The sequence below is a fragment of the Hydra vulgaris genome, chromosome 08 (genome assembly GCF_038396675.1).
Source record: "Hydra vulgaris chromosome 08, alternate assembly HydraT2T_AEP".
NCBI lineage: Eukaryota > Metazoa > Cnidaria > Hydrozoa > Anthoathecata > Hydridae > Hydra > Hydra vulgaris.
Window position 1 is genome coordinate 39,547,662 of NC_088927.1, and position 62,339 is coordinate 39,610,000.

Genomic DNA, 62,339 nt, shown 5'->3' on the forward strand with positions numbered 1-62,339 from the left:
AAGGTTATATTGAAATGGATCTATCGTGTCTTAAAAAAGCAGTTGCCTACCATATGCCATTTTGTTCCTAATAAGTCTTCGGAGAAATGCTACTGAATACCTTTCACATTTTCATTTTAGATGTAGAAACTTATATGTAATTATTTTGTTTTTACTATTTTGAATCTACAATTCCACACTTGAGTTTTTTATATTGTTTTCAATATCATGATGTTATTTTAAGATCTTGCATGTAGTTTTTTTGTAATTTTCTAAAATTCACCTTTCCTATCCAATAATCTATTTTAATAAACAGTAATTTTTTAGGTCATCACAAGGGAGATTATTACTTCAGGTTTATGAGTTCTGCCTAACTTTACACACATAAACATACTTAAACAAATTTTAAACTGAATTTTCTATTCAAGGCATCTATGCAGACCATAATCTATGGAAAGTCTGAAATAGGAGCAAAGAATGCTAAAAATATCTGGATGTATTCTTATAGTATTTCATTGCCACTTTAGTGTTTTATTTTATGTACAATTTTTGCTAATAAAAATGTAAAAAAAAAAATTTTTTTAATTGATCACGTATTTTTCTGCCATATTTCTTCAATTATTCGGTATAAAAACCTTACTTATGAGTTGAAAGGAACCTTTACAAAATAACCTATATAAACCGAAAGCAGACTTCATTGCTGTTTCCTTAAATTTAGTTTATACACACTGAACTAATGTTGTTTTTTTAATTCCCAGTTATAAAATTACAGGTAAAGTAAATTATATTATAACAGTTATACATTAAAGTGTGAATTTAATTAGTAGTGTAAAAAAAGAAGTATAACTTTATTTTATTTACCGTCTATCACGCATTGAAAAAGTTCAAACCAAGAGTTTTTCATATAGCAATAACTTCATATGTAAATGATTTTTTATTTTGTGTTGCTATTAATTGATTAATTGTCATTGATTAGTAAATTTGATTTTTCAATAGCCTGATAAATAGATTTACTGTGCTTTGACAGAGAATAGTTGAAATATCCTCCATTTTAAACAAAGAATGGAGGTAATTTTTACTGTACTCTGTGATACAAAAAAATGATTTTAAAAACTGTTCTTCTAACAGCGCTTATGTTTCTAAGGAAACTGGTGCCATTTTTCATAGTTCAAGGCCATATATAAGCTTTAGAACTGGTAAAGTGTTATAAAAATAGACTATTGTTGACGCCTGGCAAAAACAAATTCCATTGTCAATTAGAGCTATTGCAGCCGATTGAAACCGAGTTATAGGGGAGAGGTTGAGCATTAATATGTTTCGATAAGAAATTAAAATACAAACAAAATGTCTAAAACTAACAATTTTTTCTCATTTTCGAATGTATCAATAACATTTAAATATAAATTTTATTTAGAAATATTAATGGTGAGGTACGATAATTTTGACTTTTCTAAACACGCTTTTTTGTACCAATGCTCTGTTTAATGGGGAGCATTAGTACACACGCATTTTTACATTAATACAATAAGAAATATCAACCAAAATGAATTTAACTTCAATGAAACACAATTACTCATTTTAAAAACAATACTATTTTTTATAAATGTTTTCGTAAGTAATTAAATAAAACAAAGTTTAGGATGTTTTCAACAAAAGTCCATTAACGGTCTCAAGAATCCAACGCTTTAAAAACAAATTTTTTTTTTATGTAATTAGAAACTAAACATCAATTTAATTTTTTTCTACAATTTTTAGTTTTAGCTAAGGTTTAAAGTAATAAAAACATAGGAAAACACTAAAAAAATGTCATATTTCTCACTAACAGCAAAACGTGAAAAAAATCCAAATAACAGCAAAATGAACTCCTTATAAAATTACAGGTAACAAATGCTTTTAAACCCAACAATATTTTATGTGGAAGAAGTTGTTTTAAGTCAAATTTAATATGTATTCAAAAGTTTAAATTGATTTAAAATGGCTGAAATATATATATATATATATATATATATATATATATATATATATATATATATATATATATATATATATATATATATATATATATATATATATATATATATATATATATATATATATATATATATATATATAGGGCTGCCATTGTCCTGATCTTTTGGCTGGAGAACGCGATAAAAGTTTTAATTTTAATTAGTTTAGCGCTGGGCTCTCCTCCGTAAAAATCAGGACAATGGTAGCCCTATATATATATATATATTTATATATATATATATATATATATATATATATATATATATATATATATATATATATATATATATATATATATATATATATATATATATATATATATATATATATATATATATATGTATGTATGTATGTATATATATATATATATATATATTATATATATATATGTATACATATATATATATACATACATACATACATATATATATATATATATATATATATATATATATATGTATATATATATATATATATATATATATATATATATATATATATATATATATATATATATATATATATATATGTATATATACATATATATATATATATATATATATACATATATATTAGTAGAAAATCACTTAACTAAATTTTTTTGCACTGTGTTTCATCAACAAAGATTCATCAGAAATGAATGATCTAATTAATAAAACTTCAATTTATACCAAAAATTAAATTACAGGAAGTTGCAAATGTCTTAATTACTGTAAATTTTCACACATTTGTGGAATTTGCTGCACTATTATAAAAAGAATTCTTTAGAAATGATTACTTATGCTATTTTTTTAAAATGCTTTTTAAAAAAGGGTAGTTAATGTAAATATTATTTGAACTCATTTATTTTTATAGTTTTTTAGGAGAAACTTATTTTCGTGCCTACATTTAGAAATTAATTCCGATCTTTTGTTTAATAAGCATTCTTGATTTGAATGTGTAATTATTTCAAATTTTTCTTGTAGGCATAGTATGCATTTTTTGGAAATATTGTTATATGCAGGCGCTGTTTTAAGGATAGACCAATTCAGTATAAAATCATCAATATTTTTTTCTTTTAATTCCCATATATATCTTAACAGCATGGTGTCTTTTGAATACTTTTTATTCTTGAAAGATTGCTTATGATTGGCAAAACGTTTTTTCCATTCACCCTCTGTTATGCCAATATATTGTTTATCAGGTACATTCTTAGAGGAAACAACACATTTATATACCACATTTTTTGATAAACAACTTCCACTCATTGGACAATTGTATTTTTGTTTACAATTACAATTTTCTGTAGTTTTTTCGTTTAGGATTTCTTTTTTGTTTAACAAAGCCTTATTGTGACCTTTTATAATTCTTTCCATATTTTTTGTGCAACTGTAGCTAACTTTAATTGTATTTCGATTAAAAATTTTATGTAATTTATTAGATCGCGGGAAATGCTTATCGACCAATTTTAAAAACACTTTTCCTATGCTAGTAGAAACATTTTTGCTATATGGGGGTTGAACCAAATTACATTTCTAGTTCTATTTCGTTTTTTTGTTTTCTATTTTTCAGGGTCAAATTTTAGTTCAAAATTTTCAAAACCACTTTTTTTTAAGGCATCTTCAAATATTCGTTTTGAGGAATTGAATACTTCATCGTTTGGTTTTTTGAAAGGCTTATATGAATTTTCAGAGAGGTTAAATGTGACATCAAGAAAATTCACAATTTTTAAATTTATGTTTATTTCGATTTGAAAGTCAATATTTTTAAAAACATTTTATAATATCTTTTCTAATTTTTTTGAGCTGTTGACCAGATTTTTTACGCATTACTATTAAACCATCGTCGCGATAAAGGCCTAAATCTTTTATATTGATTATTTTACTTAACAAATCTAAGGTGTATAGTCCAACAAATTCACAAATTTCTGCTCCGTCATAACTGCCCATTGTTACATCAACGAAGTCATGTATGTTTTTCTTTTTCCAAGTTTCCTTATTAAAATAAAGTAAGGTTTTTCTACAATGTTTTATTATACGGATTGTGTCATCAGGAATAACTGTGTGGCTTTTTGCAAATTCAATAGTCTTATCTAAAATATCTGCGGTTATTGAGGGGTAAAAATCATTAATGTCAAATTGAATAAATGTACAGTCATTTTTATTTTCGATTATGGAGAACCAATTTATAACATCAATGGTATTTTTCCACTGTTGTAAATTTAATTTATTTCTAAGAATATTATTAATTTTGTCCAATTTAATTTTGCTTACATGTCCCATCTCACTTTTTGAGGGAACCAATAACCTACAAGGAAGTTTGTTTTGAAAATTTGGTTTATGGTCTTTTAGTGTTACGAAGGCTTGGGCAGGGGCAATTGATTCGATTCTATTATCAAGGTTTATTTTTTTAGCAATACTCTGCGCTTCTAAATTAATTGCCTTTTCCAAATTTTTAGGGGCTTTTTCATAAGAACTAGTAATATTGTCGCGTAAAATTTTTTCATAGTTTTCTGTTGTGAGTTGGTAAATATTATTTGCTTTATCAGCAAAAACCAAAATATTAGGGTTTGATTTAATTTTTTTAACATCTAATTTTAATTCTGTTTGAAATTCATTTTTTATAGGGCGAAACTTTATTGTTTTAATTAAATGTAATAGGTCATTTTCAAAATTTTCTAAATCAGGTATAAAAGGTGGGGTATTTTTTGTTTTAAATCCATAATTATCATTATTATTAAATGTATCATCTGTTTTTGTATTTGGTTTTAAGAAAAAATGGGCTTTCCAACGAATTGTTTTAATAAAATGCTCAACTTTTTCAATCAAAGAAATAGTACAACTTTTTTTATCTAGTATAGGTATATTTTTCAACGAGTAAGTGAAATTATTAGTTTCCATATTTACACGGAATGTTAAAATACAATTAAGAGTGCTCAACAAATGTTAATAATTAATTAAGACATTTGCAACAATTGTTAATAAGTAATTAAGACATTTACAACTTCCTGTAATTTAATTTTTGGTATAAATTGAAGTTTTATTAATTTGATCATTCATTTCTAATGAATCTTTGTTGATGAAAGACAGTGTCAAATGGAAAAAAATTTAGTTAAGTGATTTTCTACTAATATATATTGTGCTCTATTGTGCTCAATGTTCAAAAAACATTGAGCACAATAGAGTGCTCAATGTTTAAGAACATTGAGCACTCTATTGTGTAAAATACTTTTTAAAGTTGTTTAAATATATATATATACATATATATATATATATATATATATATATATATATATATATATATATATATATATATATATATATATATATATATATATATATATATATATATATATATATATATATATATATATATATATATACATATATATACATACATATATATAAGTTTCGTCAATTTGAATAATGTTGGAAATTAAACTTTAACTAGAAATCAGAAATTCCTTTTTCTTAGTATTTAGCTTGATAAAGTTTGATATTCCATATGCTTGAAACCTAACAATTTTTATTTGCAAACCAGAGATTGTTGGACGAAGCAAGTTTACATTAAATGCATAAGCAATGACATCAGTATAGATGCTATTTATAATCGAACCTATTTTCCATTCTGAGACGATTTCATTTAAGATATATTCAGTATAAATGCTATATAAATGTGGCAATAGAATAGACCCTTGGTGCACTCCTTGTGACATACAATTGATTTGAGGTAAAGTGCCAGATAGATATAGCAATGAGATTATCTGTATTATATATAAAGAAAGTTTTTTTTGGAAATAAATCTTCTCAAATTGCAAATCTTAGTAGCAAGTATTGAATGCTTTGTTTGCATCTAAACTGCACATATATAATGGCGTGTTATTGTTAATATAGTGATTTATGGTTTCACCCAATAAAATTTCAGCGTGTAGTGTAGAGCTATTTTTTTTTAAACCATACTGATGGGAATGGCTTTCTATTACTAGAACATAAAAGTAAGGTTAAATATATTAGTAGTTTCGTAAAGATACTTAATGAAAGTTAATAAAAAGACTATAATAAAAAGAAAGTTAATAAAAATACAACGGGAATTGTCGGAGAATTGGAATTGAAAATGCCACAACTTGCTCCTAAAATATTAGTTGAGAAATATTTATAATTAGTTGACTAATATTTTCATTAGTTAAACTTTTCAAGGTCAGAGAGTAGTAATTTGCAGGTTGCAAGAACTATAAACCTAAAAATTTTTGTATACTTGAATTTATATTAAATACAAGCTATTTTATTATTATTTTTAAATAATAAAATAGTTTGTACCTAATATAAATTCAAACGTGTATGTTTGATGGTAAAGATATTGAGCTGAATTTAGTTACGATTTCTAATATTCCAATTTCATTATTACGATATCTAATACTATTTTTATTATTATCTAATATTATCCTAATTTTATCAAATAAAAACATAACCGGGTCGGCCAGTCACGGAAGCCGTGTCAAGATTGGGGGTTATGGAGCTAAAACGAAGGGGGGCGGGTAAATTTTTGAGCAAAAATTTTGTCAAAGGAGAAATAAATCCTAGATCCGCCCCTGAATATCACGATAAAAATTTACAATTATAACCAAGTGTAGAATACTTACAAATATATTTATTAAAACATGTGAAACTTCAGTTATTATGGAGCAAAACTCCATTCCCAATTTATGTCTCGAGAAACATTTTAAGATTAATTATTAAGACAAGCAGTAAGCAACCCTTAATACGGGTTATTATAATTAAATCATTTATAACAATAAAAACACATTAATAACTTGATGTATTATCTAAAAAATTAAGTACAAATTTATCTTTAAATAACATTTTAATTTTGACTCGCTATCAGCAATGTCATTGCTTATAGTTAACGACATAAAAACCGCATAAACATCAGTTAAGTTCTTTTTAAAATGTCACAACACAGCAGGTACCAGTAAAGGAAAGTTAAGTAAAGCCTACAAATACCAAAAAAAAGGAAATAAAAAAAAATTTCTTTTTTTAATTACAAAAGTATTAATTGAATTTTGTTAGTAGAATTAGGATAATATTATTACAGAAAATATAAAGAACAAAAAAATAGCCATAACACCCTAGTTTTATCAATACAAAACGCAGTAACAATAGCACAGATATTTGTAAGTACACATTACTATGTGTCTCCAGAATAATTAAAAAAGAAAACATTATAAAAAGGATAGACAGTACAACGTAATAACACCACAACTTAATAAGATATTTTATTACCTAAAATACTTACAATATTTAAACAATCGAGGTACAATTATAGTTATTAATTTAAACAAAAAATATAAGAAAATAGCCAGCAACTTGTAAGATATTTCTTATATATGGTCATTATCAATTGTGGTATGAAGAAATATGTAATAAGTTTCATTAATTCTCTCTCTCATCTAAGAGAAAGAGGGACAGAAATAAAGTGTTTTTAAAGCAGAATGTTAAAAAAGTAAAAAAAAAACACAATTGATAATAGTAACTGGTTTTACTATGTTACCAGTAAACAAAATTATTTTTACCTTGATTAAAAGATAAGTTCCCAGCATTTCTTAATTAAGTTCCAGCTTCTCTCTGATTGTTGACTAATGATTAATGGAGTAAACTTAACATCATATTAAATTTACAAAATTAAAACATCAGTAAGCAACAGTAAAGTTTCAACAGTAAGCAAACTAATCAAGTGATGACAAAGGGAACTAAAAAAAAAAAGAACAATTATGTTTGAAGTTATGAAAAATTTAAAATCATTTATGTTATTAACTGTTTGTTTATAAATTGTTGTTATAAACTGTTATTAATCTAAATATTACTGTAAATATATATACTATAAATCACTCAATATATTACTATAAATATATAAATAATATTACTACAAATATATAAATAATATTACTATAAATAGAAAAATTTATACTTTGCTTTGTTCTCAAGTGTCTAAAGTAAAATCGAAATAATAGACATTAACACTGCTTGACACTGGACTCTTGCAAGTAAGTTATCTGTTCGTTGAGCAGCATTTCTTACATTTCAACAACGATTAATTTTATCCTACCTAGATCTATCTCTTTTATTTGACAACAACTATTTTTAAGTCGCCTATTACCATTTACACTTATAACTTTGAGCCTAATATTATCATTAAACATATTACCAATATTACTATTGTTACAACTGAATAATAAATAAACATAAAAGAATCATACAAATCATGATCTTTTCTAATAAAAGATTATATTTCAACTTAGCAGTTATTGTAAAACTGAGATACACGATTTCTAACCAATGTTGCATGTTCAGGATTGTGCACCAATTATGCCATCTCTTAGGGGGAAAAAGTGAATTAACCGTTGGATCTAAGTTAGTTGACATTCTCAATAAAACTTCCAAATGAACTTTTGGGTTAATAGCTTCCCTGGAACCAGGGGCAGCACTGTCTCCAACGAATACAACAGCAACTTCACTAACTATAGTTTGCAAATGAACCATTAAATTATGTAAGCAAAATTGATTGCAATCTTATTGCTTTCTAAAATTTACTGCTGCAAGTGGGTCTGAGATATAGTTGATAATGTTAGGGGAATATCTTGATCTGGCCTAAGATTACCTACACAATGAAAAACTTGACCACATGTTATAAAACATGGCAGCCTATGATTTATAGGTTAACCACATCAGTAAATAAAGCAAAAGTTCTTATATATTTTAAAAAAATTGATATTGGAATTATGATATAACCTGTAAATCTTGCAGAATTAGTGAAAATGGAAGCAAAACTACCTTTCTATTATGGCAACATAAAAAATGTGTTTCATTAAGAAATTTTTAAGCACAGCAATGCTGACAGATCTGGCTCATTTCTCCTAAATAGTTATAATCTAGAATAGTATCAATTCTTACTACACAATATATTCTGATTGTCTAGCAGCATTTTGTACATTTTTGAGAATGATTAATCTCATCTAGGCTATGGCTTTTATTTATGTGATAATTACTTTTAACTTGTCTAACCATGATGTACTAATTTAGGTATAAAATGATTTCTTCTTACCAAGAAGAATTTCTTATATTTTGATGACAATTAATTTCAGCTTGCCTAATTCTAATCATTTCAATAAATTATCAATTTTTTTTAAAGGTGATAGTATTTCTTCTAATAACTTATTTATGTCTAATATCGACCATCCAAAAATAGAGAAAAGAAATTAAATAAAAATACCAAAATATTAATAGTCTAAAGTGGTAAACATATCTATAAAGTGGTAATCATATCTACAAAAAAATGAATAATAAAGTAGAAATCAACAAAAACCTGCAATACTAATAACAAAGATATTATTTGGTAATAAAAACAGAAACACAATGTTGAATCTTACTTGGTTTCTCATCTAAACAATTCTATTAAACTATTTAAAAGAAAGAAAAAAATCAAAATGCCTAATGTTGCGCAATGTATTTAAAAACAAGAATCAAATGCAATAACTTTAGAATATATATGATATATAAACCTCAACAATTTAACTCTTTAGCTTAACCACTGGTTTACCATTGAGATCAAAAATTAATAAACAAAAATTAAAACAATTTATTACAATTATATATTTTCATCTAAAGTAATAAAAAAGATGTAACCATTTAAAAACAAATTTAAAAATCTAAATACGTGTTCAGATACCTTAAAAAGAAGCATAACAACATTCTTTTGACAACTTCCAACATATTTTTTTTTACTTTCTACTACTTTTTTCTATTTTCTTTTTTACTATTTTCTGTACCTTACTTTTTTTTATCTAAAAGAAAATATACATATAGATACAGAGAAATATACGCATGTAGTAATTAAGTAAATACACTTACACGTCCACAAAAAACAATATTATTTTATTTAAAGAAGAGGAAACAGGTTATAAAATTAGAAAAATATAAACAACTAACAACAAACGAACATTTATTTATAGTTTTATAGTAAAATTAAACAATGAACAACATCAATTCCTCTTAAAACTAAATCAGCTCTAATTTCCTTGCAGACCTTGCTTGAGTTTATCAATAAGTTTATCAAATTTGAAAAAAGAAAATTTAGACAGATATCTTGAAAATATCCCAGTAAGCCAACAGATTGTATTATTTTTATGTGCTAAAAAAGTATTAATACTAAAATATATAACAAAGTACCACAGGGTTTGAATTAAGCGTAACGCGATCGCGATACGCTTAATTCGCAAAAATATTTACGCTAAATAATTTCGCCATTAGTTTTTTCTTTTTTTTTTGCTTATTTTTTTTGCTTATTTTTTTTTCACTTTTTTTTTGTCATTCTTTAGAAACATTCGTTTCGTCATTTATAAACATTTTAAAACGATCTTGTTGTACAGTTTTTATCAATAAAATTTAAATTTAAAAAAAATTTAAAAACGACAGAAGCAAGTAGAAGACAGAAGTCTTGTCATCAAACCCCGATAGTAAGCGTAAAATATATTTTACAAAGTTCTCATTATATAAATTTACCAATACTCGTTATATAAAACAAGTTAAGACATAATTACAACAAGAATTCGACAAATTGCAAAAATTAAATAAATGCATACAGTAAGAAATATTACAAGATATTTTTTTTTTTTTGATTTAAAAATACAAAAATATGTTTGTGTCTGTTAATTCAAGTAAATACTGTTTAACTATATTTTTAAAACAATTTATTGAAGTTATACTTTTCATATTTTCATTAAGAACTATGTTCCACGGACGAGGCCCTCTAAATGAAATTGAGTAATCAGATGTCTTAAGAGTTGACTTAGGTAAATTAAAATTATGGATAGAGCGCCTTGTTAAGTATTTATAATTTATTTTTAAAAATCGGTTATTAAAGAATTTCGGAAGCATGTCATTTTGATATTTAAACATGAATAACAAGTTTTAGAACACGTTTAACTCATAGACATTAAGAGTTTTTGTTTCCCGGAGTAACGGCTTGGAGTGGGCGTATTTATGCACATTACATATAATTATACTGGCTTGTTTCTGCTTAATATATATATTTTTTAATGCTGAACGGCAAGTTCAGCACTAACGATTTTCTAAAAGAAAATAATATTATTTAATTGAAATTCTTAATTTTTATTTGTATTTTTTAATATATTTTAACAGGGTACCATCAAATATGATTTGGATACTAAAGGTTGATAGGTTAGAAGTTCTTTTGGCTTCGGGCGCACCCTCTGACCCAATATCAAGATTATTACTTTGTATCTTCATATAAAAATGCATGCAATTTAGTTTCAAAAGAAAGTAAGTTTTTAGGGATAAATGCGTGAAAAGGCTGCAAGAGGGTATTATTCGGAAGCTCTACACCTCCACAGCTTGGGTAGGGTGGGTTAAAACTTAAATATTATTTTTTTGTAATAATAAATAGTATTTATACAAAACACAAATTTTTCATTAAAAAATCAAACTCAACTATATACAAAAATTATTATACAAAGAGATTATATAAAAGTATCAACTTAATAAATATAAACATACACACTGGACATACACCTATCAATAAGTGTATATAGATTCAGCTAAGTTAATCTATATAAACTTATTAATAAGTATATTAATAGTTGTTAATAACTAAATTCCTGAATCCTCTGCCATCCCTTCTGCTACCAGGAGGTTTGTATTTAAAATGAGGCAGGTCTTTACCTCCATTCTGGGCCCATATGCGGAAGGCCCTTTTTGATTTAGGCCCAGGGTAGCTTTACAAGTCTATATTTAAAACAAAAATATTAAATGAGTGTTCGAAAAATTAAAATAAAATAAAAAAATTAAAACACAGTAAAAAACTTACCAAGGAGGTCTTGGTTTTCACTCTGGGTGCAAGATGGCAGTGATGACGTGGATGAAGCTGGTAAACTTAGTTTTTCAAATTTTTAATATGAAATAAGTTTAATAAAAATTATAAAAAATAGTGTTCATTTAGTAAAAAACCATTTATAAAAACAAATTTACAACATCATTAAGATATATCTACCAAGTTCCTCCGTTTTGCGCCTCTTACCTCCTTTAGTGTCTAGAGTGTCTTTAGTGTAATCGAAAGTGAGAAAAACCTTTTATACTGTCGCTTCAAGACAACTTGCACATCATCAAGACAAGCAGAAGTCATTTTTTTATGCTGGTTATCAATGAAGCTTATACGAGTGTTAGTGGTTAGCAATTGAGCATATATTGATTTTAAAATGTTAGGGGCAAGAGTATTCCCAAAAAAAGCTGTTCTTTTGCAAAACTGAGCAGCTGAATTATATTTACTATTTTTAATTATTAGCAAAACTTTTATTCACTAACTGGCTACCAGAAACATGATCAAAATATGCATCCTCACCTAAAACATAAAACTTTTCCATTCAAGGCTCAGTAGGGAGTTTTCAAAACAATGCAAGCGCACATATCTTTTATTGCAGTTTTATTACAAAATGCCTCTCTTAGAATTGCAAAATTTTACATTTTACTGTTCCTACAGTGAGGAATTGTTTAAACTCACTGATATGCTTGATAAAAATGAAACAATTATGAAAAAGAATATGAAGCCGATTTCCATGATATCTAGGAATGATACTTCGTAGTAGATTGTTTTCATTTAAAAAATTTACAAATCCTTTTGGATCACCTTTGACATCTATAAACCTCATTTTGTTCATAGCTAAAACAATTTTAACTACCATTCAATCATTTCCAAATAACTAACAAATCTCACACTCAAGAGAACATTCAAGCGACATGAAACCGCAATTGTGTCAAGAATTGTGCAAATGGCTGTTCAGCTCATTCAAATTCTTGCCCCAGGTTGCACAAACTTTGCTTATAGTAAGATGGTTGACTGCAACTCTGTCTGATATTGTGTTGGATATATTTTCAATAATCGAGTTATGACATTCATCAAAGCTACTTTGGTAAAAATCTGAATAAACAAATGCCATATAATCGATTGCAGTGCATATATGACTTTCATAATCAAATGCTGTTCCTACTGGTAACTGATCTAGAGCAAACACAAGACATTTATCTTAAGAGGTTAAGTTAATGCTATTAATGTTGACACTTTCTTGTGTTGTAGCATCAAACCCAAGAGTAGGATTATTATTATGCATAGCCCACTCAACTGCTTGCAAATCTGGAATACTGCCAAGTTCACGAGCTCTTTACTCAACAGTACTTCGATGAGGAATATTATTAAAAATAACACCCATATAATACCCTATTTTGCTCATAAGATATGGAATGTTACTTGTTGGTTATATTACACAACAGCATATTATAAATTGTTATTTTTATTTGTAATAAATGTTTTTTCATCTTCTGGCATAAATACATTTCTTTCCTCCTTAATCTAGAGCAAATCATTCTCCAAACTAGCAATTACCCTGTTACTTGTAAAAAACAGCAGCATTATGCTTAGTTTTGAGTTGCCTTAACTTATGCTTTTCATTTAATTTCAAAGCTTTTTTTTCAGCTTTAAAGTGATGAATCTGCTCACTGTAATTTTATTTTTTTGTGTGTGTTTTTTCAGATGTGGTATTTCTGCCCTTAAAGCTTTAACTATTTTTTCTTTCTGTTTAACATTTTGTCTTAGAACACGTAATGTTTGACATGCTGTTTAATTCAGCTTTTAAAAGTGCTAACTTGTTCCAACATTATTTGTAAGAGTTAGCTTTTTTTGTTTTATAGGGACTAATTTCTCTCTAAATATATGTTTAGTTACGTCTCATTCGCTATAACCTGCAGATGTTAATGTTCAACTATTTAAAGAAGATAAAACATTCATATTGGTATATGAAACATCTGAGAAGCCTAATGATAAAACAATATTAGGCAAACTTGATATATGGCTTAAAAAAGGTTTATTGCAAAATTCATAAAAACGCTTACTGTCCTCAGCCCTGCTATAATTTCTAGACCAATTCAATTATTTATTTATGAGACTTCTAAACTGATTTTTACATGTTTCTATCTTAAAAGATTTAGTGACTTGTTGAGATGTATCAAGAAACGAATCACTATTATTTGTAAATAATAAAAAAATATGTCCATTTCTACAAACTGTATAACACTCCGTATTAGAGTCAATGTCTATTTGCGACAATTCAAAATTAGCAGTTAAATACTTTTTGCATTCACTGTAAAACCCAAACTTTGTTTTTGGCCCCATGATAGCAGAAAAAAGTTTAATTTTTACAAATAAAATATAATATATATAAATAATGGTAAATATAATGACATTAAAATCCTCCTCACTGCGAGTGTATCGCATTATTGAAGCTTAAAAAGTTATCTAATTAGAGTATAATGTGAAGGTGTCTTAGTATGCTTTTTTTTTCAATAAAATTTGGCAGGTTGTAAGAAAAAAGGTTATTAAAGGTGATAGAATATACTAGAAAAATAAACCAGCATTTCTTCGATACATACTTGATGTCCAAACAACAACAAAACTTTACCTAATTGGAGTAGAGTTTTAAAGTGTCTGAGTATGCTTTTTTTTTCAATAAAATTTGGCAGGTAGTAAGAAAAAAGGTTGATAAAGGTGAGAGAAGATATTAGAAAAATGAACCAGCATTCCTTCGATATATACTTGATGTCCAAAAAACAAGCAAATTTTTAAGAACAATAAATTCATAATATATAAAATTTTAAATTAAAGAAATCCATGTAAAATTAAAGTTTCATAATTCTAGTATTCAAAAATCAATGTTGATGCACATTTCTAAAAAATAACATAGCAAAACAAGTTCATACCATGCAACTTTTCCACTAACTTGAAAAAGCGTGTCACAGAATTTGGCCGGAAAAACGGCTTTGTAAAATCCGGATTTACGCGTACCTATATATACGATACGTTATAATAACTATAAACGATATAGATATAAATATTATAGATTAATATATACAACTAATTTATATCAATATTATATAATTTATTATATATTTATAATATAATATTACTAATGATATATAACAACTATATACAACACGTTATAACAACTATAAAGGATATAACATGTGATTCCAAAAAATCTGGACAAATTAAATTCTGAAATATTTTAAGAAAGATGACTTATTTTTTAAGTTTTGAACGATGTTTCAAAAAGAGCCATGTTCATAAAGTAATATTACAAAAAATTACAAATTTTCCGTTTCTTGTCTGCGAACTGTATCAACTCTTGGAAAACTCTCCTTACCAAGTCGATGTAAGCGCTCAATGTCGACAATGTTTGAAGCAGTAGTTGATACGATTCCTCAGTTGGTTTATTTTTAAGCTTCCCAACAATTAGCATATACTGCTCTCTTGATTTCATTCCAAAAATCTTCAATAGGTCGCATTTCTGGTACGTTTGCAATATTTTGACTTCTGGGCACATGTTCGACATTTTTGGACCTCAAAAATTCTTGAACTTATATATATATTATTAAAATATATTGATCATCTGCTTCTATTGAGGTCAACCACACCTTCGTCCTCAATTTTAACAACTCATTAACCGATTTAGCTTTTTTAACAAGGCGTAATCTTCAGCTGTTTTCTTAGCTTTATGCTTTTCAGACAACCATTCACTCACTTCAAACTTTAATTCTAAATGACTTTGTTTGTATTTATCTTTCATTTTATCAAAGTTTTTTGAAGCTTTTTTTAGCAATGAGTCACGCTCATCTACAGTCTATTTATCCAAGCAGTCTAGTGTTTTGTTTTTATATCACATAGTATAAGCTTGTATAGTTTGTATTTTGGCATTTGGCTTTGTACGAAATAAAAGATCCAATACCGCTAAGTCACTTTCTGACGCTTTGTTAGTTGTTGGAACATTCTCTGCTGCCTTACTTATATTATCAGAAGGATGCCAATATTAACCTCCAGGAAGTTGATGAGCAGATTGTCTTTCCAGAACAACTAACAAAGAATGACAAATTACTTCTAATGTCTGCTGTGTTAAAATATTTAAATCAGTGTCATTTGACTCTTCAAATAATTTATATTACAAATTATCTTTATGAATATAACATCACTTGGACTGAATATAGGTGTTTTCGAGATTATAATCGATGATGCATTTTTACACAAATCTGAAAGTTTCATTTTTAGGGTTGACAAAATGGATTGATATCAAGAATACTCTTTTGTGATTCAATTATCCGCCAAAGTGGACCTGTAATTATTTTATCAACTGTTCCAAGAGCCCGCACTTCTGCTAAATATAATTTGTTGCTAATATCTTCTTTAACTGCAAGTAAAAGATTATTTTGATTTGGCCAATTTTGAAAAACTCTAAAATATCTTTTGAATGTTAATACAAAGCTGCAGCATTATAATATAATATATTAAATCTGTTACCAACAAAGGGTGCAAGCATACACTTACTTTGTCCTTTACCAGCAAGAAATGCATTAAAATACCCAGCAACTCCAGCTTCATCACTTCCCCTTACATGAAAAGCTTTACTAGATTAATAAGCAGTTCTTATCAATCTAGTGATTAGTAGTAATCTAGTGGCACCTGATTCAGCAGTATTGAATGCAAAAATATTTTCATAACTAGTACTCAAAACTAACTTTTCGAATAAGTTAATTGTTTTATCAGTTTCTATTGCAAAGTTAAATAATAAATGCAATTTACAAAAAAAATTAGACATTTCAATGAAATCTGCTTCTCGTCTTTTTTTAAACCTTCCCTGTTCTTTATAACTTTAGGCAGTAACTTTTTCCTCATATCTTTAAGCTTTAAATTAAACAGTGGATTAACTGGCACAAGATCAGACATGGTAGTTTTAAAAAAACATACAAGGTTAGAATAATCGTTTTCCTTACTGCTACTTTCTAAAATGTCACATGTATCATCTAATGTTTTGGTTAACGCATTAATAGTACAATCTGCATCACTGCCAGCCATTTCATATAATCCAAAAGATAAAGTACTTCCATTTGTGGTAGTAACTTGGAAATTTTGAAAATGTCTATGATATTTAGTGGTACCGTGACTGTGAAGTCAATTTCCCGAACTTCTACAGTATTTATCATTTCTTCTGCAACTTGAACTTGAGCAAGTGCTAAAGCCTCGAAATCGAGATTTTGTACCAATTGAAGGAAGCTTCTCTATATCTATCTTTGCTAGTTTTTTTAAAACAATTGTGATAACTTTATTAACTTTGTTCATGCTGACATTCGAAGAAACTAACTCCATAATAACTTCTCTTACATCATTGGAATACCTTCCATTTTGAAATGTTATTATTCTGCGATCATGGAGAAGAGAACTTAAATTAAAATCTTTATTTTCTTTGCTTAATACTCTAGTGTTAGGAGAGTCGGTATCCTTTTCAGGATTATTTAAGCTGTTAGAAGACAAATTTTCATGCTTATTTACTACCATGCTAAACTTCTTGTTTATATAATACAATTTTTTGCATGTAATTCTTTTTTTCTCATGAAGGAGTGCAACTTTGTTGTCACTTTTTTCAAGCTTAACTAACAAAAGTTCAACTCTTTTATTAAGATTTCTAATGACTTTATTATAAAAATTTTCTTGAGCTTTATTATAAAAAAGATTCTTTTATTTCCTTATTTTCTTTCTTTTTCAATTGATGAATCTTTGCTTTATTACTTGCATGTAATAGTTTATATGACCTTCTAGGGTAGTTTGATGTAAATTTTTGTTTCATATTACTAATACGAACATTAGCAGATTTGAACATATTTATACAACCAGATGAAGCAAGTTTCAATTTTTTAAAACAGTTTTTCGAGGTTTGTTGGTTCAATTTTCTTTTTTTACCCTTCGTTTTATTTTTTTCACTTGATATGCATAACTCACAACTAGTTTCCAAAATAGGCGGTTTAAAGAGCATCAGCTTATATATATTTCATCTTTTATTGTTTTTTTTTAACGAGTTAAATTTATCTACAACAATTTTAATTTTTTTGTACAAGCTCAAATTATTTTCAGTTACTGAAAACAAATTGGAGAATCGGCTTCTAAAATTCGAACACACCATTTTCAAAGATTTATCACTCAAGCATAGATACCAATCATATAATTCTTTATTATTCATTATGATAAGGCTAATTTTATACAAATACTGTATTATACAATTAAATTATTATATTGTTTTTGCAAATTAGTTACCGAAATAATTTTGGAAACAATATTAAGATGGACTGAAAGGAAGAAGAGGACGGGATTAAGCAGGTTTTAACTTATATTTAAAAATTAAGCTAAACACCCGAATATTAGCAAAAACTTAGTTTTTTTAAAGTTATTTTAAACCAACATATTCATCACAAAACCAAAAACAAACAAAAAAAATAGAAACAAAGAAAAATAGTTATATATTATTTTAGAGGATGCTAGAACGCAAATAAAATAACTTTAAGCTAAAATAATTGCAAAAACTTAATTAAAACCGCTTTTACAGCCAGATAAACTGATATTGAAAATTCTAGCAGATATTTTATGAAAGATTAATCATTTTACTTTTCGTAAAACGTTTTACTATGGCATAATAAATTAAAAAAATCGGTCTAAATTTAATCTGAAAAAGTCTTCTTTATATATAAAAAACTTCGCAAATTTTGTCTACGGAATTTGTCACGTGACTGAAGTGCATAGTTTTTGTATAAAAAATTCAACTATACAAAAACTTAAAAAAAAAAAATATATATTGTTGCTGTAAATCTAATTTAAATCTAATGACTTTCAAATGTTGTTTTGTTTTAGTTGAATAACATTTTCATTGTATTTTACCCATTTTTGTTGTATAGTTATAGCTTAAAGAATAATAATTTCAAACAATGTATGATTAAATATTACATTATAATGTATTACCAAGTTAATCACCGTTTAAAATATGACAAATTTAATTCAATAACCTTCTTAAAAAACGGTATGCATTCAATACCAATCATCAATGAAATTGAAACTCTCTAAATGCAACTGTCAAAGTTATACTTAAGAAGTTACGTCTAAGGAGTTTTTTGTTTCAGCTTTTTAGTTTTTTATCTTCAGTTTAACTGTAAAGTTAAATATTGTTAAATCTTTAAAGTTTAATTTAAAAACCATGATGAATTAATTTTATCAACTAAAATCGTAAAAAACAAAAGAACTTAATCATCATCAATGATAGAACTCTTTAGAAAAAAAAACTGCATTATTAAAAATTGATATGAAATAAAACTAAATCTATATTAGCGATTTTAATAAAAACTACGTAATAGCACTGGTTGCCATGGTAAAACCAATGGTTACCATAGTAAATTTAATCTGATTATTTTGATTATTATCCTGATATATAGGTTTAAATTTTGTAAATAAAAAAATTTAAAAACATTTTATTAAGTTATGATCAAATTTGAAATCTTAATACATTTATTGAAATAAATTGGGTTTCTTTTTTTTTTTTGGTTTTTGAGATATTGCCAGGTATTTTTTTATCGCTACATTTTATTATTATAACGATAACAAAAATATTTACTCTTCAATATATAACTGTTATATATATATAGACAAAATAAATTACATACTTTCGTCCCTAATAAAAGATTAGGAGGGACTTTCATTCATTTTTGGGAAAATTTCCCACCTACCTCAAGCTCATTAAGTTCCCTCCGGAAAATCGGCCTTACGGAATAATAAATTATTAACAAATTAGAAAATAATTATTCACAGCTCCTGATAAAAACAACATTTTTTAAGGTAAGCAGGCTTCAAAAATAAACGACCAAGTAAGTATCGATTTATCGAAAAATGAGCTTTTAATTTATTTCTCACCAAAATATAAAACTTATATCAAAATAGTAAATCCTATTGAAATTATTATAAAACAGCTGTTAAAAAATGCGTTTTTGACCGCAAGGCTAAGTTTATTTAGTTTCATGCATGTTTTGTAAAAAATATTAGTTTGGATTTATAAACTGAAATTTTTTGTAAAAATTAGTTACATTGTAATATAAAGAAATCACCATCCCCCAGCCCACCTTTTATTACCCCTTTTCTGCCCCCCCCCCAACCAGCTGTTAAATCTGGACTAAAAGTCCCCCCTTTTATTAAGACCGCCACTCTTGTATTAGAGACTCGATAGAACATACATACGAATATACATACACATACATACGTACATACATACACACATACATACATACACACACATACATACATACATACATACATACATACATACATACATACATACATACATACATACATACATACATAAATACATACATACATACATACATACATACATACATACATACATACATACATACATACATACATACATACATACATACATACATACATACATACATACATACATACATACATACATACATACATACATACATACATACATACATACATACATAATTACATACATACATACATACATACATACATACATACATACATACATACATACATACATACATACATACATACATACATACATACATACATACATACATACATACATACATACATACATACATACATACATACATACATACATACATACATACATACATACATACATACATACATACATACATACATACATACATACATACATACATACATACATACATACATACATACATACATACATACATACATACATACATACATACATACATACATACATACATACATACATACATACATACAGTGGCGGCGTTAGAGTAGGGCCTGGTTGGGCGATGGCCCAGGGCGCCGAATAAAAAGGGGCGAAACTAATTGGTTATTTTACCCTTTGCCTTTTTTTTGAATGGGGTTAAATTAAGCTAGGGGCGCCGTAGAAATCTCGCCCAGGGCGCTGGTTGTGCTAAAACCGGCACTGCATACATACATACATACATACATACATACATACATACATACATACATACATACATACATACATACATACATACATACATACATACATACATACATACATACATACATACATACATACATACATACATACATACATACATACATACATACATACATACATACATACATACATACATACATACATACATACATACATACATGCATACATACATACTCACTCTTCTCCATGGTTTTCTTCATATTGTGCTGCTTGTGTTTGCTTCTATATTAAAAGGGATTTTTTTCTTACACTCTTCTGCAGCTTGTGGTCCAAACAACGTATCTGTTGTAATCTTGAAGAAGTGTTCTCTGTCATCTATACTTTCAAAACTATTTCAAAAGTTCTTATCAGGAGTTATGTTTTCCGACATGCTGAAAGCTGCATCTGTTATCCCTATTTTCAAAAATTCTGGATATCCAATTGTAGTATAAAAGTTGTCTTCGATAGACAGCACTTTTCTTCATACCCTAAAACTTCAGGGGTTCCTCTAGGTTTTACCCTTGGCCCTTTACTCTTTTTAATTTAGATTAACAATCTTCAAGATATTCTCACATCTAAGTTGGCATTGTTCGCTGATGATACTACCATTTTTTCTTGTCATGGTAAGAAGCCCATATTCGCTGATTGCTTGGAAGGGGCATCTGATGATAGGAGTATAGACAAATTTTTTCTAAAAAACTTTTTATATATAAATTATTTTTTTTTAATTTATATATAAAAAGTGACCCCTTATAAAATGATATGTTTTCTTTTAAATATTTTCATTGAAAAGCCCCCCCCTCCTCCTTTCCCACGTAAGCATTACTCGCGAGGTAAAAGACGTGACAAAATGTCGCGGGTGAGAAAAAAGGTTGGGTTTTAAATTTATATGGGTACAGGGACCAAAGCCTCATGTTGTGTAAATGTTAATCCCCGTGGTGTAGGTATTAGCCTTACATGGTGTAGATGTTGAGCTAAAGTCCCACGTGACAATGCCCCACGTGGTATAGATGTTAAAAAAAGTGTAGTTAGGGGGTTGAGAAAAAGGTGCGTGACAAATTTTACCTCGCGAGTTTAGACGTTTAAAATATTGCAAATCAGAGGTTGAGATTAGTTAGACAGCCAGAGGTTGTTGTTGACAAGTTAATCTGCAAAACAGTTTGGTACGGTATTCTAAGTTTTAATGCTTTGCAATGCGATTAATTCTGCACTACGATTTTGTTGTTGTTCTTTTAATATAATTAAGTTATTATCGTCTTTAAGGTTTTATTCACAAGTGAATTTTTTCTGTAATGAGATGCTTATGTTGTTCTTTTAATTTGTCACACGTATGTTGAATGTTCTGTAAAACTTTGACGTCTTTTTCAAAATTCCAGTTTTTTTCTCGGGCTATTTGTTTTTTCTATTTTGGTGGCAATATTTCTTTTCCAACTTTAATTCAGCACAATTTTTTGTAAAATTTTCGACAAGATGTTGTACTTCCACCAGCGCCTTATGTTACTTTTCTATGTTTGTTATATTATTTTTAACGGTTATGTCAAATCTGAAAAAAAAAAGAGTTTCTTTAAATAAAAAAAAAAAATTACGTTTCTTAAAAAAATAACAAAATAAATATGGACTTACGAGGCTGCGCGAAACCCTCCCAATTCGCATTTTGTATTTATTATAATGTTTGACGATTGATTATATATACGTTTAGCTATTTGCTATTGAAGTTTCAGAAGCTTTTCTAAATCGTTGTACTCTTTAATTTTTCATTTGGTTTAACAAAAAATATATTACTTTTTTATAATATTTTAATTGTCATATGATCGGTGTCATGAAGTCACAACAGGCATGTCAAACTCAATTTGGTATGGGGTCTCTTTAGCCTAAGGAAATATTGTAAGGCCCGCTCAAGCTCATACTTATTTTTCTGATAAATGAAGTGTAACTCTTTAACCCAAACTGTCCTTTTGCTAAGGTTTGATGTGAAGTAAACAAGATTATAATTATATTTAAAATCTACCAAATCACTGCAATATTATTTAAAAAAGTACAAAAGTTTAATTTTGCATTATTTATTTCACACAATAACAGCACAATAAAAATGAACAAGGAGTATTTTGTAATAATAATAACAAAAGTTATAAAAATTTGGATTTTTTAGAAATTTGACATCTTTTATTTGCTGAAAGCTTAATAAGGTCTGGTTTTATGTCTTGGCTAGCTACCACTTTCATTATGGAAGACAAATGTTCATCAGTAAGCCTGGACCTCTCAGAGGTTTTATTTTGTTTCATTTGCTTTAAAAGCTGCTCACAAAGATAAGTACTACCAAACATTGCACATATTTGACAAGCAAATTGAATCATCTTGGGAAATTGATGTGGTGGTAAAAATGAATAAAACTTGGGTACACCAACATCAGTAAATTGCTGTTTGAGAACAGAATAACACTGAAGTTCAATTAATTACATTTGCAGATCTTCTTCCACTTTTTTAATATCAAATTTTAATTTACCAATAAGACCCTTCTTCGAATCAATCATAGCGGGTGCTCCATCAGTAACTATAGATACAAGTTTTGTAATTGGAAGTTTATACTTTTCCAGTACTTTTTCAATCTCCAAAGAAATGTCTACACCTGTTGTTGTACCATACATTGAAATCAACTCTAGAAGTTCTTCTGTAATTTCATATTTGAAATCGCAACCTCTGATAAAAACAGACAACTGAGCAACATCTTTAACATCTGCTCTTTCATCCACAGCAATTAAAAAGATCTGAACATCAATGCAGATATTTGTTAACTGACTTCTCAAATCTGTTGCTTTGTCATTTACACGCTCAGCAATGTTGTTAAAATCTTTTATTTTTTCAGGGTAAAGCATCTTTGCAGTTTCAATTAGGCAGTTTTTGATAAATTTACGTTCAGTGAAAGGTCTGGAATTAAATGCAACTAAATGTGCCAGATTATGACTTGCTTTGACTACGAGTTCATTTTTTCACAAAATGAATAATATTTTGTTGCTTTTTTAGTTTGGCTTTTAGTTCAATTAATTTGTCTGTCCTTTTATCTTTTTGATAAATTTCAAATTTTTTTTGATTTTGATAAATTTCAAAAATTTTGATAAATTTCAAAAAATTTTCCTGATGAGTTTTATAGTGCTTTTGATATTGAATTCTTTCGGCACACTAACTTTTTGCTGACAAATCAGACAAATAATACTTTCATTAATGTTTGTAAAAAAGTATAGCACTTCCCATTTTGATTGAAAAAGTCTTTTTTCATCTTCAATTTTACGTTTTCTGCTTGCACTTCTTTTTGAATGAGACATTTTGATTTTAGTGACAATTGCAAAATACAAAAATAGCTCAATCTTAAACAACAACAACAACAAGATAACAACTAACCAATTAGGCCGGATAAATAAAAAAAGCAATCGCTTTTTGGAGTAATTGTTCAGCTTTACGGTAATAGAAATTTGACCAATTTTGATCAATTTTTATATTCACCCGCCTTATTTTCTCATATTGATTGTTAAAATTAAAATATGTCGTCATAGTTTTAACTAATTTTTTTCAGAGTTTCAATTTTAATAAAATGTTAGAAAATTAATTTACTATTCCTTTTAATAAGAGAGTTCAGAAAACTATTTGTGTTTTTTTTATCGTTGTTTTTAATAAAACATTTTTGAAATGCATGTCTGCGGGCTGCCACGTGTAATAAAATTAAAAAATTGTTGGGGGCCGCCATAAAAGGTCTTGCCGGACGCATGTGGCCCGCGGGCCGACACTTTGACATGCCTGGTCTAGAACACAGAGAAAAGTCTTCAAAATAATTCTAGAAAATATAGACAATAAAACCCCAAAAAATATTAATAAAAAAAAAAGTATAAAAAGGCACGCGAGCGATTGAAGGAGACGGAAAGCAAAAGTTTAAATGAAAAAATAAATATGGCGCGAAGAAAGAGAAAATATATGACAAAAATTAATATTTTATGAATAAAGCACGGTATATAATATAATAAAATTATTCTTGTTTTTAATTAAATTTCAATCTCTTTTTTATGTTTGTTTTCTGTTCCACTGTTCAATTAATTTTGTTTCCAACAAAACTGTTCATTTTTAATAAAAAGTTTCCACAGCCAGGAGTACTTTTACAATTTCTAAAAAAGCACGGAAAAAAACACGGAAAAAAGACGTACAATAATGTAAATACTTTTAAAATTAAGTGGGCGCGATAGAGACATAAAATAAATGCCAAGTAAACTATGAGAAATTTATAAGAATTACGACATTTGAAAGAGTAACTCCTTGTACTTTATATATAGTCAAAGCGTAAGCTAAAACAATAGGCATGCCTTTACATTCAGCTAAAATGTTTTTATTTATGTCGTATGTAAATTCTGTTTGAGGTGTAATAATAATTCATTGTTCATCTTTGATCACGATGACGTATTCTTGGTTTACAGACTTAATAATGCCTTGCGTTCCATTTACATTGCCAAGTTCTGGTATATTGCGTAAACAAATGACGGGTACTGCTTTTTTAAGTGATACAGATTGCGGAGTTTTAAATTCCAATTGATATTTAAGTTTATAATTTTGAAATGTTTTTACTTGACTTTCAAAAACAAGTTTAGTATATTTTGTCTTTTTCATATATTCATTGTTGTGTATTATTCTGTCTCTACAGTAAATGAATAGCCTTGTGAAGTGAGTATTTAAATGTTTATTGCATAGTTCTAAGCGTTTCCTAAAATAGGAAAAAGTTTTCTTCGCAATAGATACCCTGTCGCTCGTTGTTGAGATGTGTTTGAAAAGTTGGGTCTTTATTTTAGTGAAAATTTTTAATTAACATAATAGTAATAAAATTACATTCTTTCCAAAAGAGTTTCATCGCCTACAGGTATAAGTTGGGAAAAATCTCCTGCAACTAGTAACACGCAACCACCAAATCGGAGTTTTGATTTTTTAAGTGTTTTTAATAGTAGATGTAATGTTTTTAGAACTTACACTGGCAACATGATGATATTTTATCGTTAATTAGGATTTCCGTAGAATCATATTTTTTTTAATCTAAATAAATAAAAATGTTAAATTACATAAAACGACGTTTATAAAAACATGCGTGTTAAACTACAAATAATCAAGTGCAAAAGGATAAAGAGTTTAAATGAAATATTGACCCCCTTAAGACCATTAAATATTGACCATCTTATGAAAAAATGAATGAAAGTTTTATTGCTTCATAGTGTTTGATATTTTCATAGTAATTGAAAGAATGTTAAATATTCTCAAGAAAATAAAAATGTCTATATTTTAAAGACAAGTCTATAAAACATAGATACAAGAAAATATGTCTCTCTTTTGAAGAAATGTCTATACTTTTTAAGGCTATTGAAAAACATGAGTATCAAATTACATATAATTTAAAAAAAAAAAAATCTGTTATAACTGAACTAGTTTTTATTCAATATTGATAAATGTTATGTTTACTTTAAAAGTAAAACTTGAAAAAAAGATTTTATAACAATATATATTTATAAAAATAAACCATGTCGAACATTTTTGATAAATTAGCATTAATTAATGCAGAAGATGCCTATCTAGATAAAGCGGATACTGATAAGTGCTTGCCGTTATAAAATATTTTCTTTTTTGCATTTTAAAAATTGTTCAGTGATGAAGAAGGTAATGGTAAGCGATTTTCCAGTGCTGTTAAAAGAACATTTTGGTTTATTTGCAATGCGTTATACGCTTTTTCTTGTTCGTCGTTTATTTCTACCTCCATCTTATGAAAAATGAATGAAATTTTTTTCTCAAAAATACAGAGGTTTTAAAAAAGTAGCAAAAGTGCTCATATTAGCAAGACCACTTGGTAAAACGAGCATTTTAAATTAGCTCAAAAAATAACATTAATTAAGTAAAAAAATACCAATCTGACAGTTAGAACTAATTTTCGGAATATGATTCGTTATTAACAAAACTTATCATTAAAAGATCAAATTTTAAGCCACTTTTTGTTGAAACAATACTACTATGTTTTCCGCAAAAAAATTAGTTCGTGATTTTTTTAATTTTATTTACCCAGATCTTTAAACGATAAAAATTCAATTTTTTTGATTTTAAGTTACAAAAAAATATTTAGTATTTTTAAAATATTAAAATTTTTTACTATGTTTTGTTTTTATACAAAAAGCAATTAAAATTACTGCTATTTTTGTACTTTAAATTAGGTAAAAACATTTAAACTAAAAGAAAAACACTGAGTAAATTGAGCATGCTCATATTACACAAAAATTGCATCTTTAAATAAGTCAAAACTTAATGTTTCTATGCATTCTTTTTCAAATAAAAATGGGTTGGATTTTTAGCTAATATATATTTTTATTTATAAAAAAATAAATTTCGTTATTTTAGCACCAAAATTTGGCGCCACAGATTTATTCATTTGTGATGAAATTATTTTAACAACGCAAAAAATTAACAGCGTTTTAATTAGGTGATAGCCGCTAATTACTGCATATAAATTTGCGCTAATTGTACTGGTTTCTGTTATCACCACATAGTGTCGATTCAAAAAATATATAGTAACTTTAACTTCATTGCTTACATCTAAGAAATCTTAAAGTATGCTCATATTAACAAGGTGTACATATTACCCTAATCTACTCTACAAGAATGTCTCTATTTACAAGAAATGTCTCTATTTACAAGAAATGTCTCTATTTACAAGAAATGTCTCTATTTACAAGAAATGTCTCTATTTACAAGAAGTCTCTATTTACAAGGAAATTTGAAGAAAATTATCTATTTCACAGAAATCGAAAGTGTCTCTATTTACAAGAAAATGTATTTTTAGTATATTATTTGTTGTAAGTCATACTTTGATAGAAGCTTTAAAAACCTTCTAAAAAAACAAAGTCTATGCAAGGAAAATGTTTCAAGGTAACAAAGCAAAAAGAAAAAAAATGCAAAGTTTTGAATTGACTGATAAAACTGTAAAATATAACAACAGCGACTCCTTTGCTCCTGGTATTTATCAGTTTTCTGACGTAGATTTTAAAAATAACTCTTCTTATTTTATTACGATTGTTCGTCTTATAACACAGCATGATAATATCAGTGGAAAATGGTTCTATTGCGATGAAGGTGACTATAATCGTCGTATTTAACTAAATCCAACACAAGTTAAATTGGTGTATGAATCATTGGTTGGGCAGTTTTTTAAAAGGGCACATTTTCAAAATGTCACGCGAGTAAATAAGAAGGGAGAAACAGTTTTCATTGTAAGAGACTTATTTTTTCAATGGGACAAGAAGAAAAAAATCCACCCAAAAAATATGTCTTTAGCTTTGAGTGCTTTGAGAAAGTATCAGGACGAAGTGCATGAAGAATACTTCAAGTTAAAAGGAGTCGAGCTAAAGACAACAAATAATTACTTTAAAATGAAACGTTTTAAATACGAAATTGACAATTCTACTGAAATAGAAAATGTGATTATTGGCGATAAAGTAAAAATTGCAAATGCCGTTATGGAGCAGTTGATTGACGAACCATTGAAAAAGAAAAATAGAATAATTGTGCACTCTAAAAAAAATCCGTTAAAAATGACGGAGTACGTTACGGACTACTCCCTCAATACAGAACCAACGGAGTTCTCCGTTAATTTAACGGATTTAATCCGCTACTCAAAAGTAACAAATGAATCCGTAAATTTAACGGATAGTTTGTTGAAGTAACGAAAATATTTGTAATATATGAAAAACTATTTTGTTTATCTTGAGAAATTGCTGAAATAAAACAGTTCTAGATATTTTATACGGTGTTTAGACGGTTAACTAGTTGCTAGGGTTTTAGACGGCGTCAACAGCAATAAAACTTTTGTTAAAATAAATTAAAAATAACACAAAATTATAAATCTTCATGTATATCATGATAAGTAAAAGATACATTTAAGAAAAAATTAAACATATTTAGCGAGTGTTGATCACAGCTCAACCACTCCATTAGACAACAAACCGTACTGCAGCCATAAATATCTCGCAGAAACTGCCAAAATGATTGTTGATGGCTGGTATTCATTGTTAAAGCACCAAAAAAGCTTGAATAAACGATCGATGCCTTCTACAATAGATGTGTCGGCTTCAAGTAAAGTTTTTTCAGTTGTAATCTTTATGGAGAGAATTTTTTCTCCCTCGACCCCTTGTATTAATATCACTGGATAAGGCCTAAATTTGCAATGAAACTAATTGTTATATCCGTTATAATGTTATTATAAATTTTATTTATATATTTATAAACTATAATTATATGCTGTTTTCAATTTTAAATTTACGTGCACTGTAAATCAACTAAAAAATATTTTTTTTCACTGCATATCCGATTGATTTCAATGGCTACTTCTGGAGCAGAACGTTTCAGTTTTCCCCCTCGTCGCAGAAGCGAGCATAGTAGCTTGCATGCATAATAAATTTTCGTATCAAAAACAACTATATAAATATAAAGAAAACGTATAAGTGCCAAACAAACCTAAAGGTTAATTCCATGCAAAATATTTTTTTAACAAAAAAAATAAAATATCTTTAATAAAAATAATGCAAACCATAATGTTTTGTAGAAGCAATTACAGTCACAGCTTTGATGTAAACATTTTTTGACAGTAAGCATATTTTATTATTGGGTCTGAAACAGTCTGATTAAAGGTTTTGAGGATATCAACCATGCAGTCTGAATATTTTAAACAAAATTCCTATCAATCTACAAATAAATATGCTACTATTAAATACAATGCCTAAAACTGTATTAATCTTATCAAATTAACTACTATTAATCATTTATTAACAAATTCTGTACAATTATTTTGTAATCACTTATACATACAGTGTCTCAAAAAAATATCCGACCAAAGATTTGTTTAAATATTTTTCCAAAAAAAAGTGCTGTATTTTCGTAAATTTAGATTTTTTTGGTAAACTCAAGATTAATAAAAACGAAAGAACATGTTTTTAAATAGATTTTATTTATTTTAATGTAAAATATGAATCACAAAATTTTTAGTCTTAAAATAAAGGAATTTAGGTTGTTTTTTTATTGTCAAAAAAATATTCGACCAAACACATTATTTGTTTCAAAATTAATTATTATATAACAAAACAACTATTTTAATACTTTGTTGGGCCTCCCTTTGCTTGGATTACAGCTTGTAGACCTCTAGGCATTGATTAGACTAAAAATTTTGTTTGTTCTAGTTGAATCTTTTCCCAGGCTTTTACAATTGCCACTTTGAGGTTATCTTTTATGGAAAATGACTGATCTCCAATTTTTCGGTCTAAAATTTCCTACAATTATTAAATGGGATTAAGGTCCAGTATTGTGCGGGTCATTCCAAGACCTTAACATTATTTTCAGCAAACCACTCCTTGGTTTTAGTGGCACTATGCTTGGGATCATTATCTTGCTGAAATATAAATCCCTGATCCTAGCCGAAGTTTTCGAGCAGATGACTTCAAATTTTACTTTAATATGTTTCTGTATTGCACCTTATCCAATATAGTATCAATAAATTGGAGTTTTCCGATACTATTCCAAACTATTGAACCCCATACCATCACGTTACCGCCACCATAATTGAGAGTTCCTCTCACACAGCCTAATTTGTAGGCTTCTCCGGCTTTTCTCCAAAGTTTTTGGGCTCCATCAGATGACCTTAACTTAAATTTCGATTCGTCGCCCCACCGGATCTTTTGCCAGAAACTTTCCGGCTTGTTTTTTAACTTCTTAGCAAACTCCAATCTTCTTTTCATGTGTTTCTCTCTCAAATAAGGTTTATTACACACAAGTTGAAATATTTTTTTGAAAATTTTTCTTACAGAAAAGCCGGAGAAGCTTACAAATTAGGCTGTGTGAGAGGAACTCTCAATTATGGTGGCGGTAACGTGATGGTATGGGGTTCAATAGTTTGGAATAGTATCGGAAAACTCCAATTTATTGATACTATATTGGATAAGGTGCAATACAGAAACATATTAAAATAAAATTTGAAGTCATCTGCTCGAAAACTTCGGCTTGGATCAGGGATTTATATTTCAGCAAGATAATGATCCCAAGCATAGTGCCACTAAAACCAAGGAGTGGTTTGCTGAAAATAATGTTAAGGTCTTGGAATGACCCGCACAATACTGGACCTTAATCCCATTGAATATTTGTAGGAAATTTTAGACCGAAAAATTGGAGATCAGTCATTTTCCATAAAAGATAACCTCAAAGTGGCAATTGTAGAAGCCTGGGAAAAGATTCAACTAGAACAAACAAAATTTTTAGTCTAATCAATGCCTAGAGGTCTACAAGCTGTAATCCAAGCAAAGGGAGGCCCAACAAAGTATTAAAATAGTTGTTTTGTTATATAATAATTAATTTTGAAACAAATAATGTGTTTGGTCGAATATTTTTTTGACATTAAAAAAACAACCTAAGTTCCTTTATTTCAAGACTAAAAATTTTGTAATTCATATTTTACATTAAAATAAATAAAATCTATTTAAAAACATGTTCTTTCGTTTTTATTAATCTTGAGTTTACCAAAAAAATCTAAATTTACGAAAATACAGCACCTTTTTTTGGAAAAATATCTAAAAAAATCTTTGGTCGGATAATTTTTTGAGACACTGTAAGTATGAGTATTATACACTAAATATTGATATCTGATAAAAAGAGTCACATATTAGATAATACTGATAGCAAAATACCAGCTCTGGAATAATCTTGAATTTCGGTAATTTAAGCATCAGTCGGGATAATGAAGGTTGATCTGATGAATGAACCCAAATTTGTCGAGAACAAAACATTGACTTAGTAAATGCTTTAATTTCTTCTACACGTGTGGAAGATAATGAATTAGGCTTTTCAATTTCATCGAGGTTGCTCATTTCTAAAATTAATTTAAATATAAAAAACACAGAGCAACAATATAGATATAAAAATTATAAGCAAGTTTATAAAAAACTCCTAATGAATAATTTTGAAAGACCTATATTAGGAAAACATAGGTTTTTACAACAACTCGACAGAAATGATAAATTAAATAACCTAAACTTAATGTGCAAAACATGAATCCACAGGGGCACCCTTCAGGATTTTGAAGCTCTACTGAATGACCCGCTGGTTGAGACAGTTCTGCCAGTTCAGGATCTGCCAGTTGAGTTGTATCACAATGAGTTAAGTTGTGTCCCTTTTACGAGACCAAATAAACTTTTTTTGTGATCCTAGTATACAAAAGAAAATAAAGTTAGTAAATATAGCCGCTTGTATGACATAAAATAAGACAATAATTCAAACAAACTTTTAGTTACTATGGAGACATACAATGGAGAAATTACAACGCAATGACACAACATAGAAAGTACAATGCAAGTTGGCAATATAAAAAGTTGGTAAGCATCTACAGTAAAATTTATATTCAATTAATTTAAATAGTTTTAATAAAGACCAGTTAACTTTCTTCTAGCATTTTCCAATCCTCTCTCCAAGAAGCCATGATGATTAGCAGAATCATAAAAAATGCATGCTGGAAGTACAAGTGCCTCACTTGTACTTCCAGCATGTGCCTCACTTAGCACTGCTGCCAGCAGTGCTAAGTGAGGCACTTGCACTAAATTTTTGGTACTGATCAGGATAATTACCATAAGCACTTATCATTTTGTGCACAACAACTCAAATAATGTGCTGTCTAGTAGAGATTGAAACTTTACCAGAATCGACCTCTTCAGTATATTGACAAGTACTCTATAAAGTATAATATACGATATTGCTGTTCATTAAAAAGTTACTGTTCACAAAACCTTGAAAACTTTTATTGCTAAAAAAGTAAAGTTATTACTTCAAAAATAATTACTTAAAAATCAAGTAAACTGCAACTATACAAAAGCAAGTAAAAATCATTTAAGTATTCTACTTACAAGGTGCTGTGCAAGAAAGGGTTTAATTGAATAAGTTGAAACAAAAGCCTCACTCGCAGCTTTTATTAGATGGCTGTTGTTAACAGAAACACTAGATTCGGAAAACGTTATACTGGAAAGTAATACGTTTGATTTGGCTGCAACAAAGGTAACGCTAATGGTGAATTTGATATTGGCTGTATTAAAAAAAATAATTAATATATAAAAGCAGTTTATAAAGTTAAAACACACAAGTAACTACTAACTTCAAAATGTTACATAGAATTTATGATAAAAAAAAGGCAATAATAAGATAATAAACAATTTACGCATTACTAATGTGTTAATACAGTAAACAGTATTTAGTATATTTATATATATTACAGTAATATAGCAATAATACAGTAAACAGTATTTAGTAAATTTATTTATATTACAACTAATGACAGCTACTGAATAGCCGTCTTTAGTTGTAATTTAAATTAATTTACCAAATTAGCATTGGTCCACTGCTGACCATCTGTAAGGAGAATGAGAATTGTGTTTGATTCTGCTAAATGCTTTATTATTTCAAAATCAACTTCATCAACCTCTGTGCCATCATTTTTGTAGAGTCAACAACTTTATCTGATGTCAAACCAAACTTGCAACACACTGGAAAAACAATACAGAGTCATTTAGCTTTTTATATGCATGACAAAAATGCAGACTAGTTAAAGTAAATATATATGAATACACAGTACCAATTTCATTTACAATTAAACAATTACACAAATTTAATAATTATTAGGATTTATATATTTTTCAGTTTATAACGAAACATAAACGAAAAAAAAATTAACATTTCTAACAAGCAGTATATTTGTATCTTAAACAAGCAGTGTATTTGGATGGCTAGATTTTTTAACTTCAAAAGAATGAAAATGTTCATGAAAATGAAATTTTTCAAATGGATAGCATACAAAGTATATTTGTTTTGCTAGAGAAACAATGCACTTTAGCTCTCCAAACTGAGTATGACTTTCCACAATGTCATGACACAAAATACAACCTTGTTTGATTTCATAACAGTCTAATCTAACTGAATGAGCAACATATATTTCATCACAATAACCCACATTTAAAACTGTGCGCAAACTATTCGATACTGCTGGTTGTAAATTGCCTACAATTATAACTATCACATATACCGATTTGTACTTATTCTGCATACAAAGACCCACTAAACAATGTGTTTGCTAGTTTGAGTTGACTACGATGCATAATAGTTTTGCAAATGTTTTTGAAATTGCAAACAACAGAAGCAAATTCTTTAGCAAATCGATGTTTTGCCTCAAAACGCATACACCAGTATCTGCTTAAAGGCCCATACTTTACTATAAATTCTGGATAATGTAGCATAAAATGATTTTTTGGAATAAGTCTCTTTTCTTGATACATGGTTTTAAATTGGGCATGATGTTCCCCAAATTAAACTCGAGCTGACGATTGAGGCCAACAGTTATAGTCGGAGCAAATAATGCATCCATGCAATCAAGTAACATCAGTAAAAGTCTCCAATGACCATCACCTTCTGGAATTAGGTTTCCAATTATTAAAGGCAGATTTCTTATCAAACACCATGATTCAACAGCTTTAATGCGAATTTTTTTTTAAATTAACTTCTGGGGTTTTGCTGTTTTTGTTACCAAAGGAATAGTTATAATTATTGATTGCATTGTTGACATCGGCAAGTAGAAAATATTTTTTATCCATCAGTGATTGCAAAACAAGGCAAATTTCTAAAAGTACAACACCTTCTAATACATCATGCATGCAGTCAACTGCACTCTGGTCTATGCAGTGAAACTGTGACAAACAATTAAAAGGACAACTATACTTAATGTCAGATTCTGAAACATTGTAGTTGTTGCTTTTACTTTCTGATACACACATATCGTACTCTGTTCAAGTCCTCCTATCAAAGGTTTCTGCCTTGAATGAAGTTTGAATTTCACACTGTGCACACTTGCAAAATTGGCAAAAGTATTTTGCATTAAAGCTTTCCATGAAGCCGAACAAAATGTGTGCTCCTAAATTATCAGCAGAAAATAAAATTAAAATGGCATAAATAGTTTCTCCCACTCCATTAACTTTGACAACAACACCCTGTTCACTTTCCAATTGTGTACAGGGTGAAAAGTGTAGCAAAAATGTTTTTTGGTGCCATTGAAGGAATGAATGATGATGAAAAGTATGTGTATCAACAAAATCTTGTACTTTATTTGGGAGTGAACTAGGTGTGCACTGCGGGAAATTAATCCTTGATGAAGCTTGTTTCAATATCTTGGCAAGTAGGATATCAATAGGTACAACATAGCATTTGTCCTCTACTAAAACAGAATGCATTGATTGCGATGCCATAGAGTATTTTTGCTCTTCACGTATACCTAGTGACATTTCTGTTGTCTCAATATAGTACCCACATTCTTTTAGCCATTTGTTTCTTTTATATATGTCATTTTATTGAAAATACTGAACATACTATTGACATCAATTATCACATCAAAAACAAGTTCATTAGTTGGAGCTACTTTCAACTTAATTGCTAAAGTTTCTACTCTCTTTGAAGCATAAACAGCAACGTTATTTAGTAGGCCAGACATATTTTCCATAATAAGCTGCAAATTAGCTAAAGTGATGTTTGGTTTTGAGGTTATTTCTGATACTCTTGTTATAGAACTAGAGTTAACAATTGTGGCATTATTACAATCTTCGTGTGGGTCACTTGGAAAATTTGTGTCAAATGCACCTTCCTGTGACTCACTTCGTAAGTTGTTACAGCAACTTCCATTATTGTTGAAGCCTAAAGTTTGATCTGGCACAACAAAATGATGGTACTCAAAATGCTATTTTAACTTACTAAAGCTAAGGAATACTTTTGGACAGTTATTAAACATACAGCGTAATTCAGATCCCCTCGTGGCTAAGCCATGAAAATTTCGAAATGGTAAAAAAGATCTAAAAAAAATGCAAAATAATTTGAGCTTTTAAAATATTGCATTTTTGTTTTAAAATGCTTTTATAGTATTGTCACCTTAAGCAGCAAAATCTTCACTACTGTTAATGGCAACTAACTTCTTAATAATTCGATTAGAAGACCATACTTTGATTAGCACAGACATAATGAGAACAACTAACCTTAAACAAACATGTTAATATTCACTAATTAAATTTCAATACACTTTTTAAATAAGTTTTAAGCTTCAAATAAATATTAAGTATTCAAAGAAATTAATATTGTGAACTCTTTTACACGTTAACTTAACAAAGTTATTCTGTTAGCTAACGGTGTCATCAGTTGTTTTATTCCCTTATTTTGTAACAATTTAATCCGTAAACTTTACGGAGTTTAACGGATTTTACTGTCAATGGAGTTACTCCGTTGATATTTTAACGGATTTTTTTTTGAGTGTTGAGCCCGATGAAGAAACCGAAAAAAAAAAAACATTTCGTACTTGAATTTGTTGGAAGAAAATTTAAATAAATTTTTATATAACCGTATGAAATAGTAAATAGCTTGTTGATAGTAAGTGATAAACTGCGTAAATCTTGTCCATAAGCTTATACGAAGCAACGTTCAGCTATAGCAACAAAATTTGACACACTCTGTTTGAGAAGAAATAGATCAACCGATGCACAAAAGTCATTTATTTTACGAGGGGTGAAGCACTGCATCTTTATTTTATGTTTATGAACTCCAGTTGAAGAACATGAGCCATCTAATTCAAGACTTGACTGAAAGACTGATTTGACATTAGGTATGACAAACTCTATATCTTATATAAATGAACAAGAATCCTAGTTTTCTTCTTAGTTTTAAAGTCTTCGAACCGATTGTAACCAGCCGCTTTTTATAACTAAGCAGTCAATTTGAGTATGGCATTTTTGTCACCCTGTATTGAACTCTTTCAATCATTGAAATCTCGGCTAGATTTGGCGGACTCCATGCCAGAGCTTCCAACTCAAGATGACTTCGCACGTAGGTAATATACAAAGTTCTCCATATATAATTTTTGTTGGTCAGTAAGTTTATCCATATCTCATTCCTCAATTTTCACCAATGAAATGAAAAAAACACAACCACAACAAACCCCTGTGGATTACTCCTTGATGCTAAGTTAGTCTTTAAGAAGTGCTACCACTCTGAATACCAGTGGATTACTTCCCGGTTGGAATTGTCAGTACTATTTTATTATTTTATCTTATTAACTCAAATAGAACTGTTGGTTTATGTAAAATACAAAAACTCGTAAAGTACTCTCACTATATTAATTATCATACGCAAGCGTCATCAAGTGGGCAGGGAGAGGGGCTAGAAACAACTTGCTATCGAAACTAAATTAAAAAATATAGAATTAAATGTTGAAATTAAATTAAATATCGAAACTAACTTACGAAACTAGTAAAATGATTAAAAATTTACTGTTTAAAAAAATGATTTTTTATAAAATGATAAAAAAATTTTGCAAAAGTTGAGTCAAGAATACAACAGCTGCGTCAAGTTTTTTTATGCATGAAAAAAAAAGTAAAAAAAATTTTAAAAACAGATTAACTTTAAAACAAATTTATTATTTTTCTATGTAAAGTTAATTAAGAAAAGTGTTAAATGTCTGACTATAATTATCTTATTGACAATGACAAACTCAAATTGATGCACTAATCTTTTTGTAGAGCTGAAAATCTAATCGAACAGTTGTTGAACTTTTCAAAACGCATTAGTAAGATCTACATCCTGGTCATCTACAAAATAAGTAAACTTGAGCACATGGTAATGGTGGCTCTTAAAAGAACTTGTAATGTTTATGCAGTTATATTTAGTACAAAATTTAACGCTATAAATCAATTATTATTTACTAATTTAGTTTAAGCTTTCTTTTATATTAAACAGTAATAATAGGTTACTATTTTGAATTGGTTTTGTTAATGAGCTTCTTGCTACTCAACATGTATTTTTTTGAGTTAACTTTGTGCTTTTGATAAACGAGCAAAAGCTAATTGGTTGCCGTTAACCGACGATCAAGAAACAACTTGGCATAATTGTATACTTATTCTTGTAGAAACTTATGAAATATACTAGTTTAATTAGGACATAGTTTTACGTCCCTATAAAAACGTCCAGCACTTATGGGTTAAATTCAGCAATCAGTTTACCGAGAAATATATGAACAGAAATTGTATCATGATGCATGCAATCAAAAATAATAAATATTAAATAACATTTACTTTGAATTACGTCATTCAGTTTGTGATAAACAATAAAAGGATGCAATGAAACTTGACAGTTTTTGCAGTAAAATCACTGAACAGCATTTTGCACAACAAAGGGCTAATTTTCAGAAAACTTGATCAAAACTATTGACCCATTTAATTTAAGTTCATTTCTCTATGATCGCAAATAGTTGCTTCAATATTTGGCAATGTAATAATGCTGAGTAAAACTGATACATTTGAAATTATCCATAAAGCCCTCTGCAGATGATTGTAAGGATTCAAGAGTTTTACGATCTGTTATTATCTATTGCCTTAAAGTTAATTTTTCATCTGTTTCAAAGTCTTTAAACTGGTCTTTAAATTAAGTCTTTAAAATTTTAGTTTCTGGACATTAATCATAACGGTTGAACATATATTCTCTCGATTCATTATTATACACTGTTTTTTCAAAAAAGTATTGATAGTCCACCGTAACCGGGCAAAGCATAGAATAAAAATTATGAATTTTATTAGCAAAGAAAAACTTTAACTCGTTTTTAGATACTTGCTATGTTAGTGCCATTGTTATAACCTTGGTCGCAACGAGCTTAGCTTGACAAATTTATTTAGTTCTATCATGCTTAACATCAACTTTGCTTTATATTAGCCCTTTTTTATCTTTTTGAAGTCTTCTTGTGTAAAGAACCTTTTCCAATCGCAGACTGATGATTTTTATTTGAATATTAAAATACAAAAAGATTAAGTAATAATTTTTTTTGCTATGGTAACTAACAGTTAAATACAATTTTGGACGTAACTCAGAGATTTTAGAAAATTCAACTTGTATTCCATTTTCTTTCTTATATATAAATTAAATGATATTAAATTAATTAATAGTAATTTTTCTGCATATTTACATTTTTAGCACCAATCCAGAAAAATAAAAACTTTTATTAGACAAGTTCTGCTAATTGCGTCATGCTCAGAAAGTTTCAATTTTTTTTTCATTGACATTTTCTGGCAACGTCTTTTCAGCATTTCCCTGTGGTAATGTCAGGATTCTATATTTTCCTTTTTACTTTGTTGCTACTTAACCATTCTTTCTCTTCTTGCTACTTAACCATTCTTTACTCTAAATTCACCAACTATTCTTGACAAACTGTTTGATATAAGAATTAAAATTGTGTGTTGACTCTTTTTCCTTTTATTCCAATATTAAATTTAAAAAATTCACTATATTATTCTCACACTGCAGTACAATACAGTTCAATAATATTCGTACAATGTACATTGATATTACTAAGTATCGCAACTTTGTTTGGTGATAAACCACTGACAGAAGCTTTTCTGAAACAGCTGGTTGCGCTTTTTCAATTTAACATTTAATACATAACCAGCATGACCTCTGTAACTAATACGTTTCATTTCTAAAGATAAAACTCTAGTTTCAGAAAGGCTAGTATTTAGAGTGTCATTTGAACATACTATATCATCTATTTCATCAATATCGTTAGCATTTTTACTTAATTCATCTACAGAATATTTATTTATAATCTTTGCGGCAACTTGGACACAATATTTGATATGGTAAAATGGCCCTTATTTTTGCCAATTTTGACATACAGTCTATATTCTCTAGATTAATACTTCGCAAATATTAAGCGAGCAACGATTAGTCATTCTAAATGATTTGGAACAGTAGCGCTGTAAACGCGTGTATTTAACCAACAACAACAATTTGTGGTGGAACTAAATTAAATTACAAGTTCGTAATGAAATTTAACTCTGCTTCTTATTTAAAAGTTTGAGCAAAAGTTATTTAAACCTTTATTTCGGCAGTCAGTTTTTAAATGACATCGAATTCCATCAACATTTCCAATAAATCAAGCACTTAAACTTTAATTTGTTATACTTTTAAACAGACATGTCACGATGTACACATGTCACGATGTAAACAGACATGTCACGATGTAAACAGACATTTTAGGATTTTGTTCTCGTTTCATTGTGCATTAATAAAAATATAGATAAAGCTTTTGAATTTAGTTTAAAGACACTTTTCCGTATAAAATATTAATATACTAACCAATAAAAATCTACTAACCAAAGTTAGCACATGTCACGATATAAACAGACATGTCACGATGTAAACAGACATGTCACAATGTAATTATACATGTCACGATGTAAGCATACTTGTCACGATGTTATCAGACATGATTTTAGCAAATAAATCTTGTTCTCGTTTAATTGTGTATTAATAAAAATATAGATAAAGCTTTTGAATTTAGTTTATAGAGACTTTTCCATATAAATAAAAATATACTAACCAAAATTAGCTCAATACAGAAATAGTTAATTTACTGACCACAATATCCTTCGCAGAATATCAACGACCTTGAAGATCTAACCTTACTCATTTAAATCAATTTTTTTTTTCATTATACGAATCACCCCAAAAATTTTTCTTGAATTTTCTAGAAGGGTAAAATGTTTTCTTTTCAATTATTCAATAAAAAAATATAAAAATGAGCACATAAAGTTTTACAAGTTCAAATACATGTCATTTTAGGGTGTTCATTTTTGGCGTCACATTTATTTCATAATAACTCGACATGTTTTAAATGAGCTGAATTTTGCTCCATATCATTTTTTTAGTATGTAGAACCTTTAGAAAAATAAAAATATCGAAAATGTTTTTCTTTTGGAGATACGGCTCAATAGAATAGCGATAAAAATACCTAGTGTCTAATTTTTGCCTAAAGTTAGTGAAAACTTGGCATAAATTAAAACTTATATTATATTATAAAAATAAATATTTTGTAATATTTACCTTCGTCTTTATCAAATATTTAAACGTATCATTGCAAAAATATAAAAGCCTTTTATATTTTTGCAATGATACGTTTGAATATTTGATTAGGCCGAATTTAAAATATTTGATAAAGCTTTCTGAAATTGTCTCCTTTACTCTAAATAGTAGAGAGTCGAGGATGCAGAATATAATTTTAATATTAAATGTAGTTACTTTTAACAAAAAAAAAATTATGTATTTTAATTTTAAAATTAAAAATCAATTCTGTTGACAACACTGCAAACCTGTCACTGAAAAACTTGACATTGCATTTGATGCAAAAAACTTTAAAACTAAGAAAAGATTAAACGTTTTAAAAAACTTATTAAAAACAATCAATAATGAGAATAGGGCCGTCGCGAATAGGTATCACGTGGGAGGGGGGTGCAGTTTCATTTTTTTGCCGACTAAAAGAATAAATCTTTCCATATTTTTTGTGCAACTGTAGCTAACTTTAATTGTATTCCAATTAAAATCTTTACTTAATTTATTACAGGGCGGAAACAGCTTATCGACCAATTTTAAAAACGCTTTTCCTTTGTTAGCGGAAACATTTTTGCTATATGAGGGGTTAAATAAAATTACATGTCTAGTTCTATTTCTCTTTTTTGTATTCTTTTTTTCAGGGTCAAATTTTAGTTCAAAATTTTTGAAACACTTTTTTAAGGCCATTTTCAAATATTCGTTAAGAGGAATTGAGTATATTTTCATTAAAGGAGATTTGATTTAGTCTGTTATAAATTGAAATTGCGATTTGTTTTAGAATTTGGGGTGGATGATTTGAGTTAATATTAATTTACAATAATTCATCGTTGGGTTTATTGAACGGCTAAAATAAATTTTAAGAGAGGTTAAATGTGACATCAAGAAAATTCACAATTTTTAAATTTATGCTTATTTGGATTTGAAAGCCAATATTTTAAAAAGTTTTTATATTCTTTCTAATTTTATCGAGCTGTGGACCAGATTTTTTACGCATTACTATTAAACCGTCTTCGCGATAAAAGCCTAAATCATTAATATTGATTATTTTATTTAATAAATCTTAAATATATAGTCCAACAAGTTCACAAATTTCTGCTCCATTATAACAGCCCCTTGTTACATCAAAGCAGTCATGTATGTTTTTCTTGTTCCAAGTTTCCTTTTTAAAATAAAAAAAGGTTTTTCTACAATTTTTATTACACGGACTATTTCTTAAGGAATAACTTTCCGGCTTTTTGCAAATTCAATTCTTTTATCTAAGTTATTTGCAGTTAATAAGGGGTAAAAATTAATGTCAAATTGAATAAATATACAGTCATTTTTATTTTCGATTAAAGAGAGCCAATTTAAAAATCAGTGGTATTTTTCCACTGTTACAAATTGAATTTATTTCTCAGAATATTATTAATTTTGTTCAATTTAATTTTGCTTACATCTCCAATCTCTCTTTTTGAGGGAACCATAACCTACAAGGAAGTTTGTTTTGAAAATTTGGTTTATGGTAAATGGTTTATGAAACAAAGGTTTGGGCAGGGGGACTTGATTCGATTCTGTTATCAAGGTTTATTTTTTTTAGCAAAAACTTTGCGCTTTTAGATTAATTGCATTTTCCATACTTTTAGGAGTTTTCTCATAAGAACTAGTAATACTATCGCGTAAACTTTTTGATAGTTTTTTGTTGTGAGTTAGTAAATGTTATTTCTTTTATCAGCAAAAACCAAAATAATAATGTTTGCTCTAACTTTTTTAATATCTAACTTTAATTCTGTTTGAAATTAGTTTTTTATTGGGCGCAATTTAATTTTTTTAATTAAATTCAATATGTCAATTTCAAAATTTTCATAATCAGGTATAAAAGGTGGAGAATTATTTGTTTTAAATCCATAATTATCATTATCTTGATTATTATTAAATACATCATCTGTGCTTGTTTTTGGTTTTAAGAAAAAATGGGTTTTCCAACGAATTTTTTCAATAAAATTCTCAATTGTTTCAATCAAAGAAATAGAATATCTGTTTTTTTTATCTAGTATAGGTATATTTTTCAACGAGTAAGTAAAATTATTAGTTACCATATTTACACGAAATGTTAAAATACGATTAAGAGTGTTCAACAAATGTTAATTCGGAGCCTAATAAGTATTTTAAAATGTATTTAACAGATATATATTAGGCTCCTTATTAACATCATTATTATTCAGACTGCTATAGTGTCTTTAAAACTAACTGTTGACAGCCAAATCATCAATTTAATAAAAGATCCACTGTTGCTGGTCAAGTGTTCACTGTTGCTGGCCAGTTAAACTTTCATACAGAAAAGAATTAAATTTTCTTTGTATTGAGTAAGATCCAAAAACTTCAATCATCAACAATAGCTAATTAAAGCAGGAAAGTCTCTCACAAAATCAACTATTAAAATTGAATTTACACTGTTTTATGGGAAAGAAGTGAATGTCTAACAGATAATAGTTCCACATAATCCGTAATGTTTGCGCAGCAAAACTCGCAGCAAAATTCTTAAATGAACAATTTTAATAAGATAATAATTCCACTTAATCCAGTAATGTTTGCGAGACAAAAGCTTCTTAAATGAATGGTGTTAATAAGATAAAGCACAAAAATTACAATCAAAAGAACATCTTGGACTAGTAAAAAATTAATTGTTCAATGGAAAAAAATTATTCAGAAAAAATATTAAGAAGATTTGAGCCTTGTAATAGAACAACCCAGACCAGGATTTTTTTAACACAAAAGATTGCAATACTGCAAAAAGAATACTTTGAAGATTCAGAGGTTTTTGAATCATAGAATACTTAAACTTAAACAAAGAATATTTAGAACTTCTTGTTGGATTTTGACTTCAAGAGGCTAAAGACGCTTTAAACAAAGGAATTCAAAATGCCAGGTTCAATTGTTCTCTTAAAATTTCAAGGTTAAATGTTACGAAGAACAAAATGAATCATCTCCTTAATCAAAGTGTTTCTTTTATCAAACACAGAAGGTTCAATGAAAAACAATCATCGGACAATGCCTTTTCACTGTTGAAAGTTTAAAAATTACCAAGTATATGTAAGTACAAGTATATGTAAACTTTTTGTTTATTAGACAATAAAAGTCAATTAATTGCAAAACATTTTGTACTGATAATTTTATTCCTTTTTTAATTAGAAATATGAAATATTTCTAATTAAAGAGCCTTAGTTAAACACAAAACAGCATTAAACAACAACAAATTAGTTGTTCAAAATATCCATCAGTGTTCTAGTAGCTCACAGATAAGAGCAGTAAAACTTTCGAGGTAAATACTTATTCCTTTACCCTTTGATCATTTAACCTAATGTATTACATACAAAAGAAAATACTGGTAGATCCTAAAATATCTCAGCATTCTACTAGCCTGCTGGTCAGATTTGTATAAAAATTATTAACTTTTCATTCTAATATATAAATTCGAGATTATTAACTATATCTTTTAAAATCATAGGAAATACTATTGCTAAATGAAGTTAATAAAATTATTATAAAATAAATAAAATATATACATCTGAATCTTATTTTGAAATAAAATTTTAATTTTTTATCTATCTACGTCCTTTAAAATCAATTATTATAAATATATCCAACAAACGTATCAAATAATTTTTTTTTTTTGACTTAAAGATTCTAAAATTTTAACTTAAATTATTTTTTACTCGTGAAGCTAAACGTTCTAGGAGAAATTTGTATGCATGCATTTTTCGCGTCAAAGCTGCGCGTGAAAATATTTGTGTTAGCAAATTTGGTTTTTTTTTTTAAAAACAATTGTTTCATTATTCAAGTAACATTTAATTCACAATCAATGTAAAAAGTTGTTGTTGTGCTGTCATTTAATAGCAAATATTTTTTTGTGCTAATTTGGGTAAAAGCATGTTTTCCTTTTAAAAAAACAACTGACATTGATGCATTAATCGAAACCTCATCTAAGTTTGCAGTTTGGCTAGTAGAGACGGCTTCATTCGTGCAAGACTTGCATCGCGAAAAATAATGCTTTTATTCAACACAAAAAGACAGTTTGAGACAGATCCAAATGAAGCAGGTAGTTGAACTTTATTACAGCTAAACTTTAAACATTTTTCAAAAACAATTTCCACTCTTATTAAAACTTTAATTGTACATTATGGACTTGTTTGCCAGAATTTCATGAAACCTCAGCCCTCTAGCGGCAACTGAAGACATTATAATATTTTCTTGAAAATTAAAACCATTTCTAACTTATGTAATGCGTAATGTTTAAATTCTATTACAACTCTAGTCTATACTTGTGTAATGTTTAAATTCTATTACAACTCTTGTCAATGCATAGAATTTGTTAATTTTATTTTGAAAAAAAAGGTCAGAAAACATGTTTTTTAAGAAAAATAAAACCCTAGCGCAAACTGAAGACATAAAAAAAAAATATTTTTTAGCACTGGTACTTTTATAGCATTATGCAACTTTTCCGCTCTATTACAATTTCAAAATCAAAAAAATTTGTTTTTCGGTACACCCTATTGTGTTATAAAATTTTTTGATTTATTTTTATTGAGCTTTCGATTAGTACATAAGTTATTAGAGTTTGAAAAATAATGTTTTGTTGCTCTGGAAAGGTGCTAGTTTCCATGAAGACCGTTTCTGTTCATTTTAAAACATTTCAACCCTATCAACATGTCCACCAAGTTTCATGCACTTACCCTAAATAGCACAAATTTAGCACCAATTGATTACACTATGAGTTTTCGTCGTTTTTTGATCATTTTTAGACATAGTGCTTGGTTAATGCGTTTAAGAATAAAACTGACAAGTATTTTATAAATCTAATAAATAAGCATTGATACTCTTAGTAGTTAAAATGACAAAAAATCTATTTTAACTGACCCTAAAAAATCATAAGTTAGGGTAAAAGTGCAATATTTTTAGTCATTTATGGTAAAGAGAGAAATGTTACTATTCAATGTTACTTCATTCTATTTTTATTCGAGTTTTTTTTATTAAAAATTTATTTTCTCAGTAATTTTTTGAAAAGTTGTCAGTGCCAAAGCTACAAGGTATTTTATGCTTTCTTAAAATGGCACTATACAGCCATATATTTATACAGGCTAGTATTAAAGTGCCTTAAAGTACCTTAAAGTAAGAGTCTTCTTTAAAAGTACCTTCCAGACCTCTAAAACACCTTCCAGGCCTTTATAGTACTTTCCAGGCTTTTTAAAGTAGAATAAAATGACTCCTATCTCTTATTAAATCTCCTTAAAAAAATTGCAAACTGTCGTCCGATTTTAGTTTTTTCAGTTTTCGAAAAATATTAGAAAGATTATTGTATAATTTATGCATTAAAATTTCTAATATTTTTCTATATTTATTTTGTTGATACTAATATTTTTATTTAATAACTATTTTGGCTTCAGAGAAACAAATCTACTGAACACGCCATACTCCAACTAACACGCAGCATTTCTGATTCTTTTACAAGTTCTCATTATACACTAGAAGTATTCACTGACTTGTTTAAAGTTCCTGATACCGTCAACCACTAAGTTCAATAAAAAATCTTAAACTCTATGGTAATAGAGATAAATCCCTAAGATGGTTCAAAAAAATCTTAGTAATCGTTCGTTAATATCCAAGACTATTTATTACTGTTTTTAATAAATGTAACATGTGGTCCCCCACAGAGATCCATAGTTAGGCCCCTTTTCTTTTTAATATATATAAATGACCTTAAAGTGGTTCCTGTAGTAAAAACCTAATTCTTTTATTAAACTTATTGTACTACATTTTTTTGGTTCTTCATTTTAATAGGCTAAAACTAAATCTTTTATTAAAAAAAAAAAAAGGTTTTCGTTTTTTAAGTTTTGCCGACTGCTATATCGACATTTGCCGACTAACTGTATAAATTTACCGGATAACTTGTCTAAAGGGTCTACATTTGCCGACTGCTATATCGACATTTGCCGACTAACTGTATAAATTTACCGGATAACTTGTCTAAAGGGTCTACATTTGCCGACTGGCTTATCAAAAAGGGTCAAATTTTCCGACTAAATGAACAAAATAATTATTGATGGGAGTGTCACACCCCCTAAAGCGTCGGCCTTGTGTGATGAGAATGCAGTTTTTTAGGAAGCAAGAACTTGTTAATCATATATTAAAAATAACAATCATTAAACTGAAGCGCAGATTAGTTAATGGCAACATTGTTACCAAATTACAATAATCTTTTGACAACAATGGAAATGGCTATGTTATTATGAAAAAGCTTTTTTTTTTTTAAATAAGTTATAAATTACTTTTTTACCCTCTGGATTAATAACGTTTTAAGCCTGTAACTTCTATCCGTTAATTTTTTTTCATATAGTGCTATTACCTTTTTTGATTTGATTTTATTGAGCTTTCGATTAGTACATAAGTTATTAGAGTTTGAAAAATAATGTTTTGTTGCTATGGAAACGTGCTAATTTCTATGAAGACCATTTTTGGTCATTTTAAAATTGGGTTTGAGTTTTAAATGTTTCAACTCTCTCAACATGTCCACCAAGTTTCATGCTTTTACCCTTAATAGCACAAAGTTTGCACCAATTGAATAGACTGAGTTTTTTCCGTTTTTTGATAATTTTTAGGCATAGTGCGTTGGTTAATGCGTTTAAGAATAAAACTGGCAAGTATTTTATAAATCTAATTAATAAGCATTTAGACTATTAGTAGTTAAAATGACAAAAAATCTACTTTGAACCGACCCTAAAAAATTATTAGGTAAGGAGATAATTGTTACTATTCAATGTTACTTTATTCCATTTCAATTTGAGTTTTTTTTTATTTAAGTTTTACTTTTCCAATAAATTTTTAAAAAGTTTTCAGTACAAAAGCTAAGAGGTTTATTATGCTTTTCCAAAATAGCACTCCACTGCCATATATTTATACAGGCTAGTATTAAAGTGCCTTAAAGTACCAGACTCTCTAAAAGTACCTTCCAGACTTCTAAAATACCTTCCAAACCTCTGAAGTACTTTCAAGAATTAACTTCTATTTCTTATTAAATTGCCTTACAAACATTGCGAATTATCGCCCTATTTCTTTTTTTCCAATTTTCTCTAAAATATTAGAAAGATATAATATAGTCTTCAGTTAATTTGTTGAAAATACTGTTCCCTACAGGGAAATTTTGTTACATCACAGTTTCAAACTTTTTTGCATTTTGTATAACATTTGCACTGCTTTTATGTTTAGTATTATGGTTTGCGTTGCTTGAATCAGCATTTTTGAAATTAGATTTATTTTTAACATTGTCATTTGATAATTTATTACTAATTTCAATAGTGGTGCAGTTTATAATTTCTTGTTGAATCCTGTTATTTTTTACCTTAAAAAAAGATTTGCCTTAAATAAACCTATGTTGTTCTTCGCCAATTAAGTTATGTGAAGTTTAGTAACTAATGTAATATTGTATGACTTAATAATCTGTTATTTATTTTTATGTTAATTTAATTTATACATTTTACTTTTTAATTGAATATAACTGATATTGATAAAGTTAGTTGACTTTTTATACGTGTATCTAAAAAATGAAAAATGTTTGCTTTGTTTCAACTGTCGAAAATTACATTTTAATGACTTTTTTTCAAACTCTTTGATGAACCTTTGGCATCCTGTAAGAAAATCCCTTTTGAATTTTATATTCTTGCTATCCCTTTGAATTTTATTTTCTTGCTATATTTATGAGAAGAGGCATGTTTTTCATTATTATACAGATCATGTTCTGATACCTGTTCACTCCGTTTATGGTAAATTAAAGACGTATAATTTATTATGCATATTAGTCTTTGAATTAACCAAAATTATAAAATCAAAAACAGTTGTAAATAAATTATTTGTTAATAAACTGATGTTTAGATTTAAAAAACTGATGTTTAGATCTTCCAATATTATTTCTAGCCGATCTAACTTGATTGGCAAAAATTGCAAGAAAAATTAATTAAAAAAATTTTTTAAATACCTTTAAAACAGAAAGTTAAAATTATTATGTTAGCAACTAAATGCTGAATCTTATCAAATATTTATTAAAAAATTAGTTATTAGTTTTTACTAATTTTTTGATTTACTTTTTAGTAAGAAAAATAAGAGAAGCAGTCGCAACAACAACAAACAACATTACACACGTTTTCCACTATTAAAAATGAATTATACTGAACTTCTGAATCGTTTGCTACTATTAAAAATGAATTTTACTCTACTTAACAACTCTGCTACTACAGATGAAGATCCTATAAGCTATAATATAAATGACAATACGGTAAGTTTTAAAATCATTATTATCATATATAAATATATATATATATATATATATATATATATATATATATATATATATATATATATATATATATATATATATATATATATATTTATATATTTATATATATATATATATATATATATATATATATATATATATATATATATATATACCTATATATATATATATATATATATATATACATATATATATACATATGTATATATATATATATCTATATATATACATATATATATATATATATATATTCATATATATATATATATATATATATATATATATATATATATATATATATATATATATATATATATATATATATATATACATTTATGTGTATATGTATATATATATGAGCTCCTGAAATGCATGGTGGTATAAGTCACTCGTATCTAGTTTTGAGAAGTCTGACTAGTATCACTATGGCTGTGAACAAAAACAGTTGTTTAGTGAGGAGCATAACAAAAACAGTTCCAGCATCATTACGATATCATTAGACTTATACCACTCTGCCATGTAATAGAATAACCAAAATGCTAACCATTATATATATATATATATTGATATATATGTATATATATATATATATATATATATATATATATATATATATATATATATACATATATATATATATATATATATATATATATATATATATATATATATATATATATATATATATATATATATATATAATATATATATATATATATATATATATATATATATATATATATATATATATATATATATATATATATATATATATATATATATATATATATATATATATATATATATATATATATATATATATATATATATATATTGCTGGATCAAGCAGGTGCAGGGTCCGACAACAGTTTAGTTTGCGGAGCCCTTAAATCAACACTTAAAAAACGGAAGGGGTAAAGAAGACTAATGAACAAGTGTAAAATTATGTTTATTATTAAATAAATATACTCTTCAATATATATACTACAATATACTTTACTATACTCTATTAAATAAAAATACATGATTTAATACTTTTGTTAAAAAAATCGTATAAAATTTAAAAAATGAATTTCACTTAAATTTACTAGATATAAATTTACTTTGACAATAGTAATGTTCTATATGTTTCTAAGTTTTTTCTCAGAAAAATTTTGTAAACTAGTTTGCAAATCCAACTGTCTTGCTTATTGACTTTCAATCATCATGATCACTAAACTTATCAATCCTGAGTTATTTTTGATCTGTAATAATTTTTTATACTTTATAATCTAGAAAATGATCTCTCTCCATAAACAACGCTCACTAGAATTGTTAAATATACGCAAAGGGCAACATAAGTTGAATTTGATAAAATAGTCTGCTTATAAGATTTTCATTTGTTTGTTTTTATTAAATATATTTTGATATAATAATTATATATTTATTTACAATTATTCGCTGACCTGATATATACCATTAGGTGCAATTAAACCTGATGACGCTAACCGCTATACGTCAAATATATATCAAAATATATTTAAAACAAACAAACAAAAGAAAATTTATACGTAACCTTCTTTATCAAATTCAATACGTACACACGTCGATTGACAAATAGCCTGACTCTCAGTTGATTGACTCTCAATTGATTATATATATATATATATATATATATATATATATATATATATATATATATATATATATATATATATATATATATATATATTAATAGATATATATATATATATATATATATATATATATATATATATATATATATATATATATATATACATACATGTATATGCTACTTGGTTTCCTGATTAGCCCACTATATACTAGAGGTCAGCAATATATATGTCAACAAAATTGCATTGGCCGAATTTTTGAGCGAGAGTCTAAGACCAGACGAAGCAGTTGCGTAAAAAATATTAATAATGGTTTTATAAAAGACATAACAAAGTAAAAATTATTATAGTATAATAAATTAAACAGTACTCTTAACTTATGAATCTATATTGAGCTTTCTTTTTAATAGAGTAATAAATATGTTATTTATTGATCTTTACTTTACTACGTACAAAAGAAAATTAAGTTTTATGAAAAAATATTCTGGCTCTTAATGCGATAAAACAATAACTCATATACACTTAGAAAAAGTTTACCATTGCCAACAAGAGTGCAAAAAACATTAATGCTTATTATTTGAGATGGACTTTTTAAAATGAATTTATTAAAGAATGTGGAGGATTTGTCTACGCTACCATTGTTAAAGAGGCTCATAGGGCTATTTACTAGTTCATTTTTGTTGATTGAACTCTTGATATCTTTTATACTGAGCAAATCACATTTTTTCTCTGATTTTTCTCTATGGTGTTGATCAAAGATGGGTAGTTAAAAAATATTTTCTCAGGGTCAACAATCTCAAAAAAAAAGAAATGTCTTTGCCAAAGTAAATATGGACGTCTCAGATCAAAATAATATCAATTTAAAAAACTGCGGAAGTCAAGGATACTACTAAAAAATCAACATGATTTATGTGAACAAAGAAGTATAATTGATTATATTTAAGAAGAATCATCAAGCTCTTTTCATGCCATGCAACGCTCATAACCTTTCAAATGTTCTTTGACTGAATCTTCTGTCAATGTGAAGAACTATTGTTAATTTTTAGTAATTCAAATATACTGACAATTTCTTTGTAATATAAAAAATCAAGTACAAGCAAATAAATTTGATTTTTTTTATTTTAAAAAAATTCATCAACTATTTAAACTATTTAAAAATTTCATTTTTTATTAGAAACTTAATTGAGATATATATTTATTTATGTATATAAACTTATGCATAAAATGTATAATCATATAAATATAATTATATATTTTATTCGTAAAAATTATAATATTGTGACCTTCAACAGAAGAATCCAGTGCTGCAAATGCCAAGAGTGGTGGCAAGAACAAGGTTAAGTTAAGGTCCAAATAGTATCCCCACTAGCCAATCCCATAAATTTTTTCCACCAATTTTTATGCGGAGTGGCTAATGAATGGCGTAGAGGTCATATTTATAGAAAAAAAAATTTATTTTTTCTTGATAGAATTATTTGCACCAATTGTTCAAAGTTACGCTTTTTATGATATTTGACTAAATTTAGAGCAATTTTCTCCAATATGCATGGTCAACACAATAGATTTAATACCTGGTTAAATACAGTTTTCTCGGGTTAGATTTATGTATGGTGTTGTGCCCATTTTTTAAATTTAATAATGAGTTACGTTCCTAAAAATGCTGTTAAAGTTGTTACCTTATTTGGCGTTTTGAACACACATGCATTATTTTTACGGGAATCATATTTACGCTTCAATGTTTGGCGTGAATTTAGCAAATTAAAATACATCTTTAATTGGTGAAACCCGTTGGTTGGCAGAAGACAGAGCTTTTACTAAGATATTCGAAAATATCTTCATCAAAACCTTCAATAAAGAAACAAAATTTTCATTTTTTTTTACATTGATACGTCATTTTATGATGTTTCTACATCAATCGAAATCCGTTACAGAGCAAAAGCTCTTTTAGATTCCTTGACAATAAATAATATAGAAATAAATGCAAATCTTGGAAAAAATCTTGTGTTTGTTGTTACTTTTTTTTCTAGAAGTTTGATTTGCATAGTCATGCGTATTCAAACTTGTTTCTGGCTTAAAATTTATGTTGACATTATCCTTATCACAAGTTGCATGTGAAAGGTCATTCTCAAAATATATTTTGAACAGATTAAGAAATATGATGAGCAAATTCAGTTTACAGTTATCAAAGAATTAATATCAATAAAATCATTGATATTTTTTATCGACTAGTCAAACGATGAAAAAGTTGCTATACTCGTCAGTTGTGAATAGCGATTGTGTTTAGTAATTCTAGATTCCAACTTAAAGTAGTGTTTTAGAAGTTCATTTTTTATCAATATTTAGGCTAGGAATTTTAAAATTTATATATATATATATATTTATTTATTTATTTAAATCTAATATCTCGTGTATTATCTGTCCGCCTACTCTTTGCTGTCTTTCTAACTCGACTTCTTTGGACTTTTAATCTAAATTCTTTATTATTCTCAAATTCACTTACTTTTGGTCTGCAAAGCGGTTTATGATGCTCTTTGGTGAGCTGAACTCGTCTTTTCGGGCCTTGGTAATGTGGCCTCTGTACGGCAACTAGCCGGAGGAGGAAAACCACAATACCACCAATGTTGACTACTTTTATACTAATACATTAATTAGGCAGCCTAACTAATAGTGTAAATTGCACATTCTTTTATCCAGTGCAATATCTTTTCTTTATGCTATCTTACAAACTAGACTTCTGACTTTCACTATATCTCACTTCTTTTTTCTTAAATTTGTTACTCTTTGTCAGCAAAGAAGGTGATTTTTATCTTCAGTGAGCTGAACTTGTCTTCGAGGGTATGTAGCCTCTATAGGGCATTTAGCCGGAGGAGGATAAAATGTTGACTTATCTAATTTGATGAAATATTTATTTTAAAGTACATATATACATCTATATATGCGTATAATATATAATGTGAAAAAAAATAAAATTCGATGGCAAGTTTCCAATGACATTAAAAAAACATTAATTTTACCCACGTAATCTTCCATTCACCGGGATTCAAAGCTGGTATCTAACGTAGATTGAAAAACAGAGCGTTTTTCTATTGTAACAAGAAAAAGCTGTCCAGGATTCCCGATCCAACTGGGAAAAGTTAGGCGACATCAACCAAGGGTGCTGTAAAGGCTTGGAAACTAGAAAAAACACTTGTTGCGTTGATTTTTGCCACGACTCATTAAGTTCTGGTTGAAGAAAGAGTTCTGCAAAGTTAATTGAAAAACACTTCAATAAAAAGGTACTTTGGTGTGCCTGCTGACCTCTTATCTCAGAAAGAGTTTTGTCATCTGTTGATTTAAAAATTTTTAAAGAATATTGATCTCCAAATTATGACCCATTTAGACACTTTAAAATGAGGTATGTCCTAAACTTTCATTAGTTCATATACAACTTTTAGAAAAATTAAAATTTATTAACCAGTATTAAAAAGTAAACAAAAAGATGTAAAAAAAAGTCTAAAAAAATGTTAAGAAGATTATCAAGAATGTTGTCAACTTGCTTTGCAGTATAGAATGCAAATTGAAAACTGTATAGAAAATAAAAAATTTGTAATTTTGGGACACCCTAATATATATTGCATACTGTTCATATTTATAATGCCAACATTGAACTTTTCCTCTAATGTGACATTTTCAGAATAAAAGCATAAATGAAAAAATATTTTTGTAAAACACTCACTTTTCATCAGTTTTATTAAAACAATCAGAATTATTCGTAGTAAACCTTCTCTATTTTGTGTTGTTGCAAATATTACTGGTTTTATAAAGCTTGACTCTCTAGTAAACTTTATTTTGAGACTCTCAAGTGAGATTTCATTGTAATTCATGAATTTTATTCAAAAAATAAAAGGTAATGAATTACATTTCAAAAAAATATAAAAGTTCTCCAGAAAAAAAAACATATATATTGGCGACTACAAAACAAAACATTAAATGCATTTTTACTGACATTCAAAAATATGTAGATGCGTTATAAGAAATTGGTGGCGTGGGTGTTAAGTTAACTCTTACTTACGTTTTTATTTAAGCTAACAAACTTTTATTTTAGGTCTATACTTTTTTTAGCTATTGACTTTTTAATTATAGATTATTCTTAAAATCTTACTTATGATGCAATTACTTTACTGAAGTTGGAAACACAACATTAGTTGCATACAAATAGTACTATTTTTTCTATACATTAAAAGTATTAAATATTTTTGTGTGTGCTTAAGATAGGGAAGATGTGAGTTAGTTTGTGACTCTGGGAATGCATATCTTTAATTCAGGTCCTGATAATTATTAAAAGCTTTAAATATAATCTATGAAACATACATGTACTTTACTATAAATTGTTTCTTTTAATAAAAAAAACATTAAATTCTATTAAATAGAATTCGGAGTTTAACATTATTAACTATATTTTCATTTTTTTATTTAGGGAATGGGCAATAGTAAAAATGAATACATTGTGTATGAAACATTTTCTGTCATTGGCGTTATTTTGAACACCGTGGGTTTGATTGTACTGGTTAAATTTACGAACAAACTTGATTTAACGCAGCGATATATACTAATCCAACTATGCTTCATAGACTTTTGCGTAAGTTTAGAAGAGGCAATTTTAAATTTATTGGTATTAATAGGTAAAATGACTTTTGAAACATTAGGAAAGTCTTTAATTGCGCTTTCAATTTTAAAAACAGCATTGTATTATACAACATTTTGGTTTATATTTGACAGATTTTTGCATATTAAATTAAACGTAAAATACATCATCTATTGGTCGAAAAAAAAAACAATCATTGTGATGATAATTTTATTGAGTATTGCTATATTGATTGGAAGCTTACTCGGAACAGGTGTAATAAACTACTCTTACGAGTACACGATTTACGCGTGTTACGATTTAGTCATAGTTAGCTTTTCTGTTTTTTTTTACACGTATACTCTTGTACACTTTTACAAGCAAAAAGCAAATGTTCGCTCCAACCAACAAAACAAAGGGATCTTTAAAGGAATTTTACTATCTGTCAGTATTATAACAATATTTGTTGTGTTATTTGCAATACCTGATGCATTAATGGCTTTATCAAATACAGCAAAAATCAAAATAAATGGTCCAACAAGTATGTATGTAAATATATCTCTTACTTTATCTCTGTGGACTGATGCAATAGTATATATATTTGCGTCCCCACAAGTAAGAATTGTTCTTAAAAGAAGCTTAAAACGTTTAATTTACAAGAAAAAACATCTGAATAAAAATAAATTTACTGCAACACTATCATCATCAATAGGTAGTATGAAAAACTCAAGTTTATAAAAATAACATTTTTACTATAGATACTAGCAAAGCACACTCCAATAAAAGCTTTTAAATAAAATTCACAAAAAAAGTGCTAAAAAATCATTAAATTGATAAAATTTCTGATATTTATTATTGATTGTATTTTTTGTAAACGGTGAATGGAGTTTTTATTATATAAAAACTTTAATTATATTTAATTGCAATATTCCTTGACTTTGCCAACGCCTTTAACATAATTGATCGCGAGCTTCTTCTTACCAAATTATCAATATACTCCCCTAAATGGCTTATTTCCTGGATTGCACTGTACCTACTGATCAGATACCAGCAAATTTATACTAACGGCATAGCAACAGAATGGCGACCTTTAGAAGTTGGAGTCATCCAAGGCAGTGCACTCGGACCCGTTTTCATTATACTCTTCATACTTGATATAAACGATATATTTGACTGCAATACTGTATAGAAATTAAAATATAGAATAAAAAACTATACAAATTTGCTGATGACATCCTTGTATACATTGTTGGAGACCCAGGCCACCCAATCCTAACACAGGACATTTGCGACAGTTAATAACTGGTGCATCAAAAACAAAATGTTGTTAAACATAACAAAATGAAAAATTATGAGCAACAAACTTGACACCTGGCCCCCACTAAACGTTTCCAGCAACTCGAAATCTCTCGAATATGTAGTATCATATAAATACCTAGATTTAGATTTAAATATAGAAATAAACACCTACGAACAATGGCAGCGCATCAAGGTCAAATATTCCTCAGCTCAGTACCTAATTAGAAGTCCAAAAAACTAGGTTTACAAAGTGAAATACTAGTAACAATATACCAAAACATTAGACTTAGTTAATTGATCTCTAGTACACCGTTACTGTGTGCAAACAGTTTCATAATAAAGCATGAAATACAGCAAATACATATAAACACGCTAAAATCTATAGGTATTAGTCCAAAAATTGCGAGAACAAAATATAACATCGAAAACACTGATACATACATTGACAATTTATGTATAAAAATCCTAAATCGAATTCTACGAAACTCAAATATTTGCTACACTTAAACACAAAAAATAATTCTAAAATAACAGCAAGGCAAAACATCAACTTTGGGTTCAAGATAACCACTTCAAATACAACATACAAAAATAGTTTTACCCAACGAACATTGCGTCTTATAAGAGATTGGAAGCATAACTTAAACAATAGAAAATCAAAGCACCTACAAACTTAACTACCATAATGTGTGTGTATATATATATATACGTATGTATGTATGTAACAATTCTTTAGACCATTGAATTTAAATAAAGATCTGCATCATTTTATTGCATGATGTCTCAATTTATTCATTTTATATATATTTTTATTCGTTTTATGTTTATCACGAAATCATATGTAGTTATGAAATTTAAAATTTAATCCTTAGATGTATTGCTGAAGGAATCATAGTTTGCGTTAAATAGTTAAACTGACTAAGATTTGCTGTCACGTTAACAAAAAATGACATGAGATGGCGCAACTGCATTGGATTTAAAACCATATTTTGAGTTGGATCAGTAACACTTGTTTTAAAGCTTAGTCACTAACATTTTGCGCTAGTTGGGTTACTGCGCTAAACTTTTGGTTAGGCTAACTCTATAAATGATTGTTATTGTTGTTATTATTATTATTGTTATTATTGTTATTACTATTATTATTATTATTATCATTATTATTATTATTATTATTATTATTATTACAACAATTAAAATTTTTTTTAGTTGAAATTTAATGTTTCATCACAAATTAAATCATCTTTTATCTTATGAGGTTTATAAAGTATATCGCAAACACAAAGATGCATTTGCAAGACAGCTAACATGAAAGGGACTAAATTTTCCGAGTTTTAACATTCAACACTCGCACCATCAGTGATTGTTGCTTTTGGGCAATTTCGTTGTCCGAATCCAACTGGAATTCAGGCAATCTTGACTTGAAAAAGCTATTTAACAAGTTGAATAGCTTTTTCAGTGTTCATGCTTCCGTTGACACGGATCATTCCTAGTAATTGGAAATCATCTAAACCATGTAAGTTCAGATTCATAAAACAACGGTTTCTGACTGAAGTGGATTCGTTAAAGCTAATAGAAAAACGACCTCCTTCTTCTTGAATCTTTTGAATGTCTTGCTTAATGATGAGAATAGTTTTACCATATTCTGTCAAAAATTGATCTCTGATATTTTGAGGACTTTTTGGCATAGTGTAACCATCTGATTTAAATGTTCTTCTAAGCAGAATACTATTTGCAATTTGATTGAAAATAAGACCATCAACTGCAACTAATTTGCTTATCAACTCACCAAGAGGTTCAAAGCCCTTCTCAAAGAAAGTATCAATGTGAGAAACTTTTGATAGTGTTGATGATTATTTTTCTGGTGAAAGATCTTTCTCAAGACAAAATTTAGTTAAAATCTTATGCTTTGAAGCGATATAAAAGGCGTTTTATTCCATACGCTTTCAAAACTGGTGAACAAAATTTGCACTTTGCACTATCTTCTATATTGCTTTGCAAAAAATGCTCCCAAACACGTGATTTTCTTTGAAAATTGACTTCTTCAAAGTCAGACATTTTTAAAAAATCTATATTCCACTGTTAAATATAGTGACTTATAATGACAAACAGTAGTTATATGTTAAATAATAACTACATGTTTGTATATTTAAAAAAGTAATTACATTTTTTTTCTAAGAAACCAAGAAAACTAAGTATTACTAGAAAGTGTCTTATTTTAAGCTCTCTACTTTCCTAATCAGATACTAAAAAGTCTTTAGAACTTGTTAAGAGTTATATTACCATTTAGTACTCGTTTCTTACAAACAACTTTCTTATTAAAAAAATGTGTATAACTTTGACAACAATGTTGATAACAAATAAGTTAAATTTAAACTTTAAATTCACTATAAATCTTTTACACGCTGAAAATCTCAATTTTAATTTGTTTACATTGTAATTGTACTTAAGTAAGAGCTACGGACTAAGCTGGAAACCTCAACAAGTTCAATAAAGGTGGATTTATATAGCTTTTATACAGTTAAAGGTCTTCACGATGTTGATCGCAGCTTAAAATATTCATTTACCGAAATAACTTTTAAAAAATTTATAAAATTTAAAATTACTTGAAGTTACCTGGGTAAAATTGAAAAATTATCCGAGTAACAGGTGAGAAAAAACTTGCAAGTTACCTGGGTAATGGTTAAGGTTGGCAAAGACTTTCTCACAATCCTCAGACTCTGAAAAACCATCGATCAGAGACGTAAATAAGGTGATTTCATAAACATATGTTTGATGGCTTGTTTGCCAACAATTTTATATAACATCATTTTGAAAAGTTTGGATAAATTGATTACTGATACAAAGCAATTGAGTAAATATGCTGATGAAAAGAGAAGTTTATCTACGTTTCAGTGCCAACTTGGTGCGTTCAATAAAGTATGAGACATTTGTCCTTGCAAATGTGTTTATCGTGGTATCAGGGACCGTTCAAACTGCCATTGTTCCGTTAAAGTTCTTTTTATGGAATTGTAGTTTTAGCTCGATCAAAGAAGTAATCGTAAAATGCACATTAACCAGATTGATCAAGAAAAAACAGAACAACTCCAAAAACAGAAAGTTTGTGAAGAAAGGAAATTTGGTTTGGAAAAAAGAAAGCAAAACATGCCAAGCTTCGTCATTGACAATAACTCTTTCCTGCAAGAGCGATAAAGAAAGCAGTTGTTGTGATGATAATGAGGAATATGATGAAGCTACAGATTAAGAAGACAGCTCACATAGTAGACATGATCCCAAATATCGCAATGTATTTCAGTTCAATGAACTCTGCTAAATAATGGAATAAACAGGAGTTAGCAACCGAGATGCATTTAAAATCGTTAACGCTTGCTCGAAAGATATGTCATTCAACTCACCACAATACATATGAGATCCAGTAAAAGTAAGACAAAGAAACCTGTGGCAACAAAAAGATTTCAAAGAACATGCAGAACTACCCAAAGAAAACATTTTTTTCTTTGGCTAGTTCTGCATGGTTTGGTTTTGATGGCCGCATAGAAAAAATCCTAAAGTTAGTGGAACAGCACGATGGTAGGAAGTTAGCAGGGACACTTCCTTCAAAGAAGATCATCGCGTTATCTGCTCATATTCCAACAGAGTCTACTTGATCATATTTGTTCACAAAATGATAAAGCAGTCAATTTTGCGAAAGAAATCATTTCAGTTTTAAATGACAGAATTTCTCTTTTGACTTTACAAAGTGTTATTTGTGATGGAACCAATGTAAACAAAGGCTGAGAAAATTGTATCATGCGTTTACTTTAAACTCATATAGGCAAACCTCTTCAATGGTGTAATTTTTTTACTTCATTTAAATGAGCTGCCTCTCAGAGCAATTTTCACTGCACTTGATGGCAAGTACATAAGGTCCTATTGTATTCAAAGACTTTTTTGGTAAACTACTATTTTTTTATGTTCATTTTCTACCAATAGTCGGCTTTGCCAGTGTAAATGGAGCACTCATTGAAATGTTTGATGACGACATTCATAATCTCAGTAAAGATTATAAATACTTACTAAAAGAATGCAATGCTGTTAAGCGAGGACTCCAAAATTTCGATGTAGAAGTGAAAAAGTATTTCACAAATATTCCTCCCGGAAATCTTAATCATGCCAGGTGGCTCACACTTACCAATCGCCTGCTTCAGTTATACATGTCGACCGTAAAACCCATGACAAGTCTAATAAAATTGTTAATTACATCATCAAAATTTACTGTTTCTGTTCATTTTTATTCAAGAAAAATCGGAAATGCGTTGAAGGAGCACAAAATTTTTTCATACATATGAAATGTATTCGTAGTCTTAATCATCTTGATACTAAAGCAATCGCCCAGAAAGTATTGCAAAATAAATGTTATTTCGCTCATCCCAAAAGTGTTTTGTTGTCAGCCATCAAGATGAAAACAAGAAATAAGCGGTTGATGCAGCAAAGAAAATTATTGCATGTAGAAGAGAAGAGAAAAGTACATGTTTTTCTTTACAAAAGACTCTCAATTTTCATGCTTCCTCATATTTAGAAATGATCGACTGATCAAATGTTGATATCTCTCCTCCTCCAAATTTATCTGAAGTAAACAACAAAGACCTCTTGACCAATGTTAAAAAGAGCACTCTTCAAGTTGCTGATATTTCATCCCATTCTCAAAATGTTTTCAAAACGTCTGGTCAAAGAAGTATCTTGAGTATCCAAGATCGTCACAATCTATGAAAAACGTCATGGAATGCTTGTTTCCGTTTCTAACTCGAATCTTAAATATCCAAAATTTGAAAGTAAAAAGGAATTTATATAAGGATTTTGCATTTTCACATTCTTTTAGTATAAAAATTTAGCTTTTATTCTTTAAATGGTGTTTTTACTTATTTTTCATGTGATATTTAGGCAAATAACAGTGGATCTTATACCCATATAATATAAGCAAAAGTTTTCCCTTTAAACTAAATTCAAAAAAGCTAATATTTCTTAGGTATTCATATTTTATGGTGTAGCAACTTTTCCCACTAGTAACGATGCAAATATCACAAAAATTAAAAATATGACCCACCTTACTACGTATATAACAAATGATGTCTCAAACTTCAGACTAAGTTCACTTCAATTCACTTTAATTCACGTGACTAGATATCTTAAATAGTTAAATGTGTTTCAATTTTATAAAGAATTTAGTATCATTTATCACATTAGCTTTTTCTTACAGTTTTTAAAATAGCTTCAGCAAAAATAAATATTCAGGAGGAACTCTGAAAAAATAATTTGCCATAATCAAGCCCCATGACGTTAAAAAGGAAGTGGTCCAATGTTAAAAAAATAGACAATTTATATTTTTAATTATATTATAAAAATAATTGTATTTGATATCGTACTAATGATCAGCTCAAGTCTTTGTGGTAGTGAGACCATATTTTTACCGCAATTTAAAAAATCATAACACAATATCAAACCAAAACATTGGATTTTGTTCAAGCAACATTTCAGCTACTCCAGCAAGTGATAACTTACAAAAAAAAAGAAATTTGAAAAAAAGCTGCTTGTTTCTGTGATTATATTACCTAAAATTGTGTCAAAACCATTCCATATGAA

The 62,339-nt window shown here is 27.9% G+C and overlaps 1 protein-coding gene and 1 long non-coding RNA gene across 4 annotated transcripts; one reads left to right on the forward strand and one right to left on the reverse strand.

Annotated features, from left to right (window-relative positions):
* Positions 1-19,335: 19,335 nt before the first annotated feature.
* LOC136083823 (uncharacterized) lies at positions 19,336-57,502 on the forward strand. 3 transcript variants are annotated; one of them, XM_065803686.1, is made up of 3 exons: positions 19,336-19,458; positions 49,004-49,187; positions 55,278-57,502. In XM_065803686.1, exons 2-3 carry the CDS (start codon positions 49,071-49,073, stop codon positions 56,160-56,162), a joined length of 1,002 nt encoding a protein of 333 aa, XP_065659758.1. In that variant the 5' UTR covers positions 19,336-19,458; positions 49,004-49,070; the 3' UTR covers positions 56,163-57,502. The 3 variants fall into 3 exon arrangements, with proteins under 3 accessions (XP_065659758.1, XP_065659757.1, XP_065659759.1); XM_065803685.1 differs by lacking the exon at positions 19,336-19,458 and adding an exon at positions 32,224-32,310 and having other exon boundaries at positions 55,278-56,206; XM_065803687.1 differs by lacking the exon at positions 19,336-19,458 and adding an exon at positions 43,511-43,954 and having other exon boundaries at positions 55,278-56,206.
* LOC136083824 (uncharacterized) lies at positions 28,793-36,179 on the reverse strand. The gene is made up of 7 exons (XR_010640127.1): positions 35,891-36,179; positions 33,306-35,814; positions 32,836-33,011; positions 31,967-32,142; positions 31,627-31,808; positions 29,484-29,638; positions 28,793-29,109 (listed from the first exon to the last, which is right to left on the reverse strand). It is a non-coding gene; the product is annotated as an uncharacterized LOC136083824 (long non-coding RNA).
* Positions 57,503-62,339: the final 4,837 nt, after the last annotated feature.

Bases quoted from the DNA above. Each gene is read 5' to 3' on its own strand.
- LOC136083823 (XM_065803685.1), top strand. From the start codon at position 32,285: ATGCAAGTTGGCAATATAAAAAGTTG. The intron at 32,311-49,003 runs GTAAGCATCTAC...TTTACTTTTTAG, and splicing joins GTTGGCAATATAAAAAGTTG to TAAGAAAAATAAGAGAAGCA. The intron at 49,188-55,277 runs GTAAGTTTTAAA...TTTTTTATTTAG, and splicing joins ATAATATAAATGACAATACG to GGAATGGGCAATAGTAAAAA.